Source organism: Hibiscus syriacus, unplaced genomic scaffold, assembly GCF_006381635.1.
Source record: "Hibiscus syriacus cultivar Baekdansim isolate YM2019G1 unplaced genomic scaffold, ASM638163v2 tig00112738_pilon, whole genome shotgun sequence".
Lineage (NCBI taxonomy): Eukaryota > Viridiplantae > Streptophyta > Magnoliopsida > Malvales > Malvaceae > Hibiscus > Hibiscus syriacus.
In genome coordinates, this window is record NW_024063392.1 from 3514447 (window position 1) to 3586535 (window position 72089).

Here is a 72089-nt window from a genome sequence, read left to right on the forward strand (position 1 = left end):
CAATTCATATTCAAGAGTACCATTAAGTCTTAGCACCCTTTTGACAGCCGCTAAATATTGCTCATGGGGTGCATGCATGAAGCCATGAACTGAGCCAACTTATTCACATTATAGGCAATGTCTAGCCTTGTGTGACATGCATATAACAACGACCCTACCAAGTTGCGATACTCTTTTGCATCAACCAACGGATTACCTGTATCGTCTTTGGTGAGTTTAACTGACGCTACCATAGGCGTTGGTGTGGGTGTCACATTATTCATCTGAGCTTTCACCAACAAGTCCATTATATACTGCTTTTGACTAAGAAATATGGTACCTCCTGCTTGCTTCACTTCAACACCAAGAAAGAAGATAAGTGTCCCTAGGTCCTTCAGTAAAAATTCCTCACCAAGAAGCCTTATAACATTCTAGATTTCATCATTCAACCCTCCTGTAACAATAATATAATCTACATATGCAAGGACATATGTACTCCCACTCTCTCCATGCATCATGAACAACAAACAATCAGCCTTAGAACTCTGAAACCCAATACTCAACAGATACTCCCTCAATTTAGAGTACCAGTTTCGTGGTGCTTGTCTTATCCCGTAGAGGGCTTTCTGTAATTTGCAAACAACATAGTACCATTAGCTGCTTTCTTCTCAAACCCCTGTGGTTGTTTCATAAACACATCTTTTTGTAAATTGTCATTCAAAAACACGTTATTCACGTCAACTTGCCGCAACCTCCACTGATTAAGAGTTGCCAATGTCAAGACTGTTAAAAATCAAACTTGAAAAGTCAAGAAAGATGGCTAGAAGTGCAACAATATGACGGCAAGATGACAAAAGCTAGAAGCCTCTTGAATTTCTTAATTATTAAGCATATTAAGGTGGTCCCTTAAAAGGATAAGGTTGCAACAAATATGGTGGCAATAATGGAAAAATTGAGAAGCACCCAGAGCTTCAAAATAAGTCGGTTAATTGATCCTATATATATGTTCTCTAGCCTAGTTTAGGATGTATGTAATACAAGTGAGGAAAATATACGAGAGAAAGTGAGAAAAAAATGAGAGATAGATTGTGAAGCTTAGCAAAGCCTTAAAAGAGTGAGGTTGTGTTTGTAAACTAGTCGCAGCTAGTATTGCAGTATTGTAATATTGAGAGTGTCGTTGTAAAATATTTTGTTTCGTATCAATAAAAATTTCTGAGTGTTATAAATTATCGTGAGCCCATCTACGCTTTCAACAAGTGGCCTCAGAGCTTGGTTCGAGTTCAACGTGGTGGAGAAGATGACCAACATGATTCAACCACAAATCCCGAGATTGACAAAGACAAATTATGGCAATTGGAGCATTCAAATGAAGGCGTTACTAGGGTCCCAAGATTGTTGGGATATCATCGAGGATGGTTACACCGAGCCTGAAAATGCAGCAGCAGAAGCAGTCCTGGCCAATGAAGAAAAGAAGGTATTGAAGGAATCCCGGAGAAAAGATAAAAAAGCATTGTTCTTTATTTTTCAAGGAGTAGACGAATCTACCTTTGAAAAAATTTCTGATGCAAAGACCGCAAAACAAGCATGGGAGATTTTGCAAAAATCTCTACAAGGTGTCGAAAAAGCAAAGAAGGTACGCTTACAAACTCTCAGAGCTGAGTTTGAGATGCTAAAAATGAAAAATACAGAAAATATCGATGAATATATTAGCCGTGTGAAAACGGTCGTAAATGAAATGAAAAGAAATGGTGAATCACTCGATGATGTTAGAGTGATGGAAAAAATTTTGCGGTCATTAACAAGAAAATTCGATTACGTGGTGGTGGCAATCGAAGAATCAAAAGATTTATCCCAGATATCGATCGATGAGCTTGTGGGTTCACTTCAAGCCCATGAGCAGAAAATGAAACAAAATGAGGATTCTGAAAATTTGGAGCAAGCTCTACAAAGCAAGATGAATGTCAACGAAGGAAAAGCTAGCAGCAGCTACACACAAGGACGAGGAAATCGTGGTGGTTATCGTGGAAGATATAGAGGAGGACGAGGAACTCGTGGACGTGGTGGTCGATCATATAGCACCGATCAAATGAGTGAAAGCAATCCAACATCAGGTCGTGGACGAGGATTCAGAGGCCGAGGTAGGGGCAGATATCAACAAGGAAGTAAATTCCAGGTACAATGTTATAATTGCAATAAGTATGGTCATTATAGTTATGAGTATAGATCTGCTCCTAAACAAGAAGAAAGAAATAACGTAGCAACAGCTGAAGAAGAAAAAATTGAAAAATCTCACGTATTCCTCACTTATAAAGGAAATGAAGAATTCAAGAAAAATATTTGGTATCTTGATAATTGTGCTAGCAACCATATGTGTGGTCAAAGGGAACTGTTTGTGAAATTAGATGAAACAGTTCATGGACGAGTAACGTTCGGAGATGACTCGCACACAGAAATAAAAGGAAAAGGCAAAGTCATGATTACTCAGAAAAATGGAGAAAAGAAATATATTTCAGATGTTTATTATGTACCTGCTTTGAAAAGCAATATCATCAGTCTTGGTCAACTCCTGGAAAAATGATATGAAGTGCAGATGAAAAACCGCTCGCTTGCCATCAAAAATAAAGAAGGAGAATTGATAGCCCAAGCTGATATGACTCGAAATCGTCTCTTTACAATTGATATCGAGTCAGGAGAAGTAATGTGCATAAAGATCGCGATCAAAGATGATTCATGGCTATGGCATCTAAGATATGGACATCTTGGATTTTCTGGATTGAAGCTGTTGTCAAAAACAAGCATGGTGAAAGGACTACCAGAGATCAACCCTCCAAATCAATTATGTGAGGCTTGCATCAAAGGGAAGCAACATAGACAAAGATTTGAAGTTGGTAGATCCTGGCGTGCCCGAAGACCACTGGAGATAGTACACACAGATATAGCCGGTCCTTTTGACATACCATCGCTTGGCGGTAACAGGTACTACCTAACTTTCATTGATGATTTTAGTAGAAAATGTTGGATTTATATCTTGAAAGAAAAGTCAGAAGTGCTGGAAAAATTGAGAGAATTCAAAGCAATGTCGGAAAAACAAAGCGGTCAATATTTGAAGATACTCAGATCAGATAGAGGAGGCGAATATACATCAAAGTTATTTGAAGAATTCTGCAAAGAGCATGGTATCATCCATCAGCTGACAACCAGATACACGCCACAACAAAATGGAGTTGCAGAAAGGAAGAACCGCACAATCCTGGATATGGCGAGAAGCATGATAAAAGGTAAGCAACTACCGAGAAATTTCTGGGCTGAAGCAGTTCGATGTGCAGTTTATTTATTGAACCGATGTCCAACAAAAGCGTGAAGTATATGACGCCAAACGAAGCATGGAGTGGACAGAAACCAGGAGTTGGACACCTCAAGATTTTTGGATGCATCGCATATGCCCACGTTCCAGAACAGACTAGAAAGAAGCTTGATGACAAAGGAGAAAAATGTATTTTCATTGGCTATGATGAAAGAAGCAAAGCTTACAGATTATATAATCCTCTTACAAAGAAGATAATAATTTCAAGAGATGTCGAGTTCGATGAAGCAGACTATTGGAGATGGAGCGAAGAGGAAAAGAAAGTTAAAGGACTATTTTTTGAAGATAAAGATGGTGATCTTATCAATCAAGATGAACAAGATGATGATCAAGATCCTCGACAAAATCTACCATCGTCGTCAAGCAGCAGCAGCGATGCCAGCAACATAATAGAAGATCGTGAAGCACCTCCCACAGAACTTCGAAGATCCACAAGAGAGAGAAGAATGCCAGAAAGGTACAACGATTATGAACTAAATAATGTTTCACTTTTCTGCTTGCTTGTGAACAGTGATCCAATAACATACGAAGAAGCGGTTGAAGATGACAAATGGAGGAATGCAATGGATGAAGAAATTGCATCAATAGAAAGAAATGATACTTGGGAGCTAACAAGACAACCAGAAGGCCATAACCCAATTGGAGTAAAATGGGTTTACAAGACAAAGACCAATAAAGAAGGAAAGGTCGAGAAGCACAAAGCGAGGCTAGTTGTCAAAGGCTATAAACAAAGACAAGGAATAGACTATGATGAAGTATTTGCTCCAGTAGCAAGGATCGAGACCATCAGACTTCTCACAGCAGTCGCAGCACAAAAAGGATGGAAAATTTACCAGATGGATGTGAAGTCAGCATTTCTAAATGGCTACCTAGAAGAAGAAGTTTATATTGAGCAACCACCTGGATACATTAAAAATGGACATGAAGACAAAGTTTACCGATTGAAGAAAGCTCTATATGGTTTGAAGCAAGCCCCGAGAGCATGGAACACGAGGATTGATGAATATTTCCAGAGAAATGGGTTCATGAAGAGTCCATACGAGCATGCCTTATACACAAAGAAAAATGAAGACGGTGATATCATGATCGTGTGCTTATATGTGGACGACATGATTTTCACAGGAAATAATCCAGGTATGTTCAATGATTTTAAGAAAGCTATGACTAAAGAATTTGAAATGACAGATATTGGAGAAATGTCATACTTTCTTGGAGTTGAAGTGAAGCAAATGCAAGAAGGAATATTTATATCACAAAAGAAGTATGCAGAAGAAATTTTAAGAAAATTCAGAATGGAAGATTGCAAGCCGGTAGCCACTCCAGCAGAACCAGGAGTCAAATTAAGTGTGAATTCAACAAGAGAGCAAGTGAATCCGACGTTGTTCAAAAGCATAGTTGGAAGTCTAAGGTATCTGACTATCACACGACCAGACATAACATACGCTGTGGGATTGGTAAGCAGATTCATGGAGAATCCAAAACAAGATCATTGGATTGCAGCAAAAAGAATCCTCAAATATGTCAAAGGTACAACAGGTCATGGTTTATTCTACACGCATTCAGAAAATTCGAAGCTGGTTGGTTATTCTGATAGTGATTATGGGGGAGACTTAGACGATCGGAAAAGCACAACTGGATATCTCTTTCATATCGGCTCTGCAGTATTTTCATGGTCATCAAAGAAGCAACAAACGGTAGCTCTTTCAACATGTGAAGCAGAATACATAGCCGCAGCAGCGTGCACTTGCCAAGCAATGTGGTTAAGGAATATTTTGAACGAGCTAAATTTGGTGCAAGAAGAACCAACTACAATCTATGTCGACAACAAGTCTACAATTTCCCTTGCCAAGAATCCAGTCTCTCATAGCCGAAGCAAGCATATTGATACAAAGTATCACTTTATACGAGAGCAGGTGAAGAAAACAAATGTGGAGCTAATTTACTGCAGAACTGAAGATCAAATAGCAGACATTTTCACAAAACCATTGAGAGCAGATATATTCAACCGACTCAAAGAGAAGCTCGGAATGAAAAATCAAGTTTGAGGGGGAGTGTTAAAAATCAAACTTGAAAAGTCAAGAAAGATGGCTAGAAGTGCAACAATATGACGGCAAGATGACAAAAGCTAGAAGCCTCTTGAATTTCTTAATTATTAAGCATATTAAGGTGGTCCCTTAAAAGGATAAGGTTGCAACAAATATGGTGGCAATAATGGAAAAATTGAGAAGCACCCAGAGCTTCAAAATAAGTCGGTTAATTGATCCTATATATATGTGCTCTAGCCTAGTTTAGGATGTATGTAATACAAGTGAGGAAAATATACGAGAGAAAGTGAGAAAAAAATGAGAGATAGATTGTGAAGCTTAGCAAAGCCTTAAAAGAGTAAGGTTGTGTTTGTAAACTAGTCGCAGCTAGTATTGCAGTATTGTAATATTGAGAGTGTCGTTGTAAAATATTTTGTTTCGTATCAATAAAAATTTCTGAGTGTTATAAATTATCGTGAGCCCATCTACGCTTCCAACAAAGACAACATTGACCGTGGAAGGTTTAACCACCTGGCTGTACGTGTCCTGGAGGTCCTGTCCGGTTGTTTACGAGAATCCCTTTGCTACAAGCCTGGCCTTCTGTCTTTGTACTGTGTCGTCTGTATTTCTTTTAACCCAGAATAGCCATTTACAGCCAATGATTGTTCTTCCTTCAGGCAAAGTCACCAGCGACCACGTGTTATTCTTCACCAAGGCCTCATAGTCTGCCAAAACTGACGTTTTCCACTTTGGAGATTGAAGAGTCTCATAAACCGAGATAGGTTCGCCATCTTCATTACCATGCATGGCAACAAATATCTTAGGCTTGAAAATACCTCTTTTGTTATGGGTGAGCATGTGATGACCATTGATAGCAACCGAGGCACAATTTTCGGTTTCATCACCATTCTGATTAACTCTATGCATGCTGTCCAACATCCTCATTTTCGAGATCCAGCTGGTTACTAGATTCTCCATCACTAGCTCTTGAACCTTCAGCTTGTCCACGTGTTATTGTCTGTTGAACACTAGAAGGCTACATGTCAAGAAGTGGTTGATTTAACGTTCCCATAATCGAAGCTGCTTCAGGAGTCTGACAGAATTGACCTTGCTGCTCTGGGGAGAAATCCATTCACACTTTACATGCACCATCCAGCAAAGGAAGATCTGCTAAAAATTGGGTTGGCTAGTTTCAAAATTCTTTGGGCCTTGATCAGACAGACCTGCAAAAGGAAAACACCCCTTACATGTCTAGAAATGTAGGGGTGTATTCGGTTCGGTTCGGTTCAGTTTTTTACTAAAAATTGAATCGAACCGAAATAAACGTTTTTTTGAAATTTAAACCGAAATCGAATGGTTAAAAAATAGAATTATGTGAAACTGATTTTTTCGATTCGGTTCGATAATGCGGTTTTTTCATTTCGGTTTGGTTCGTCGGTTTTTCAATGAAAAATTCACTTGAAACTATAAATTCAAAAAAAAATGTCTATTCGGTTCAATATAGAACAAGTGGGTTCCATATGGAAAACTTGAACCGAACCGAATCAATAGAATTGATTCTTTAAATCAACCCGAAACCGAACCGTTTAAACGTAAACCCGAACCGAATCAAACCGTTTTACTCGGTTCATGTCGGTTTTTCGGTTTTCTCGGTTTCGTTGGTCAACCCTATAGAAATGTGTATTCTGCCATTTGATGTCATACACTGGTAACCCATGTGCTGATTGCTATATCCAGTGACAGAGCCATGTATGTAATACCCCAAACATCGGGTCAATGATCAAAATATAAGGAATTTAAAATTTAGTAGAGTAATTGGAATAAGTGATAATTTCAAGGACTAATGGTTGGATATTTTGTGATAGGAGTTAAATGCAAAGAAGGAAGAGAAGAATGGTAAGATGGTCTTTTTCAACATATGAATTTTTATCCATATTATATATATATATATATATATATATATATTAAGTGGATGAGGGAGAGATAATAATTTTTTTGAAGGCTAACTATTTTTTCTTCTTTTTCTTCTTGGGCTCGTGACTTCTTGGTTTAAGATAAGTTATAGTAAGTTTATGAATTCTTTAAATTATGGGTTTATATTGAAGCTATAAGAGGTAGGGAAGATTAAGGAATCTTGGAAATGAAAAAAAAACTATGTTAATAACGATTTATCAGGGAATGTATAATATGGGTTTTGAGGTGAAAATTTGTAATTTAGTTGATTAATGAATTCTAAAAATAGAATTGACTTGTCAAAGTAGAATTGACTTGTCAAAGTCCTAGCTAAGAGATTTGAGGTGTTAGAGCTAAGTAATAACATGTTTGATAAAATGATATGATTTTCAATTTCAAGGATATTATTTAGAAATTTGGATGTTATAAGGGGATTAATGAAGATCAGTTATTAGTATAAGTATTAGTGAGTTTGAGGAGATGATTAGAGTTAAAAGTAAAAGGTTTAGATGATTTTTGGGTTAAAATTCGAAGTGGAAGAATTGGAAATCTGGACACGAGTATCAGTATAACAAGAATAATACTGATACTTCAAGGCTTAAATAATTGAAAATTAAGGGTCAATATCAGAACTGTTTGTTAGGGTACCGATACTGTAAGGTAAGTATCGATACCAAGAGTAAGGTATCGATACTGTCACCACCCAATTATGTGAATATGATTATTATTATTATTATTATTTGTTATTTTTATAATATTGAAAATGGAGAATCAAGTGGGAGGAATTGTTCAACCACTGCAATTATTATTATTTTTATAATATGAAAAAATAAAGAGCCAAAAGTGGCTAAGAGCTGGCACGAAAGAAAACCACAAATTAGTAGTAAAGCTTACTGCCACAATAAACCTTTGGCCTTTGAATCACTGCCCTTGAAATCCTCTTCAAAACAGACGCGTGTGAGCCCCATATTAATGACTAGTTAGATAGCGTGCACATCAGCCATGGCTTCGGCTGCAAAGCTTGAGGTAATCCTAATCATTTTCCTGTTGCAAGATCCTAGAATATTACCCTCTTCATCTCGAACAGTCACCCCTGACCAACCATTTCTTGATGCTTGATTAAAGCTAGCGTCAAAATTTTCTTTAACCCATAGAGCACGAGGGAGTTTCTAATGGACCTGTTGAGGAGGAAAAGGGGCTTGACCCCATCTCTGAGCAAGCTCAAACTATGCGTATGATTGTTGATGAAAGAGATAAGTTCTTCAATACCCGTTGATTTACCCGTATGAAGTCTATGGATACGAATGTACCAAATCGCCCACAAGTTATCTTGGTTCTAATTAATGAAGTTTCAGCAAATGAAGAAACTGCTCAGACAGGAAAATGGGGATATGATTCCAACATGAAAAAAAATCACGTGGGTGGTGTCTAGGAGAATAAAGTGGAAAAGCGTGTCATGAGTCCTCCGGGTTTGGTAAGAACTTGGCCTTGTCTCCTAATTTTATTAGTTTTTGTTTATGGCCCAATAGTGTAAATTATTTCGGTTTAGTCGTTAATTTTAGTGATTAATTATTAAAGTAGCCCCACAAGTATTCTAATATACAATTTGGGTTTCCAAATTATTATTTAAATTCTAATAAGCTATCTTTATGAAGAGGGAAATTATTTGGATACGAGTTAGTAATTTTGATGGCCTGGATCGTGAGAAAAATATTAGAATTTGAATTAAAGATCGAGGGCGTTCGAATAGAATTTAAATGGTCAACCAGTATGGCATGGAAAACGAGGTAATACATTACTACCTCTTTATGCTTTATGGAACATGTTGATAATAGATAAATGCATAGACATATATATGATTGGTCTATTATGTCTGTTTGATTATGGATGGATTCGAACCGAATACGATTTAAGTGATAAATTAGTTAAGACTTTATTGAATTACAAGTTCTGTGATTGAGTGATAAAAGAATCAGTTTTGAATATGTGAATTATAATTTATCTTATTAAAGGTACTTGAATGATAAATTATATGAATACTTCGATTGGGTAAAAATACAAAAATACCCTTATGTTGTAAAAATACAAGATTTGACCATAGAGGTTGGATAAAGGATTTTTAAAGACATATTGATATGGTGAAACTACTGATATGCATAAGAAATGCTAGTTTTGTTTAGAAAATTTAGATAATCGGTTTTTAACCCCAAGAGGGTTTGGACAACATTCTAAGAGCCTGTTAAGGAATCATTTCAAGATCAGAGAATATTCGGGAAAACAATTAACCATAGGATCTCTATATTATAATTATTTTCGTTAAGAGTTAATACCGAAATTATTTGGTTAAGAAATTACGAAAATACCATTGATAAGTAAAAATTGTCCGAGTTGACCCTGAATGAGAAAGTACCCTGAGATTTCGTTCTTAACCCGATAAATTACAGATTTAATTGATAAAATCATGTCTTTGTAAAGAAAATTTCTAATATTCCGCTTGTAAAGTTTGAGAAAGTTATTGACCCGAAAATCTCCGAGTTATAAGTAAATACCTGAAGAATGATTTATCAATTGTGCTCTTTTGTTAGAATTGTTTGAAAGGACTAAAGTAAATGATAATATTAAATTAAATAATAAGATCGGATAGAAGGAAAATATTGAAACATCGTAGATCTGTAAAATGATCAAAATACCCCTATAATGGAAATGACTCAAGAATATCACCAAGCTTAGGAATGATTGGATATCCTCGAGCTCTGAAAAAAAAATGGAATGAAACTAAGCACCAGAATGACCAAAATACCCTTATGACCTAAACTAAGTAGAGGTGTTGGATTAATTAAGGAATCCAAATAAACATGGATGTGGTACTGCTCTTAAAAGTTATGGATCACATATTAAGCCGAGCAACCAATGCTAGTGTTATATCAGTACATGAACAACATAAATGTCACTTGAATGTGTGTTTGTATTCTCAAGTTTGGCTCGATGATAATTTTGGAAGTATTCAGCTCAGCTCAACTCTAGATCGCATTCAGTACTAAGAATTTGATATTTGTTAGACAAATCAACCACGAACACCAAATTGAATTAAAAAGAAGTACAGTATGTATCCGAAATTCAGAAACGTTTGGATTACCCTGGAAAACCCTGAAATAGCTGGAATAGACTTGACTGCTAAATGAATTAAGTAACCTCAAGGACTAAGGATTAAGTAAGTGATTTGGATGAGTCTAGAAACATTAATGAACATACATGATGTAATGTTCTTATGGATCATCAACTACAAATCAAGCACGTCAGCATTTCATGATATAGTGGAAACGTGAACATGAAATAAAGACATTGGAAGATTTATTCAGCGATGATTCCGAAGATAATATATGGACTAGAATTTTTGGTATTAAAGTGTAAATACCCTGTAAGGACAATGAATTGACTAGTCGACAAGCATTAATTCTGGGAGATATTCATCTGAAATTGTTTGATAATGAAATCAATCGACATAGACTATAAATGTTCTGAACCTTCATTTCTTCCTTATTAGCTCAAGTCACATTCTAAATAACTGATGATTCCGTCAGTTATTGAATTCTTCCAATAGTGATTCTAAATTCCAATATTTTATAGGTATACTGAAGACCTGTATTTCTCTTCCTACTAAGATTATCCAGTACCTCTGAATAATATATAAACTCTGGTGTGTTCCCTAAGCACAAGAATATTTTATTTGATTTTCGATTTGAATTCTGTTATGATATATGACTTGAATTCTGATCTGATACTGACATGGATTATGATTTGATACATGACATGGATTCTGATCTGATACTTGACTTGAATTATGTTTTGATTTTTTATATATTCGTTTACGAACGGAACATGTTTTATTGGGGGTATTGTTGGAGGAAGAATATTTGCAGGTTCCTCGGCTTTGTGCTCAGGACCTTACTGGACGTGACGGGGTTGTATGGTTCTGGGGAACCTACACATTTTGTTCGTGACGAATGGGGGTATATATATATACGTTTTAAAAGAATCTGTATCTTTTTACTGTTTTTACGGGAACACACTGGATAACCTATTTTGATCTCCTGAATCTAGACATCTGAAATATTTCCATTTGAATGGAATACTATCTGTTACCACCTGCGATATCAATGGGACCTCAACTCAGCCTAAAAATTTGTAGATATCTGAACCAATAAGGAAATGCATGTTTATCTGTATCTGCACGTTCTTAAGCATCATCTAGTAGTTCTGTATTACTGAGCTTTCCGAAGCTCACTCTATTACTCACCATTACAGGTTAAAAGAATTGTACCAGTACAACTACGAACTTCAGTAAGGGAATTCTTCTGGCATTGTTGTAGAGTATGGTATATGTGATTAGAGGGCATGTAATTGTATTTTGTTTTATATACGAGTCTGAAAATTTGTTATATATTTCTGCATACTGATAAATCATTTTATAAGTTACATGTTTTAATAAAAGTTTTAAATTTTTCACTATTTTTACAGTGGGTCGCTCCGGTGGCCCTAATGTGACACTCCAGATCGAGTTACCCTTATCGGTCTGACGGGGTTACATTTAGTGGTATCAAAGCTATGGTTGAGTCAAAGCTTTCAAGATAGACCGGTCGGTCGAATGTCAAAAGATGTCTGATCAGTACATGCCCCTAGACTACAATCAGACTTCTCTGAGTCGGAACTCCAAGGTTGAGTCTCTATCTGTAATGAGCAAACCAAAGTTTTCTATCCGTTGGGACTCTACCATTGCATAAAGGAATATCAGTAACGTCTGTCTAAATTCTGTAAAGTACTTCACGAGCCATGTGAGAGTTACTCATCTGAGAAATTTCAATCCAACTCCAGAAATGAAATTAGGATATGTTATCGCTCTATAAGCCTATTCTCGTAACTAATGTTGAATTGATTCCACAAAGATATTTTTGGTTTGATTCTTTTATTGGAATGAGTGAGAGTTCTTATAAGAATGTATACTCAACTAGTTAAGGATTAGTAAATGATCCTTACTTATGTAAAAGCTACTTGAAGATATGGAAGAACTGATGGAAGTTTCATTTCTGCAATTATGTGACATGAATGAATTTCGGGAACGAAATTCATTTAAGGAAGGGAGAATTGTCAAACCCCAATTATGTGAATCTTATTATTATTATTATTATTATTATTATTATTATATTGAAAATGGAGAACCAAGCGGAAGGAGTTGTTCAACCACTACAATTATTATTATTTTTATAATATGGAAAAATAAAGAGCCACAAGTGGCTAAGAGCTGGCACGAAAGAAAACCACAAATTAGTAGTAAAGCTTACTGTCGCAATAAACCTTTGGCCTTTGAATCACTGCCCTTGAAATCCTCTTCAAAACAGACGCGCGTGAGCCCCATATTAATGACTAGTTAGATAGTGTGCACATCGGCCATGGCTTCGGCTGCAAAGCTTGAGGTAATCCTAATCACTTTCCTGTTGCAAGATCGTAGAATATTACCCTCTTCATCTCGAACAGTCACCCCTGACCAACTATTTCTTGATGCTTGATTAAAGCTAGCGTCAAAACTTGCTTTAACCCGTAGAGCACGAGGGAGTTTCTAATGGACCTGTTGAGGAGGAAAAGGGGCTTTAAACCATCTCTGAGCAAGCTCAAACTATGCGTATGATTCTTGATGAAAGAGATAAGTGCTTCAATACCCGTTGATTTACCCGTATGAAGTCTATGAATACGCATGTACCAAATTGTCCACAAGTTATCTTGGTTCTAATTAATGGAGTTTCAGCAAGTGAAAAAACTGCTCAGATAAAGGAAAATGGGGATATGATTCCAACATGCAAAAAAATCACGTGGGTGGTGTCTAGGAGAATAAAGTGGAAAAACGTGTCATCAGTCTCTAATGTATAGTAATGGAAGTTTATATTTTATGAGTTTTCTATAAGTGGATGAAATTACTTTAGCAAGGGTATCAATACACTGTAGCAGGGTATCGATACCCCTGTAGCATTTTGGAAAATTTTAGCATTCGGTACTGTTCATGGTATTGTTTATTACTGTTCACAGAACTGTTCATACCGTATATTACTGTTCATTAAAACGTATTTTTCCTTAAATTAGTTATAACGAACATAATTCAATGGTATATTATCGTATTTTCTTAATATAAGTTCAAACGTTTTGTTATTTTATAAGAATATTGTTTTAAAAAGTTAATGCTACATCTCGGACTCGTATCCGGGTTGGGTACGGGTTGGGGTGTTACATAACCACTCTACCATACTAGGTTAGCTAGCATAACAAGTTAATTACAACGGCTAACTTCTATAACTTCCAGAATACTTCAATATATGGGAATAACTTGTAAGATATAATATGTGTTCGATATGGGTTTTTGTTATTGTTCTTGACGTGTTGAGTTATGGGTTCTTATTGTTTTGGCTAGTGTTAGTTTTGGAACAAGAAAATTGAGGCAAAAAAGTTAGGAGTCCTTTGCTTTGTGTTTTATGTGGGCATACATGATATGATGAATGAATTGGATTGGTAAATTTTGTGAAAAAAAGAATGGAGCTTTATTTGTTTATCATGTTTAGTATTGTTCTTAGGAGGAACAAAAGGTGGTCAAGGAGAAATCTGATTCAGTTTCTAATTATGCTGAGATGTTGTCATCCGACGAAGATGGTAGTATCTTTGATGATTCCGATGAAATATCTGAGAATTTACAGAGGTGATGGGGTTGGGGAAGGGGTAGTGTGGACGGCGGAGATAGAAAAGAGGGGTAATTTCGATAGTGTACTTATTTTATATTATAATTTAATTTTTATTTATTTAGATAAAATAAAACAAAAATTAAGAGGGGTTGTGGTGTGTTCAGATTGGTATGTGAAATTTTTTAACAATGTTAACGGCTTGGAACAAATAGGAAAACGATTTAAAGTTAATGAGATAAAACATTTGAAAAATACTTTATGAAACAACTCGGTACAAATAATATAGTTCAAGAACAATGATGCATTTAAGCCTATAAAGATATGTCATTTGATTATCAATTGGGCTTGTATTGATTTTAGTTACATCACAAACAAGTTGACATGATTTGGTTATGGTAACTTAAGAAGATCATTTTTCCTATTCATATGATATGAATATGGGTTTTTCTTAAATTAGTATTTGATTTTTTTCTCAAATTAGCGTATGAACTTAAAAAGATTTCACAATTTGGTATTTTGATTTGTTTTTTAATTGATATATGATGTTGACAAGGATGGATTGAGGGTGGGTAGAGACAGTCGTCCTTCCTGAAAATTTAATATCATATATTTTAATTTTTTTTAAATCTATTTTTGTCTTTTAAAATTTTGTAAGTTTATTTCTTTTTAAAATTTAAAAATATTTCCCTATAATATAAGATCATGCTTCTCATATTGATGTGATATAACAATTAATCAAATTACGACATTTGACAATTATATCATCATTTTGATAGATCTATGTAACTTCAATAACTTAATTGAGTGTTGAGATGCCAAATCAAAATAGGTACCAACTTAAAAATAAAAAAATTTATCTGCCAATTTGAGATTAAAAAAAATCAAGTATCAATTTGCGAAAAATTATCAAGTTCATATATCAAATTATGGAATAAATTTAAGGGTAAACTACACAGTTGGTCATTAATGTGAGTTAATTTTCGTGTTCTCACCAATATTTTGAAAGTTATAAATCCATCACTAACATTATTGATTGGTTACAAACATATCACTCCTCATTAACAACGTGACGAAAAAACTCAGTTGATCAGCAATGTTTCGTTAAATGCTTACTTGGATGAGTTTGTCTGAGTTGATCAGCACCTTGGAGACCCACATCTTCATCTTCTTCTTTAAATAAAAACCCAATGGCAAAACAGCTTCAACAGGCAGCACCTTCTTCTTCTTCTTCTCTTTCTTAGTACTGTAAACAGTAATTCTTTAGCTTCTGCTCAAATGTCTATGTCCACGTTATTCTTCTCCTTCTTCTCCTTCCTCGATGTTTTTGCTGCTGTGATGCGCGGTGGCTCTACCTAGAGCCCTAACGAACTCAGTCGAAGAAAATCTAAGAAGTGCCATCCTGTAGGTGGAATCTACTGGTTTTCAGTCGAATGATTATTAACATTTCAATTATTGTAACCTTTATATAGTATCCGCCATGGAAGCTACATGTATGAATGTATGAATGTAAAGGTTATAACCTTTACATTTCAATGATTATTAGCTTAGGAAGAAGAAGCCATTTTTCACACGGTTCTCCTTTTTTCTGACTAGTTTTTTTCTCAGACTCTCTCTCTCTCTGAAATGGATCTCTCAGACGAGTGGAAGAAGAAAGAGTTTATGCCTCAGAATTTTTCGTTTCTCTTTTTTTTCCCTGAATGGTTTCCTTGGTAATTAGTATAATCTTAAAAGTAAGGTTCAATTAAATCAGTTAAATATTTAAGCACATGTTAAAGGGAATTCAATTGTTTTCCGATGTGGCAGTCAACCTATCCATGTAAGTATTTAACGAGTCAACTGTGTTTTTTGTCACATCTGATAATGTTGAGTGATCAGTTTGTAATCAATCGATAATGTTAATGATCGATTTATAACTTTTGAAACATCAGTGAGAAAAATGAAAATTAACTCAAACATTAGTAACCAACTTTGTAATTTACCCTAAATTTAAGTAATAAAATCAATTCTACATCAACTGCAAGTTGGCCTAGTAAATGAGATGTTAAGTCGCTTAAAATGTTTAGGTTAAAATCGTTGTGATGTAAATGGTGCAAGTTGGGCATGTAAAATTTCCTCTAATAATAATTATTTCAAATTAATTAATCAAAGAATTATAAACATACATATAATTATAAAAAACGATTCCATGTAATAATTCGAATTTACTTAATTTTTTTACATTAAATTCCACTATCCAAATGATTAAACGGGGTCGACACCATATTTAATTAAGATGTGGTCACAACAACTTAAGTGTCGTTAAATATTTAGTATAATCACATATTGGATCTCTGATATTTACATATTCTCTCAATTTAGTCATACTTTTAATCAATTAAAATAAATTTACCCCTTCGATCGAATAATGTCACGTGTCACTAGTATCACGTGTCATGTCACGTGTCACAATTCGGTTGAAGAACTAACTTTAAGCCAAGACCAATGTTTGGTCTAAAATAAGCAGCATGATATATATATTTTTATATTTTAGTGTATAAATATTTAACTTAAGTTCATAATATTTTATATATATTAACTCTAAAAAATATTTTTATATTAAATTATTAAATATATTTTATTATTAACTTAATTTAAATATATATATTATATTAAAATATTATGAAATTAAGATAAGAATTGAATATATTTAATAATTTAAAATAATAATGTAATATATTTAATAAAATAAGATAAAATATATAATTTTGAAAATTAAAATAATAATAAAATATATTTTTAAAAGTTTAGATAAAAATAAAATATATATTTTTAAATAAAAATAAAATATTTTTAAATTAAATTATGTAACCATATATTATGTTTTTTTGAAATTAGTGAGGAAAATTAGAAAAAAATGTAGACATAAGTAATTGATTATGTAGTTAACTAAAACATGGGTAAACTACACGAATGATCACTTTTGTTTGAGTTTTATAAACGTATGGTCATTGAATTCAAAAAACATAATATATGGTCACTTTTAGTTTCGTTTTAATGAAGATGTGGTCAATGAGACATTAACGTTCGATAGTTTATGACGCGACATGTTAGTAAAAATGTTTAATTTTTTTAACCCCTGAAATTCATATTTAAGGACCTTTTAATAAATTCTTCTTCCCTTATCTTTCTCACTTGCGCCGCCATACAGAGGACGCCAATGTCGGGGAGCGGTCATTTTCGAACTACGGCATAAATGGCAACGACGTTACCCTAAACACTAGCGTTGTAGCTATTGAACTCATTAGGATCGTCGGGGAGTAGTCATTTTTAAAAGTGACCATACACTTATAAAACTCAAACAAAAGTGACAATTTATGTAGTTTACCCATCTTTTTAACATTTGAAAGCAGATAAATATCTGTTACATATGAAAACAATGCAATTCAAATAAGATTTTAAGTTGATATTTTATAGAAAATAAAAAATGTAGTAAGAATCCAATCTCTCGTCTAAGAATTTGGTTTGGGTTGATTATTCAAAGTTTAATGTGACAACCGAATATCAGATTAGAAGGAAAAAAGAACAATACATTTTTGCAGTGCTTATTGGAGCCACCGGTGAAGCACTTATACCATATCAATGGGAAATATTAATGTTTCTTTTATTTATTAATTATTACGAAGCCAATATAAAATAATATTTATTTTAAAAATAAATTATTTAATAATGAATGTTAAAGATAGACACTATATGTTCCACAAACGTGTTTTTGTTCAACAACGGCACCTTAAAGGACTCGTGGCGAGAAGTCAAAAGAACCTTAACCAACCAAAATATTGGTTCTTTTATACTTTGGATAAATAACACCACAGACGTCTTCATTAAGCAATATGCATGCATGGATATCATACTCAAGAATAATATTAGGGAAATTTCACGTACGGCAGTTTAATATACGGCTAAAAAAAAGATATTATCAGAATTATTATTTTTTTTTAAATATTTTGGGTAGAAAATTACTTAAAACATTATTATTTCAATCAGAAATGTTATTATTGGACGATTTACCGGATTTATTAACATATATGGTAAAGCGCTACATAAAACATTATTTTTTTCTATAGGAAATGTTAAAAAACATTAATGTTTTAGGATAAAAAATAATTTTTTATGTAATTTTTATCAAAAATATTAAAAAATAATAATATTTCTAGTAACGCTTTCATTAATCATATATTAAGGTTGTCATATGAAGTTGAAAATAATACTTCCTTTCCATTTTCGTCACGTTATAAATTTTTTTTATATTCGTACATTTTTAGAATTCCTCTTTATTTAGATAATATGTCAAGACTGAACCAAACAATGAGTTGAATTTTTTTTAAAGAACCGTGAAACTTTAATATTTATTTTTTCAAAGGTGGAGTCCAATAAAATATATATATGATGCATCAATTATGTTTTGTTAAAGACTTTAACTATTAAAAATTATAAGATGGTCTTTTAATTATAAAATATTATTTTGTTAAGTCCCTCAATTATTAAAAATTACAAACTAGTCACCTGACTATTTATATGTTTCAAACTCATCATTTTTCTTTAAAAAATAATTGATGGTTTTTTAAATTGAAAGTTAACATATTGACTGAGATATGATAGTCGTTTGAGATTCTAAGATCTGATTTTATCATGTCTCAATCGGTAAACTAATGTTCAGCTTAGATTGCAGCCAATTTTTAATAAAAAAGAATAAGTTTTGAACATATAAATAGTTAAATATTCATTTTATAACTTTAATAATTTAAAGAATCAATAAAGTAATGTCCTATAATCAAAAATCATTTGTGATATTTACCCTAAAAACAATTTTTTTAAATATAGAGTATAAATAAAATATTTTTAAAATATAACGCGTTAATGTTCATGTCTAAACTACTTGGACAACCTTGGACCCCAACTGCCACGCGGTGCAGGCCGCCGACCTGCTTTCGCAAAGCAAAAGGAAACTTGGCTTTCTAAGAAACCTCCATATATTGTTCCTCTATTTCTCTCTCTATATATACGTCTTCATCCTATCTTCTACATCCAATTCTTCTTCTTCTCCAAACATCAATTCTACTCCACCCATAATCTCCTTTCAGCTTAAAAATTCAAAGGATGAATAACCACAACCAGCCATCAGCAGGTCCGTTCTCTTCTCCTTCGAAGTTATAGATTTTGGTTTCTCAGTTTTGAAAAACCCAACAATATTAACATGGTTTAGTTTCTGGTCGAATGATTGAACAGCTGCATATCCACCTCCGCCGACGTCCAGGATGGCGGAACCCTATGTGACGGCACCACCAGTTGGTTATCCGATGAGCAAAGATGAGTCCAAGCCAGGTGCGGTTGAAACCAAGTCCAGAGGTGATGGATTCTGGAAGGGATGGTAAGTACTAAGAATAATCTTCTTTTGAATCAGTGTGAATGATTATGAATATACAAGTAAATACTGATGAAAATCTGGTGTGAATTTGCAGTTGTGCAGCCCTGTGTTGCTGTTGTCTTCTGGATGCATGCTTTTGAAGCGTTATTGTATGATTATGAACACTTTGATTTGTTTGTAGACAACATAGTTGGATTGATTGTTTTATGATGGCAACTATAGGATTTGCTTTCCCCCTTCATTCTTTTGTATAAATTGGGACGCCCATTTACTTGTGTTTTGAATAAAATTATCATTATTGTGTTATTATTTTTTCAATGGTAGTTGTTTTGTCGTCACAATCCCTTTGATTTCTTGTTTTGGGACGCGTCTATTTCTCCTTCAAGCATCTGAAAATAAATAAAAAAAGTCTTTATAAAAGATTAGTTAACGCAATTAAAAAGATGAAAGGCGTTTATTCTCTATAAAGTGAGATCGGATCCAACTCATCTTATTGTCACGCCCTTAGAACTTCGACGTCTCGGAACGTGCGGCTTTAGTCGCATTCTCAGTAATTGCGGCTAAGTAAGCCTGAAAATATCCCAAACAAGGATGCTTAGAATCTCGACGGAAGCTAGACAAGAGAACTAGCACAAAATGGAAGATAAAAAAACTTTAAGAGAATAATGCTCTTATGATTTCTCAAAGTGAAGGAGTCTTGTCACGCCCTTAGAACTTCGGCGCCACAGAACGTGCGGTCTTAGTCGCCTTCTCAGTGATTGCGGCTAAGTAAGCATGAAAATATCCCAAGCAAAGATGCTTAGAATCTCGACGAAAGCTAGACAAGAGAACTAACACAAAAAGGAAGATAAGAAAGTTTTGAGAGAACAACGCTTTTATGATTTCTCAAAACTTTATATATATTTAAAAACATTTGTTTATTGATAACATACATAATTTTATATATATAGGTCAAATTCAAATCTAATAATATTTATTCTTACCATCGACTTAAGAGAATATAAAAGAAAAAAACATTAGTTGCTTGTTCAACCGGTCAAATATATTTATTCTCAAGTCCTTTGATTTTTTATTAATATGAGATAAATATAATGTAGTATATGTTTAAAGTTAACTCTTAACCACTTGATATTGAACACTCATACTCTCAATATTCATGGTTCTCGAACTCAAAAACCTAAAAGAATAATTTTTTTACAATCAAAATCGCTTAGTTGATACCATCGTCATTTTAAATCATGCAAATGTATTATCTTAGTAGAGCAATATGGGTTCGAGCGTGTTGTTATACAGTCGTGACATCATCAATGTCCTCTCTCCCCGTCCTTGAATACTCCATCATCTCAAGTAAGAACCATGGCTGAGCTTGATCAAAATGCGTGGTACATGGAATTTAAACGGATCGCACGAGAATCCAATGAAGCAACAGACTACAGAGCCAAGAACTCTCGTATGGAAGATGGATCCCTAGTAATTTACAACTCGATTCCAGCGGGTCTTAATCGTATTCTTCACAAAATATCCATGGGCCGCCTTATTTGCGGCATCGAAGTTAATGTAGTTTTTTTTTTCGCCGATCCTTTCCATTTAATTTTTTTTTACCAAAGATACAAATTTGAAACGTTGGTAATGGTCCAAAATCTCAACAATGTAGGTCTACTCAATTAAGACCCAAATATATACATGAAAAGAGCCCACTAATATCCATCCATTTTCCAAAGGCTTTAGGGTTCCCGTCGCTCGATGCGATTATATATCCACTCATTTTCCATTGAATCAATTTCGCCAATCAGATTCAGAGCAGCTGCACCCGAAGTCGCCTTGGTTAAGTTTCTTAAACCCAACAAGGCAGTTATAGTCATAGATATCCGTTTTTATCCGGGTTCTCGTTTTATTAATTTATTATTAATATTATTATTATTTTAACTATTTTATTATTAATTATTTTATTTTACAAATTTGCATGCCCAAATAAAACCCAAGCAGCCCAATACATTACAACTGCCCAACAACCAAACCTAGACCCCATTTACAACCAAGATTGGACAAGTCCTGGCCCAAACAGCCGACTCGACCTGGGGTTTCAAAACCCTAACTTCTAGGAATGTACAAAAAAATCCAATCTGATCGATCTGATCTGTTGATCCGATCCGAAAATTTAGATATCGAATATGTTTTTCAATTTTCGGATAGTTCGGATCGGGTATCCGAATTTTTTTTCAGATTTTCAGATCGGATACGGATCGATAAAAATTCAATTTCTGCTATATGGATTTTATAATAGTAGGTTTCAAATCTAGAGTTGTTTGGGCTATATGGATTCTTTCAAACCCAAGAGTGCCAAAGTTCATTTCTGCTAAACTTTGTTGTCAACCTGGTCATGTGATCAGCCAACTATTGATCTTGCACTAGTTTCGTATTTGAAACGAACACGTTCAATATCGACGCAAACCACATGGAAATTATCGAACCATAGGTCCGTGTCTATTCTGCATAACCCTGGAGCCTAACCAGTTTTACGTCGTAAAGGTTCCCAACCACCAACCACGCTCGTGGACCTGATGGCAACTTGAACCTTAGCCGTTGGTAAAGCTTGTACTTTAGGAAGACAACGAAGATTGAGATGGTAAAGCTCGAGACATACCTGCCATAACACAAAAATACATTATTCGATACCCATTGCATTACACCGTATATGTTTACAAGAGCTTCTGTGAATATACAATACTCGTATACATCAGTATTCTAACATTTATATGATGCAAAAAATGAGCATGAAAGCAAAACTACAGGGGATCAAGAGTTCAAATCAGAAGGAAGAATTTGCCAGTATACATAAATAATATTATATTTATTAAAATATTATTAGACCATTATATAATGTCAAAATCGGATTTGGATATATTTAGATATCCGATCCAAAATTTCAGATATTCAATTTTTTCAGATCGGATAATATCCAATATCCGATAATGCACACCCTACTAGCTCCCATCCAGTCGCCTCCAGTGAATTTGAGCCGTCCATCGTCTGCGCGTGTGGCACACGCGCCCTACTCTTCGTCCTCCAATCGGCGCGTGGGCTTCACCGAGCTGGCCGTCGTCATCAACCTACATCAAACAGCCACCAAAGCAACAAAAACGTTAGCCACAGTGAAGTTAATATGAGAACCCCAAATTAAAAACTACACTAAGTCCCGAAAATCCTGGATTTTACCCAAAATCATAGAAAAAATCATACCCTACCCCATAGATTTCATGATGCCATCAGCCAAACATACCATAAAACAAAAGATAAAGAACCATTCGAAGATGGGGGAGAGGGCAGAAAAAAAAGAGAAAAATCGAAGAAAAAAAACAGAAAAAAAACGAACGAAAAACAGAGAAAGCTCTCACCTTTGGTTCATCTGTCACCACTGTTGCCTCATCGGAGCCATAATACCCCGTCATCAAAAGGTAACTCTTTTACCTTGGGAGCTTGAATTCCGTTTTCTGTTTTGAGGGGAGGTTTAGTTTTGTTTGGGGTTGTTCGAAGGGAAGGAGAAGGAAGAAAGGGGTGTTGGGAAGCTTCGTTACTTCCCGTGACCTCGATCTATGGTGGCCGGAGATGGTTTATTTTCATTCTCTCGGCGCTAAAGAACCAAGTAAATAGAGAGGAAGGGGAGAGACCGGTTGATAAGGGGTTGAGGAAGGAAAGAATATGGTGTTATGAAACCCTAAAAAAGGGATTATATGTTAACCATCAAACGACTTCGTTTGTAGGGAAAGAGATTCAACGTGTTGGGGTTTGGGGTTAATTGTTTCCATGGTTCTTGATGTTTTGAAATATCACACATGTTTATGATCTGTCAAAGGGATAATTTTATTTTAGTCCTTGTTCCTTTGTAATCTTGCTTTTTAGCCATTAATGAAATTTCATCCTTTTATTTTGAGCCTTTTTGTGTTCCGTATTACATTTTAGTCCTATCTATTAAGTGTTATATCTGCTCAAGTGTTTATATTTCTGGTTGCTGATTTTGTATAGTTTTATTTTGGACTCCATATTTGTTTACATTGCATTTTGATCATTATTTGTTCATTAATGTCTTTTGGTATAATTATTTTATTACTCCTGATTTGTTATTTATTTTATTCTAGCCATTTTTTTCTGCCTAAAAGATTATTATGTATTTTATGTTTTAGGTTTCAAATGTAGTTATTATATTAGGACTTAATGTTTGGAAGTTATTGCCCATTTAATCCTCACTTTTTCGTTTTTAGTTTTTTCTAATACTTGAAATAGTTGTATGATATGTTTTGTGTTTATTTTCATTATTTATATATATATATATATATATAATATTTAATATTAGATTCTCTATCTAGTATTTGTAATTCTTCAGTTTTATCTTAACCTCAACAGGGTGTTTTGATATTTGTATTTTTTTCATCTTTACTACATCTTTATGTGTTGCATGTTCTTAGGCTCCTTGGATATACATTGTTTTGATGTTATATGTATATGTATACGTTTAGATATATGTCTTTAATCATTACATGTTTCCATATTTTGTATTTCATTCTATTTTTTTATTTTGTATTATTTTATTTTATTTTATTTTATTTTGTAAATAAATGTGAAATAACATCATTTTGTGAGGGGAATTTATGAGAAAGTCTCATAACTGTAAAGGAAGTGTTTTCCCGAAGATTGTTCATACAAAAGGGAATTCTTTATTCGAACATTTCTATAATCTAATATAATATTATAATTTTTTAAATTATATCATCTATAAAATTAAAGAAACATCATTTTGTGAGGGGAATCTATAGGAAAGTCTCATAACTGTAAAGGAAGTATTTTCTCGAAGATTGTTCACACAAAAGAGCATTTGTTATCCAAAAATTAATACTTTGTGAATAAAGTCAACTGAATATAAGGATCGTAATCTAAATATTTTTTTTGTAATTCCTAATATTTAAACACTGTATAATCGTTTAGGTACCAAAGTTTGAGCGTTGTGGGGTGTTCATACTTTTCCATACGTAATCGATTTTCGGATTCTTAAAAAAATGAATTTTTGGTAAAATGAAACTCTTTTTCTTCTTTTAAGGTTTTTGATATACCTAACTTAAAGGTCGGTGGCGACTCCAAAATCAAATTATTTTCAAAATTGAATTTCATCGTCTTTTATCGAATTAATTTTTTAAGTCTAGCGGATCCCCGAGAAAGACGTTATGACTCAAAGTCGATAAGCCGGTTGCAAAGCCGTGATCGTGAAATCCTTCGACGATGGCACACGTGACCGCCCCCATGGGCACTGTTTGGTTGCTGGGATAAAGAAGTACCCGAGCAAGGTCATCCGCAAGGACTCCGCCAAGAAAACAGAGAAGAAGTCGCGCTTGAAGTGCTTCGTGAAGATCGTAAATTATCAGCACCTGATGCCCACGCGCTACACCCAGGACGTGGACTTGAAAGACGTGGTTACCGGCGATGCGCTTCAGACCAAGGACAAGAAGGTGGCCGCATGTAAGGCCACGAAGGCGCGGTTTCAAGAGAGGTTCAAGACTGGAAAGAACAGGTGGTTCTTTACCAAGCTTAGGTTTTGAGCTTTTTGTAGTGCCTTAAAATTTTTGGACTTCATGGAAGGATTCGAATCTGTTTGGATGAGGTATTTCTGGGTTATTATTGTTTTTAATATGACGGTACATGTTTCTCATTTCTGTTAGAAATTCATGGGGGTTTTTTGGTTTACGGATCTTCAGAAAGTGAGAAATAAGTAATTGTAATGTTATAATTATTTCAATGTTTATCTGTTTTTTGTTTTATCATGGGTAAGTGAGCTGCATTCTTGGATCGTAGGCGTGCTGCAATTGAAATGGATACAAGTGATAAAAATCTCATTACGATTTCTTTTACCATGAGGAATGTGATTGGGGGTTGAAGAAGGTTGATACATCATCAACAGATGTGGATACATTATTGGAGTATCTAATAAGCCGGTGGTTGTTGTTTTGGTTAAAGAAATATGGGAAACTTATTATACTACGTCAGTGGTTACACTCAGATAGTGAAGGTACTATTTGCCTTGTACCTGTAATGAAGTTGCGGTAATACTTCCTTGTCATTGTCCTAATGGATCACTATTCATACAAGTGTTGTAAAAGATACTTATGTAGAAGAAGATGGGGAAATGAAATCTGGAACAGCATGGTTGGATGTTCATTTAGGACTGCATCACATTCAGAACCTTTTGTACTAAATATTTTGACCAATTAATTAGTACCTAGTGAATGGATGAAATTAATTTAATTTTTTTTATAATTAGTTAGTGCTCGATGAACCCATAAAATTGATTTGGGTTAACTACATGAAAAATCACTTACGTTTATGTTTTTTCTACTTTTGGTAACTGATTTCAAAAAACATAAGATATGATCACTTTCGTTTTTATTTAATTAATATGTGATCATCACGGTTAATTGCGGTTAACAATTAACAGGATATGTGGCGTGATAGTTAGTATAATCAAACATTTGATCCATGATATTTAATTATTCTCTCAACTTTGTCATACTTTTAAATAAATTTTAACATAAAATATATATTTTTAAATGAAAATAAAAATTAAATACTTTTAAATAAAATATTCTCCTAATTTGTCTTCCTTTGCTTTCTTTCAACCAAAGGGTGACTCATGTCACTCTTTGATTGATGAAAATAAATTTATTAAATAAAGTTAATCCTCTAATCGAATAGTGACACGTGACATTAGGGGTGAAAAAATTCGATTCGATTCGATTCGAAGAATTAATTTTTTCGACTTGACTCTTGAAAACTTGACTCGAATTAACTTCAAGTTGTAATTTCATAAACTCGATTCGACTCGAAAAAATTTCAAGTTCAAACCGAGTTGTAAAATACAACTCGAATAACTTAAAAATTTTAGTAATCAATGGATTGATTTTCAAGTTTGAGTCGAGTCCCTTGATTCTATATCATAATGTATATCACATATGAAAAAATATAAAGAAATACACATGTATTGTATATGGTTATAAAATATCATTTAAATTGGAATCAAATAATATCATAATATTATAAATATTTATAATTACATTTAAACATAAACTAAAAAATTTGACTCGACTCTAAAAAATTTCAAGTCAACTTTGAGTTGTAAAATATGACTCATCAACTCGAATAACTCACACTTTTTTAATCAACTCAACTCGGCTCGATCGAACGCTCACCCCTACATGGCATGACATGTGGTATCATTTGATTGGGGATTAAATTTATTTTAATTTATTAAAAGTAGGACTAAATTGAGATAATATGTAAATAACAGAGATCAAATATATGGTTATATTAAAATATTTAACTGTTGTTAACGGCAGTTAACTCGGGGCATCTTAATTAAATAAAAATAAATGTGACTTTATCTTATGTTTTATAAAATTAATGACTAAAAGTGGACAAAACATAAGTATAAGTAATTTCTTTGTAGTTAACCCAAACTAATTTAAGCAGACTTTCAAATACTATAGATACATTATTATAATTTTTTTAATTCAGTAAAATTTAAGTATTTTTGAATATATAATTAAATAATATTAAAATGAAAAAAAGGAATTTTCATTTTAATCTTATTTCCCCGATTAAACAAGGGGAAAAGTGTATCTTCGTTGGCGTGGGAGATAACCAGACCAATTTAGCCGGTCTGACTCCGACCAATCGCCATTAACCTCTAACCAGTTATAATCACAACACATTTACGATTTCCTTGATCCAAAAACTTCTTCAAAACCAACACTCTGTTGAATCTTCCGTTGAAACCTCAACGTCAAACCCTGAACCAATTTGGGTCAACACAACCGGTTCACTTGGTTCATATAATCAGATGAACCACCAAATCCAGAAAAAACCCCCAGTAAGTTCCTCTAATTCTTGCCAAAATTTACTGCTCTGATTAAAGGGTATGTGTTCTTTCTAATGCTGAAAAAAGGGTTTGCTTAAATGGATTTGAATTTGGTGCCTATATCAATTACCAGACAAAAGCAAGTTCCTGCTTGGAACCATTGTAAAGTGTTTAAAAATGGCGAAAGATTGCAAATTAAATGTATGTATTGCGGCAAAATGTTTAAAGGGGGCGAGATTCATAGGTTTAAGGAACATTTAGCCGGTCGGAAAGGTCAGGGTCCGATATGTGAACAAGTTCCACAAGAGGTTCGAGCTCTTATGCAGGATAGCTTGAATGGGGTTTTAGGAAAACCAGATAAGCAAAAAGCAATTCCCAAATTATTAGCCTGCGGTAATAGTAGTAGTCCACACGTTGCTGAGAAAGAAAATTATGCCTCCCGTGATGTTATGAGAGAGGTCATCTTACCGATTTCGGTTTTAAACACTTTGGAAGCTGATTCTGATTTGGCATTGAATGGGATAGGGGAAGTCAGTAAGGGAAGTAGAGGTAGGAAACGTCAAAGGGATCAAAGTTTGACCCCAAAGAGTGATTCTAGTGCGAAAAACGGTATTGAATTGGTTCCAATAAGGGTCGAGAATCCAGTTCATATGGCGATAGGGCGTTTCCTGTATGACATTGGAGTTGACTTGGATTCCGTGAACTCGGTTTGTTTTCAACCAATGATTGATGCTATTGTTTCTGGGGGATCTGGGACTGTACCACCCTCCTATGAAGACCTTCGGGGATGGATATTGAAGAATGTAATTGAGGAAGTAAAGGATGATATCAATAGAAACAAAGCAATGTGGCATAAGACAGGGTGTTCTATTATAGTTGAGCAATGGAGCTTGAAAAACAACAGAATTTTGTTAAGTTTTTTGGTTTATTGTCCTCAAGCAACTGTATTTTTAAAATCCATGGATGCATCCCATGCTTTGTATTCCGCGGATTATTTGTTTGAATTGCTTAAGCAGGTGATTGAAGAAGTAGGGGTGAGAATGTTGTTCAAGTAATCACTAATTGTGATGAGCAATATTTCTTGACCGGGAAAAGGTTGATGGAGTCATTTCCTTCACTTTATTGGGCTCCTTGCTTAACACAGTGTGTGGATATGATGCTTCAGGATTTTGGTAGCCTTGGTTGGATAAATGAAACAATTGAACATGCTAGATCTCTGACAAGATTCGTCTACAACCGTAGCGTGGTTCTGAATATGATGAGAAGATTCACTGGTGGTAACAACATTGTGGAACCAGCACTTACTCGTTTTGCTGCTAACTTTGCAACACTGAAAAGAATGGCTGGTCTTAAGCTAAATTTGCAGGCTATTGTAAGCTCGCAGGATTGGCTGGAATGCTCTTATGCAAAGAAACCAGGGGGTCTAGTGATGTCGGACATTGTTAAAAATAGGTCATTTTGGAATTCATGCATCTTGATTGCGCGAATAACACATCCACTCTTGCGAGTTCTAGAAATAGTTGGTAGCAAGAAGAGAGACGCGATGGGATACATTTATGCTGGAATTTACAGAGCAAAAGAAACAATTAAGAAAGAACTTGTCAAGAAAGATGAATATATGGTCTACTGGAATATTATAGATAATAGATGGGAACAACATCGGCATCTTCCTCTTTATGCTGCTGGTTTCTTCCTGAACCCCAAGTTTTTCTACAGTACTAAGGGAAATATGCACAATGGTATCCTATCGTAGGTGTTTGATAGCATAGAGAGATTGGTTCCTGATGCAAACACCCAGGACCAAATTGTCAGAGAAATAAATTTATACAAGAATGCTAGTGGAGATCTAGGAAGGCCAATATTAGTTAGAGCCCGAGATAATTTACTTCTTGGTAAGGATATCCATATATAGAGTGGAGTTTTGAAGTTTCTAGTTCTCGTTTATTGTCATTGCTACTTTTAATAAAGTTTCAAGAAAATAACCCCCTTCACATGTCTATCACAAGGTTGCCTGATTGGAAGTTAGAACTTTAGGAACTGCATCTTAGTTTTCATTTGTTATCTTTTCATCTTTAAAAGATAGTTATTGTTGGAAATCTTAGAATTAAGGGATTGAATTTTCTTCTTTATTTTTAGGAGTTAACTTAGTGTAAATATGTCTCTAATTGTAGTTCCTAATTTTTAGGGATTCTTTCCTATTTTTTGCACTAATTTTTACTTTAAAAGATGTAATCTGCTGTTAGAGAAATATCATAATAATTTTTCTCAAATCTGTTCATGGTATCAGAGCTGTAGGGATATTTCTGATCCATTATACTTCTTTATTTTTCTCCCGTGTCTTGTTTTTTCTATCATGGCAAACACTGAAAATATTTCTGATTCTGAGACTTCACAAGTAACTCAGAATGTTAACCAAGCACTATCTCACAGTGATGTTAATTCGTCCCTCACAATCACTAATCATCAATTAGATGAGAATTTTTTTTTACAGTGGTCCTAATCGGTACTCATGGTGATTCGAGGTCGTGGGAAACTAGGATATATCAATGGAGAAATTCCACGTCCTCACCTTACTGATCCTACATATGCTACGTGGGAACTCAATAATTCTATTGTCATGGCCAAGCTGATCAACTCCATGGAGAGTCACATAAGTCGAACCTACCTCTTGTTCAAGACTGCAAAAGAAATGTGGGATGCAGTAAAGGAGAACTATTCTGATCTAGGAAATGCTTATCAAGTTTTTGAAATCAAGCTAAAATTAAAAGACATTCAGCAAGGAACTCTTGAAGTTACACAGTACTACAACAACTTAAAAGTCTTATGGCAGGAACTCGATATGTACTATGAAGTGGACTGGGGTGAAGGCTTGGAGCACACCAAGTTCATGTCATATCTCAATAAAGAACGACTCTATGAGTTCCTAGCAGGGCTGAACCGAGACTTAGACGAAGTTCGTGGCCGTATTTTAGGTAGGAGCCCTCTTCCAACCATTGGAGAAGCATTTGCAGAGGTTCGGAGAGAAGAAAATCGTCGCCGAGTAATGATGGGAGATTCCAAGGAACCAAAACCTGTGACCAATATGGTCATAGTCCTACTGAATCATCTGCCCTGGTCTCAAGGGGCCCTCAATCTCAAAAAATTCGAGCAGGGAATGATTCAAAACTAAGTCGCTCAGGAGATCGACTGTGGTGTAGCTATTGTAACCGTACTGGCCACACAAAGGAAAAATGTTTCAAGCTCCACGGTTATCCCAGTACAACAAAAATTCAGAAGGAAAACAAGGCTCTTTTATCCTTGGGCAACTCATCCACTGCGACCCCTGTAACTACTGAAGCCGTTCAGGATGTTCACCTAACAAAGTTCCAACTTGAAACTCTTCACAAGTTACTCGGTGCACCAATAAGCCATGGTTCCTTGGCTATTCAAGGTATTGCTTTTAATGTTACTTCTGAATCTAGTAACCTTTCATCCTGGATTCTAGATTTGGGAGCATCCGATCACATGACAGTTAATTTATCATTATTCCGTACATATGCCCCTTGCCACAACCAATCTCGAATTTTGATAGCTGATGGTTCATACTCATCTATTACTGGAATTGGGGCTGTTCGACTCACTAAGGACTTCTCACTCGAGAACGTTCTTCATGTCCCGAATTTATCTTGTAATTTAATGTTAGTAAGTAAACTTACTGAAGACAAGACTGTTTGTGCTGAATTTTCTGCTGATGGTTGTATTATACAGGAACAGAAATCAGGGAGGATGATTGGCACTGCTAAGGTTGATGATGTACTCTATATTTGGGATGACTACAAGGACAAGAATAAAAAGAGTATTTGCTCTCTCTTCTTCAAACGAGGACACTATTATGATGTGGCATCTTAGGTTAGGACATCCAAATTTCCTGTATTTGAAGCATTTGCTCCCTATGTTATTTCGGAATAAAAAAAATCAATTCCCTGAAATGTGAAATCTGTCAATTGTCAAAACATACTCGTGTTCCTTATCTTTTGAAGCCTTATATACAATCCAAATCTTTCTCTTTGATTCATAGTGACCTATGGGGGCCAAGTCGTGTTAAAAACATCACGGGGGCTAGATGGTTCATAACATTTATTAATGACCATACTAGAGTATGTTGGGTTTACCTTCTAAAAGAAAAAACAGAAACACCAAAGGTATTCCAGAATTTTCACTCCATGATCCGAACCCAATTTGACTCAAACATACACACGCTCCGCACTGATAATGGAAGGGAGTATTTCAATTTTGTTTTAAGTCCCTATCTCTCTGAACAAGACATTATTCATCAAAGCTCTTGTCCAGACACACCTCAACAAAACGGGATCTCAGAAAGAAAAAATAGACATAGACTAGCTATTGCTCGAGCCTTAATGTTTACCATGAAAGTTCCAAAATACCTGTGGGGGGAGGCTGTCCTTACTGCATGTTATTTAATAAACCGTATGCCCTCTAGAGTTCTTAATCTCCAAACTCCTTTACATGTCCTACAAAAAAACTTTCTCCTATTTCGTGTTCCTATCCTACCAGCCAAGATATTTGGTTGTAAAGCCTTTGTACATAATCACCAACCTAATTAATCAAAACTTGATCCCCGAGCACACCTATGCGTCTTTGTTGGCTACTCATCCACACAAAAAGGATACAAATGTTACTCACCCACCTTGCGTCGCATATTTGTATCTCGTGATGTCACATTTTTTGAAACCGACCCTTATTTTTTTGTCACTCATCTTCAAGGGGAGACTCTTAGTGAAGATGAGACTCTTCATACTCTTCTTATTATACCCCCTGAGCCTATCCTTAGCACCATTGTCACACAAAATTCTAAGGGTGACTCTGTCCTCATAACACCAGATTTGAGTGTTCCTCTGGAGAGAGAAATGAATTTTCCAGCGATGAAATCCCCATTGGAAGTAAGCTTAAACAACCTAATCCTTCTGAGAAACCCCAGCTCTGTGTTTTAAAAGGCGCGAGGCGCTCCAAGGCGATTAGCTACCCGAAAGCCTCAATTTTTGAGGCGCTTTGAGGCGAGGGATTCACGTACGCGAGGCGCTTAATTTTACAAAACATTTGTAAATATTTTATAACCATATCTCAAACACAAAACAACTTAATAATTAACTTAATAAGCAAAAACACCAAGAAGCATATGTCATATTGTATCTCAAAAAGACAAATAAAAAACATCATCAATAATCAAAATGTCTAAAACTCATCTTCATCATCATCGTCATCAACATCAATCCCAAGCAGCTCCTCCTCCCCATCATCTTCGGAAAGTCCAATATCTTGTTCTATCTCTTCATCGTCTTCATCAATCAAATTTAGTCCAGTAGGACCTTCTACGAGTGGAGGTTTGGGCAACACCCTTTCCTCTATCTCTTGATGACTTGATGTAGATGTTCTTCTAGTGGAATAAGTAGCTTGAGATGCCCCGGAAGCTTTAGCAACAGCATACCATGTTAAATCATCTCCATCAAAGACAAAGTCGTCCTCCTCACCATCTTCATCGTCCATATGGCCCATCAACCACTCGTTGCTTTCATCTATTTCCTTCAAAAGAATAGGATCTGTGGTGTCCTTTCTTTGATATCTCCGTCGCAAAGCACAATTAAACTTGGCATACACCATGCCATTTAAACGACTTTGTGCCAATCTATTTCTTCTTTTTGAATGAAGTTGTTGAAAAACGCTCCAGTTCCTCTCGCAACCCGTAGCACTACAAGTTAGGCTAAGAACTCGGATTGCAAATTTCTGTAACTCCGGTGCTGAGGCTCCATATACAAACCACCAATCCGCTATTAACATATAAAATAAATCAAGATTTAATTTTGTGAGGTATGATATATATATAATATATATATATAATATACTGTTGTGTAAAATAAAGCAAGATTTAATTTTACACAACATCAATGATTGTTTAATCCGTAATATAAATAAATTAATCTTAATTTCCAAAATAAAAATAAGACTCATGAATATTATTTTAGTGTAAATTATATTATATAGTTTTTATACTATAAAAAATAACCTCGTAAGCCATCATTTAATTTTTTTAACAAGATAAAAACTGTTAATTTATTAAAAATAAAAAAATTAAATTATAATAAAATTTTTAATCACAGCCGTTTAAAATATAAAAAAATTATAATTACAATCGCAAATTAAAACACATGACAATTAATATTTTTTTATAATTATTAACCCTTAACATCACACAGATTATATAAGAAAAACATTAAAAAATTAATTAAATAGACTCGAATAAAATATACGAACAGATTTGGTGTGAATCACCATCTTTGAAACAGAGTTACCCAGATAAATCATTACCACTTTTTTTTTATTTTTGCTTTTAGTATTCTCGCTCTCTTCCATCACAATCCCGGTAGGAGGCACTAGGGGTTCGGCTTCTGGTCTCTTGAAAGTGAAACCAACAGTTCCTTGTGCGTGGGTTCCCCTTCTTTGCTTTTAAAGTATCAGCAACACTACGAATCTAAAAAATGGAGTCTCCCCAATCTCAACAACAGCAACAACCAAAGAAGAGAGGTCGAAAACCCAAGCCAAAGGACGAGAAAGAACAACAACAGCAAAGCGCTGCTAAAATGAAAGAAGGAAAGAAATGGGTCATTGTACGTGAATCGCCAAAAGCATCGCCTCGTCGCCTCTCGCCGCCTCTGACAACTGAATCACCGCCTCATGTACTCGCCGCCGCCTTGGTGGTCGGAGGCTTTCTTCTAAACGCCTCGCCTCGCCTAGCGCCTCAAAGCGCCTCAGGCGCGCTTTTTAAAACACAGCCCCAGCTACGGCCTCCAGAAATCATTGTTTATTCTCGGAAACATTTTCCTCCTAAAAACGACACAGCAACAGTGCCAAATTCATCCAACTCCGAGGACTGTCCTGTTTCAGATCAGTCTCCTAGTTCGTCGAATATGGATCTTCCTATCGCTGCTCGTAAAGGCACAAGAGCTTGTACTCAGCATCCAATCTCTCGGTTTGTATCCTATGGAAATTTATCTAAGGCTTACAAAACTTTTGTAATTAATATTGACAGTGTAAAGACTCCAAGAAATGTGAAAGAGGCTTTGGAATCAACCGAATGGAGAAATGTTGTTTTTGAAGAAATGAATGCTCTAAAAAATAATGGGACATGGGAAGTTACAGATCTGCCAGAAGGGAAGAAAACCGTGGGTTGTAAATGGATTTTCACCACAAAAATCAAGCCTGGTGGGAGTATTGATCGGTACAAAGCCTGGCTTGTGGCAAGAGGCTTTACTCAAACCTATGGTCTCGACTATGATGAGACGTTTGCCCCCGTTACAAAGCTGAATATTGTTCGAGTGTTACTTTCCTTAGTTGTCAACCTTGATTGGCCCTTAACACAACTTGATGTAAAAAAATGCATTCCTCAATGGAGACTTGAGCGAGGAAGTATACATGGACTTTCCACCGGGCTTTGAAGAAGAAAAAGAGCGAGTATGCAGATTAAAGAAGTCACTATACGGACTAAAACAATCCCCAAGAGCTTGGCTCAGCCGGTTTGCCAAGGCTATGACCAGCAGGAATTACACCCAAGGGCAAACAGATCATACACAATTTTACAAACACTCGGGAGGTGGGAAATACTCTATTCTTATCGTCTATGTTGATGATATTATTCTAACAGGGGATGATTCGAGTGAGTTGTTGAAACTAAAAGACTTCCTCAACACAGAATTTGAGCTTAAAAATTTGGGGAATCTCAAAGACTTCCTCAGCACAGAATTTGAGCTTAAAGATTTGGGGAATCTCAAATACTTCCTTGGCATGGAAGTAGCACGGACTCGGACAAGCATTTCTATTTCCCAACGAAAGTATGTTCTTGATTTATTGGCTGAAATTGGCATGCTAGGTTGTAAACCTGTCGAGACCCCAATGGAGTTCAATTCTAAGCTAGGCAATGATGATGATGGGGAAGAAGTAGACAGAGGGAGATACCAGCGACTCGTGGGAAAACTAATTTATCTATCTCACACCCGACCTGATATTGCATTCGGTGTGAGTGTCATCAGTCAGTATATGCATGCTCCAAAGGAAAAACATTTGGAGGCAGTTTACAGGATGCTAAGGTATTTGAGAGGAACACCGGGTAAAGGTCTTCATTTCAAGAAAAACACCAGCCGTGACATAGAACTTTACATTGATGCTGATTGGGCAGGATCAGTGAGTGACAGACGATCTACAAGTGGTTATTGTAGCTATGTGTGGGGCAATCTTGTGACATGGAGAAGTAAAAAACAGTCCGTTGTGGCTCGTAGCAGTGTAGAGGCAGAAGTGAAGGAATTTGGTTACAAAGATTAATGAAGGAACTTAAAGTATCCTATGTTAAACCTATGAAGGTATATTGTGATAATCAAGCTTCTTTCAGTATAGCACATAACTCAGTTCATCACGATCGTACTATACATGTGGAGATAGATCGTCATTTCATCAGAGAGAAGGTAAATTCAGGAGAAGTTTGTATCACCTATCTTCCTACTAAGCGACAAGTTGCAGACTTGCTAACTAAAAGTCTGAGTAAGAATGTGTTTGAAGATTTTATTGGCAAGCTGGGATTGATAAATATCTACACACCAGCTTGAGGGGGAGTGTTGGAAATCCTAGAATTAAGAGACTGAATCTTCTTCCTTATTTTTAGGAGTTAACTTAGTGTAAATATGTCTCTAATTGTAGTTCCTAATTTTTAGGGATTCTTTCCTATTTTTTGCACTAATTCTTACTTTAAATGATGTAATCTGCTGTTAGAGAAATATCAGAATCATTTTTCTCAAATCTGTTCAGTTATGGTATGATTTTTATAGGTCTATGACATGCTTTATAAGAGCTTATCTGTCTTTTTCTTAATGCAGACCATTATGTATCTAAGTTACAAATTGGGATAGTGATCTAATCTCATTTTCTTCATATTCATCCATATTATTAGGTGAATGGTGGTCTATATACGGTGGAGGCTGCCCAAATTTGCAACAGTTGGCCATCCGCATTCTCAGTCAAACTTGCAGTTTAATTGGGTGTAAGCCAAATAAGATTTCCATAAAAGAAATACATGACAAAAGAAATATTCTCGAGCGTCAAAGACTTAGTGATCTTGTCTTTGTTCAATACAATTGGTATCTGAGACAAATGTAAGTCTAAAACACCAACACTACAATAATTTGGAAGTTTACAGTAACTGGATGATAAAGAAATGTTGAGTTTCAACTAGTTTCTTTTGCTGGGTTCTTAGAAACCAAGAAAAGCATGCTGTGAATCCTCTCTCATTAAACAACAAAGATATTCTTGAAGATTGGATTGCCGATACGGAGGTATACCCTGAAGATTATGAGAATTCAGATTGGATGTCACTTGATCCCCCAGTTGATAACAGAACACCTTTAGCACCCCCAGGTGAAGAAACCGAAGACATCTTGGGCACAGGTACATACAGTTGGATGTATTTTTTTACTCATTGGTGAAGATGATAAACTCATAATTGTGGCCTATGTGCAGGGCTTACAGATTTAGACATTTTCAATGGATTGAAGGGGGTCAAAGAGGAGATATGAAGATGATGCTATGGTGCACCAAAACAGTTAAAACTCTCACCTAAGAAATATGTAGAAAGAAAGTTGCTACAGTTCTCGGAATAACTAGCAACGAGTTTAGGAAATTTTCTCCCTGTAAGGTTGAGAAAACTACTTTAAAGTCTAGTTTTCCGCACATGACCAAAGCTGTAGAATGATGGAAATAATTCTTTATCAAAGAATGCGGTTGTAATTTAAGGTTGCTGGTCTCATGAGAGCCATTTTGTGCAATTTGTTTAGTCTGAGTTAGTCATGAGTACAATGATTGGAATACGGACTAAGCCCGGGTTAGAATTTCTTGATCCTTGCTGCAATCACAGCTTGTAATTTGCATTTACCAATTTTTATCAGTTACACGCAGTTTCTCTGAGAATGCCTCGTAAGTTTCTTCCCTGAGAAAATGATAGGTTTTGTTGAGGTTTAAAAGGCTTACAGGCTAGAGTTGGTAAGTCTCATGGTAGCCTTTTTCCTCGGTATGAAAGCCAGGGATCTGGTCTGGACTAAATAAAAAAACTTGTATCACCTCTGCTGACATCGGAAAGGCTTTACTTATAGTTCTATGTTACTCAGACGAGTGTTTGATACAGTTATGTTCGATTTGGAGCCCCACAAACTCATGTCTGAGTATGTGCCGGATATAGGTTTCAAACCTAGATGCTTTAGGGGAAATAAATAGATGGAGCAACGTTCTAGTTTATAGAATTGATAGGAGATATGAACCGGAAACATTTTCCATCCAATCAAATTTCTGAATACAAACTTAGATTTTAATAGGCATTAACCAACTGTTTTTCGCAAACAGGCAAGGGTCCAAGAATCAAAACAAGTTCCCCGACCAACCTCAAAACCTGAGCTATAAAGCTTTCTACTCTGCTTTGCATAATGAAAACGAAAATGCAGAGGGGAAAATCAACAAAGGAGAAAAACCAAAATCAAGAAACACAAAAAACCCTTAAACTAATAACTCTTTCCCAGAATAATGCCGACAATCACCGACACAAAGGCTACTCCTAAAACAAACTTTAAGGTTGTCAAAGGAGAAGTCTTGGCGTGGGTAGTTGAAGAAGAAGAGGCAACTTGCACAGAAGCCGCTTCCAACTTTTTCTTACCCTTACGTTTTGATGGTGTTGAAAATGTTAATCCATCAAAGTCTCGGGATTTCGTCTCTAAGCCATCTTTTGATTCGGCTGCATTGCTTGCATCCTGCAATACACGATTTATGGTAAGCAAATCTCAAAGTTTTCAGAAAATGTAGCAAAAATTATCTTGAATAGTGTATTGAGTTGAAAAACAGTCAGGTCAGCACTCTATATTTGTTGATTTGTTTCACTAAGAAAATCTATTAATACCACAAGATGTAAACAAAATAAACATCGTAAAGCTGGAGAGCAGATTTGAACTGACCTTCAGTTTAGCTTCAGCTACTTGCAATTTATCTTCCAACTCTTTGACCTGCTTCTCCAGAAGTAATGCTTCTTTCTTTTTGGCTTCAATCTCTTCAATCGAACGCTTTAAAGCCGCTTCCTGTTCCAACTCTTTCTGGGAATCAACTTCTTTCTGTTTGTTCGACATATTGACAAAGAATAAGAAACGGTCAATCCCAATCCTTCAGAATTGATCATTTCCATCATGAAAATGGTAAGAAATCAAGATTTAGATTTCATAATCAATTTTGAATAATTTTTTGGTTAACTTTAAAGGTGTCAGAACTTGTGTCGTTCTTCAATTCAACATACAGCAAAAGGATCACAAAGATGCCTAATATTTAATAAATTTATTGTCTAACCTGTTGAGCAATGGTTGTCTGAGCGAGTTGTAAATCTTTTTGAAGTTGAAGCACTTGTTCATTGATAACATCTCTATCACTGATTTTTTGTGCTTGATCCTCCAATTTTGAAGTTAACTCGGCCTCTCTTACAGAGGCAGTTGTCTTAACACTTTCAACCTACAAGCAAAAGACCAAATACTTAGAACTGATCATTGGCATTTGATTTGGAAAATGTAAACTGTCAGAGTCCTTTATTAACAGAGTATAGTACCTCTTCTTTCAATTGAGTTTCAACGGTCACCAACTGTTCTTCGAGTTCTTTGACACGAGTTTTCAGTAAGGAATGCTCCGCAATCTCAGCCTGGAGATTTCCAATGTCCGATTTTAGAGATTCTTCATTTTCTTTTGATCTTTCAATTGCTCGTCAAGCTGTAATATTACAGATTGAAGCTCCTTCTTTGCATTCAGATGTGTTTCATTGAGCAGGTTATTCTCCTCCATTAGTGAAGAAATCTGTAACACAAAGCAAAATTAAGAACAAAGGAACTATCTTATAAAAATGGAAAATCTTCATATTGTAGTTATTAAGATGCTAATAAAATTTTCAACAAACCTGAGACTGTAAACTTTGCCCTTCGGAGGTAATCTTCTGTGTTAAATCTTCTGTAGCTTTCTTTGAAACATGAAGCTGTTCAGCTATTTCGTCTTTCTCTTTCAAGGCTGCTGCCAGTTTGCCTTCCAAATCACCGAGCTTTGCCTCATATTCGGCAAGTTCCTGAGTAAGCTTCAAATTTGCCTCCGCTAGTCCTCCACACTCCTTTTCAAAGTGAGCTGACTTGGTTTGTAGTTCCTCAACAAAGCTTTCCAGCTGCTTTAATTTTACAAGAGTCTCTTCCACCTCAACTTGTCGAGATACAGCAATTGTGGATGCCTCATGAGCTTGTTCTTCATATGTTCTAATTTGGCCTTCAAGCACGTTCAACTTTTCAATCAGATCATTGGCTTCCAATTCTTTCATAGAGTATTTTTCAATAGCCTCATGTAACTGTGCCTCTGCTTCTACAATTCGTGATTCAGCTTCAGCTCGGAGTTCTGAGGCTTTTGTATGCTGATCTGATAATTCTCTAATTGTGGACATGTGGGAAGAAATCTCTTGAGCAACCACTTCCTTCTCTGAAACAGCTGAGTTAAGCAGTTCTTGAAGCTCATCAACTCTGCTCTTGAGCTGAATGTTTGTCTGGACTAAAAGCTCATTCTCTGAGGAAGACTGAAGGGCTTCATTTTCTACCTTCAATATATCTTTTCTGAGTTGTTCATTTGTTCCTTCCAACGAAGCCAGTTTCACTAAGCTCTGGTCCAATTCTTCTTTTAGAGATGCGGACTGTGCAGCTGATTGAGCAACCTGTTCTTCGTACACCTTTATCTGATCTTCAAGCGATTTGAGTTTCTCAAACAGAGATTTCGCTTCTGAATCCTTTTCGATGAAGTTTTCCATCACTTCTTGGAGCTTAAGCTCTGAATTCCTTGTTAGAGATCATGTAACGACTCAAGCTCTGAGTTTCTTGCCTTAGCTTGCTCTGATACTCTTACTTGTTGCTCTAGTTGCTCTTCAGCAGACTTGAGCTTTTCCATAACATCACTTTCTCTCAAACCAATAGCCTTGAGATCATTCTCAATGCTTTCCAACTTCTGTTGTGTCAGATTTAAATCACTCCGCAAGATTTCCACCAGATTTTCTGCTTCTACAAGCTTTTCACTGGAGTTTTGCGATGTCTCTTCTAACTTTTTCTTCTCATCTGTTGCCAAATTTAAGCACTCTGTCAATTCCTTTTCCTTCTCATTGGCCATCTGCAGTGCAATTTCAAGGCTCGATGTTCTAGCTTGGAATGCCTCGAGTTCAGATGAAAGTTCAGAAACCTTATCAGAGTATCTAGTGGACTCGCCTTCTGCATCTCCACATCTCTTTTCTGATTTGCTTATTTGTTCCTCGAGTTCCTGGATCCTGTACTTCTCCGCTTCAAGTAACAACTCCAACTCACTAACCTTCTTTTCGGCACCCTCTAATTTGGAATGAGAGGTCTGGAACAGATCCTCTAGCTCAAGGCTGCGCTGATGACTCATATTAGCTCTGTCCTCATGGTGAGCACTTCTCTCTAAAGCAACCTTCAACTCCTCTGCAAGCTCTGAATTCTTCTCTGCCGACTGGTTTAGAGCTGATTCTAGCTGATTTATCTTCTCCTGATATTCTTGCATTCGATTGTTCAGCTTCTTCTTTTCTTCCTCGACCTCTCCCAACTTTGTCTCAACTTCAGATATTTTCCCTGAAGATTCCTTCAGTTCTTTCTCAGTTTCAAAGCCTTTCAGCTCTACCAAGTTTAGCTGTTGTTCAAGCTCCACATTCCTCTGCTCGGTTGCTATAAGACCTGCCTCAACTTCCCTCAGTTTCGATTTTGCATCTTCTGCTGCCTCATTTGAAGCCCGAAGTATATCCTCCAGCTCAAGATTCTTTTGAGTAGCAGTTGCTGCAGCAGCTCCAGATTCACTATGGAGATCTTCAAGAGATCTCAATTTCTGTTCAAGCTCCTCATTATTAGACAGAGCCTGAGACAAAAGAGAATCAGTTTTACTGAAATTCTCATTTGAAAGCTTCAATTTTTCTTCAAGTTCGCTGCACAACTCCTTCGACAATGCTGCATTACTGTTAAGATCTGCAATGGTTGTTTCTAGAGCTTCTTTTTCTTTAAGCACTTTACTTAATTCTTCTTGTACAGTTGAAATGTTGAGGTTCTGTTCCTTCAGCCTAGCTTCAACCAGTTCCCTTGATTTGACTTCCTCCTCCAGTTTCAACTTGATATCTTCAAGCTCAGAAACCTTTGCTTGAAGATCTTCTTTATTTGCAGCAAAACTATTCTCAAGGGTGGAGATATCTTCCTTCACCTTGGATTCTGAAGCCTTTTTCAGGTCCAACTCCTCAGTCAGCTCATTTATAAGAGCTTCCTTTGAACCAAGTTTTTCCTCCAAGCCCAACACTAGTGATTTAGAAAGCGCCAACTCCTCCGTCGCTGCAGAAAGTTCAGCTGTTGTACTTTGGAGCGCTGCTTCAACCTTCTGGCTTTCAGCAACCTTCTCATACAAGCCCTTGACTTCTTCTCTCAGGGCGGTCATCTGATCTTCCAATTCTTTTGCACTAAGTTTGAAGTTTCAAGCAATCTCTCAAACTCCAAAGCTCTCTGTGTCTCAGACTCAGCATGTGAGCCACTTTGTTTTGAAGTTCTGCAAACTTGCGTGCCTCTTCCACAGAACTCTGCAGATCCTGCTCCAACTCTTGCATCTTCTTTCTTGAGTTTTCGATCTCAATGTTGAGACCATCATATGCTTCCTTTACTTCGGTGAGTTCTTTCTGTTTTGTCTCTTGAGCTTGCAAAGCCTCTTGCAAACTGGTTAGCTGTAAACTATTTCTCTGCTCAGCTTCAACCATCTGTTCTTGCAATTTCTTATGATCAAGATCAAGTTCTTCATACTTTTTCCCCGCCTCATCCAACTTCTCCTTCTCAAGCAGAACTTCATCCTTCAATCTGCTGTTTTCTGATTCAGAATGCTTTAATGCTCCAATCACTCTTTCCAATTCAAGCTCGAGTTCTTTCGTCTTTTCTTGGGCTTCAAGTAATTCTCTACTTGATCCGCTTGAACTTCTTTCGATGGCCGATTCATTATCCTGTCCAGATGCAGGATTAGCCAAATTAGAACCATCTTTCAGCTCTAGTGCTTCCTTCTCTACTTTAATGAACTCTCCATCTAGGATGGTTTCTTCCCCTTCTTTCTTTCCTTCTTTTTTGACTTCCGTTAAGTCTCCATTAGTGGCCTGTAATTTATCACCACCATTAGAAACGAATTGTGAACCTCAAACATACAGTTTATTATAACAACTAAATTTGAAGTTTTGAAAGAGAAAACTGATGAGAATTTTAGATATGCATATACCTTAATAGGACCGGCAACAATTCCAGTGCCCTCGACAGCTTCCTTCACTGGAATTTCAATACTCGCTGTGTTGTCTCCTTCCATGTTCACCTGTGATCATAGGAGTTCACAATTCAGAATTAATACTATTACATTAATGAATCAAGTTTAAATTTTTAACTGTCTAATGCCAACTTAATTATATATATATATATATCTTTACAAAATTTTATTAATTTTTATTATTAAAAAGTCTTTTTTTTTGGCCAACTAAAAGGAGTTCTAGACGTTATAGATTCCTTTGAGATCTAAAACACTCTACCTAACAGGAAGCACTGAGCGAAAAGAAGAAAACAAAAAGTTATAAACAGTGTATAATTTTACATATAATTGATCTGCAGATAAATTCTTTTTGATTAATTAATTAAACTGAAACAAACAAAACGGTGTCAAGAGAGATGGAATCGGTGATCTGATCAAGAGAAGATCAAAATCAACAGTCAGCAAAAACGATGAAAGAGTAGCAGCTATTTTGATCTTTTGTGGATCAACAAAACAACAGTCAACGGAAATCCCAAGCCAGAATATCTAAAATTGTTCACCTGAGAAACAAGTGATCATAATTCATACATCTATATATGTACATGCAGGAAAGATTAAAAAGGGATTTGATGCTTACCTGATGAGAAGAATGTGAATGGATTTGCTTTTGCTATGCTCTTTTGATTTGCTGAAAATGGCGGAATTTTCAGAAACAAGTAAAAGGTGAGGACGTTGAATGATGAAAAAAATTGTGAGTGAGAATCTTCGGTATATATAGCGAGACACAGTACGTGGGGCCTCACTTTAACAGCCAATACCACAATACCTGGGTCGGAAAGCTGCCAATTTTCCCTAATACAGCGCCCATAGATTTCTCCCTATTTACATTTCATACCAACCAATCTCTTTCTCTTTCTTTTACAGTTTCTTCACTTTCTACTTTTTTTTTGGTAATTTAATATTTTTAAATAAAAATTAAAATATAACTTCTAAAAACATTAAACTATATTGTTTCAAACAAAATATAATATTAAAATAAAAAGAATTATACTACACATCTTTTAGATAGTTTTATGATAATTAAGGTATTATATATTCATAATCGTTTATTAATAATTAACATCGCACATCCTACAAACACAACTACTTAAACTTAGAATTTTTAAAAAGTTCATTTCTTCTTTTAACTACTAAAGTCATTTGATAGATTCATACTAAACATATATCTGTTATGAATAATCAATTTCTTTAACATTTTATCGTTAATATGTCACAACGATTTTATTAGTTATTAGGTTATCGAATATATAAATAAAGATAATAATATAAAGAGTATCTTATTTTTTTGCATAATTATAGAATATCTAATTACATATATTTAATTGCATAAACAAATAATCTCAAATCATTTAAAGTGAGAATCCACAAATGATTACATCTATAAATAACATGTACTCAACTATCCAAAAGTACCCCAAGTGTGAATTTATTATATATTCACTTGTTAATCATTTTTCTTAATTGGAATTTATAATTTTCAAAGTATATATATATAATTTAATTCAATTTATTTATAACGTCATTTATACGGAAAAATGTATTATAGCACAGTGAAAAAAAAGGGAATGGCGTTTAGGAGGTTTAAGAGAGGAAGAAGGTTTGATTGGTCATTGGACAAGATTAGAGAAATGTCGGGCTGCTTTTCGGTCTCAAGTTGGCGGCCATTCACGACCGACCAAACCGCCCTTCTATGTTTTATGTGGGTAACCACAGGTGGAGAGCGGACTCTGTCTTTCGTTGGATGAAATAGACATTTGCCGGCCAAATTGGCAAATTAGGGCAACCGGCTAAATAATTTAGTTCATAATGGCACCCAAACATTTAATTTGGGATCCACGATAAATTGAACAGTACCCATAGAATTCGTCACGCCGGTGTGACGAGTTCCATGAAATAAAATTTTTTAATGGGCCCTGTTAGGTGGGCCCTACACTCGGATTAAAAAAATTCTTGAGGGACTCGTCACACCAGCGTGACGAGTCCCTATAAAAAAATATTTTTTTATTTTTTAATTTTTTAAAAGAAAATTAAAAAAATTATTTTGGAATTTGGCAATGCTAGTAGTATTGATACTACCTTGTGAGTATCGACACTTCCGTACCGGTCCAAAAGGGTTACCGATACCAAAGGGAGTATCGATACCTCCATTATGTTTGGTATCGGTACCCCTTTTGGTACCGATATCATTTTTGCATTCTGAAATTTGAGCAATGTTGGTAGTATCGATACTACATTGTGAGTATCAATACTTCTGATACCTTTGGTATCGGTATCCCTTTGGATATCGGTACCATTTTTGCATTCTGGAATTTGAGCAATGTTGGTAGTATCAATACTATCTTGTGAGTATCGATACTTCCGATACCTTTGGTATCGGTACCATATGAACAATATCAGTACTACGTGTACAAAAATATATTTGTGCTCAATTCCAAGTAAAATGAACTTTGAATTATTTTTTAAAACTTTGGAAACTCTTGAACAAATTCAATTCAAGTCCAAAAGCATTATGCCTTAATCGTTATATCAAAATATAGTTCAACATTTTGTAACGCTTATTTTAGCGTCCAGCACGATATTTTGGAAGATGTGGACAATGTTTTCTGTTATGACATTCACCTCTATAGTGGCCACAAAGTTTTGGTTAACCAGGCTCTCTTTGAGGATCATCCATATCGGTATGAATTCGGCTAGATTCAAGTCGATCCCGCAACTTCTTACGCAATCGAGGATTTGCCAACCATTCCTCAGAAATTGTGCATGTAGGCCAATATGCTTCATTTGAGAGGTACTTGAAGTCACAACTGTAAATGTTGTGCATAGTATGTAGGCTATAACAGTCATCAACATATAAGTATGAGTCAACATTGATGTGCATACATGCAGTAACAACGTGAGCACATGAGAACCTAAAAGCTTGAAATCGACCACATTCACACCATTTTCTATTCAGATTACCAGTGTATGTTGTAGAATTACCTCCCTCATGTGGTCAAACTAGAGCTTGAACAACGAAATCAGAATCAAGTGTGGTAAAATTATGGATAAACGTTGATGTCGCATGTGTTTGATTCTTTTGCATTGCCTTCTCTAAATCTGGAGCCCAATTTCTCCCATCGCTAATCATGGCATCAATTTGTGCACTTTTGTCTGCCCATCATATGCTTGTGACTATCTCTCCCTTGGTATTTCAGCTGCGAACTCACACACATCATCTCTGTATCTTCTCAAATTTTCAAGATGTGCATGAAAGTTTGGTTGGAGTAAAGCATACCCTAAAAAACAATAACTTAAATGTTACTAAAATAACATTAATGACAAATGCTAAGGTACTTACCCATGTTGATAATCTCCTTTTTGATCTTTTTCTTCTTAAACCTCATCATTGCATTCGACGCGATATGACATGTACAATATGCAGAATATGCTTGAGGTGGCGTCCATCTATTTTTGGGTCTAGCAATTGTGCTTAACAACCCAGGCGACCTATTTGAGATCATGCAAACCCCTTCTTGAGTGATAACATGGGAACACAAGTTGGAGAGAATGAAATTCCAAGTTTCATTCGATTCATTTTTAACAATGGTTAAAGCAATGGGGAAAATATTTATGTCTCCATCTTGTGCAATGTCTATCATCAAGACGTGTTTGTAGAGCCCATACAGAAAAATGCCATCGACTTGAATCATTTGTTTGCAAAATCTAAACCCTTCGATAGCCGGCTTAAACGCCCTGAACAAGCCACCAAAAATTCTCTTCCCGGGGATAACGTCTCCCTCAAGCATGACTGTAGGATGAGTATAGTACCTAACAATGGTTCCAGGGATGAAAAATTACATTGCTTACAGCAAACGTGGTAGCTCATTATATGATTGATCCCAATCACCATACAACAAGGTCATTGCTTTCCGTTTAGCCATCCATGCCTTGTAATAAGTCAGAATATAACCAAATGTATTCCAAATAGATGCATTAACACAGAAACGGGCACTCTTGGATTTTTTTTCCACCAACAGCTTTATATAAGAGCATATGTGATAACTCCATAAAAAGACTCAATTTCCAGTCTTTTCACTTAAGTTATTGCTCGTCTAAACAAAGTATGCATAACATTTTAGTTGCATATAGGTTATATTAGCTTGTGGTGGACAAATTTTGCTTAGGCATGTAACATCCCAAAATACAGGTTAGTGACTAAATTGTATAAATTCAGAATTTGATGACTAAAACAGAATAATTGAATAGTATTGTAATTTGGTATAGGGTTAAATTGCAAAGAAGAAAGAATAGAAGGATAAAATGGTCATTTGTAAGGAAAATAATTATTTGGTTATATATATATTAGCTACACGTGCAAAAAGAATGAAGCAAAACACAAGGTTCCAGAGTTATCTTCTTCTCTTCTTTCTCCACACGTGAAGAGGTCAAACAAAGGTGAGATTTCTTATGAGCTAATTGTTTGCTGAAATTTAAGTTTGGTTTTGCTCCTTAGATGTTAATTAAGCTTAAGGAAAGCTTAATTTGCTTTAAGGCAACAAGATGAGGGGTGTAGGAAGGATTAAAGATTAGGAGTTCTTGAATGGAATTTTAAAATAGAGTTCATATTTGAAATCGGAGGTTGAATTTGACTTGTCATCGACTTAATTAAGACATACGAAGTGTTAAAATTAGATTTAGAACATGTTGGAAATTGAGGGAGATTCTTGAAATCTATGTGGAAGATTGGATTGTTAAGTTTAAGAGGTATTGAATGAGTATTAATTAGTTTAAATAGGTGTATAAGAGTTAAGAATATAAAAAGGGGTGAAATATGAAGAGTTGAGAGGATCAGGAAGGGATTTTCGTGCTCAAAGTGTCATTTCTGGGTTGTGTGCATCGATGCACATTCAATGTGTATCGATGCACTCTCAAATAAATGAACATCGAATGCAATTAATGCATCGATGCATAAGGAGTGCATCGATGCATAAGGAGTGTAGCGATGCACCTGCTTAAAATACAAACTTCGAATGAGATTTATGTACTGATGCATAGATAGTGCATTGATGCATACCTTCATTAAAAGATAAAAATAGCTTTCTTTTTAGCCTAAGGAGTGATAGTTTAGAATATATCAATTAGTATATTGATATGTATCAATGTATTACTATGTAGATTTAGAACGTAATCTCGTTCCGGAACAATCGAAAGATTAGAATCGAGTCAAAGCAAGGACAAGGTGAGTGCATACCCTAGATGAAAAGGGAATTGAGATAAGACTTGCGATAAGTCTATCTCTTATCATTGAATTTATGATTCCATATTCATATACATGCATACATATATATATGTTAATGTTTTAGTGATGCCATGCATTTTTCATTCATGATTAATATGATATTATATGAATGAATGCCATTATCAGAGAATCCTTCCAGGTAAGTGAAATAATGGAAATGATTATATGAAGTGACTTATGTGTTTACATGGACAGTGATGAAAGAGATATGAAATGAGAAATGTATTTATAATTATGCCCATGTTATTCAATATGAGAGTGGTAGGTATAATTGGCATGCCAAGAGTCGAGGGATTATCAGTGGTCCTTCGGGATATAGTGGTTTTTCGGAACAATCTGTAACACCCCAACCCGTATCCGACCCGGATACGAATCCGATGTGTAACATGCCAACTAGAACTTTATATACTAAAATACCTATTATTCACATCTTTTCTGATCTGACCTTTAGTAAGAAGAACTGACCTGTCTTGCTCCACATTGCGCTTTACTCTTCTCGAAACCTACGTGTAAATCACTTACACGCTAAGTCAAAGACTTAGTGAGGCATATAAACATATAAGGTAAACGATAACTACTAATCATACCTAAACAATTACTACTATCATTTCATACACCACTCATACTTTTACATGTAATAAATATATGCATACATATATGTCGTTATCATTCATATCTCTTATCTCATGTTCCTATGATCTCTTATGTCCATATCATATAACATATACCATAACCAATTGCACATATACATATCATGTCGTGTACACTATATATATATACTATCATAAAACACGTACACCCAAGCAATTATATTATCATCTTCATTTCTTTCTTATTTTATCACTATCATTGATTCCTTTCATCATATGGTCTTATAAGTTACCATTTGTACAATCAATATCACCCATGAAATTCCACAAGGAAACAAACATATTATCATATCATTTTATTAATATTATCTATTTAATAGCCCATGATACTCATGTGAGAACTAAAGATATGCGAGTACATAGAGGTTGTGCACTAATGCTGTCATCACAGCTCATATAATTGCACCGAAGTGCCACATATAATTGCACCGGAGTGCCGCGTAGAATTGCACCGTAGTGCCATATAATAATTGTACCGGAGTGCCGCGTAGAATTGCACCGTAGTTCCATATAATAGTGTCTATAAGGACCACATATCATTCCTTAAGAATCATATACATATACTAGGGATCAAGTATGTGTCTCACCAGACTTCACACATGTTCCAAAGAATACATATATGTCCCGAAGGACCACATATCATTCCTTAAGAATCATATACATATGCCAAGGATCAAGTATGTGTCTCACCAGACTTCACACATGTTCCAAAGAATACATATATGTCCCGAAGGACCACATAGACCCTCGACTCTTGGCATGCCAACTATACCCCTAGCTCTCATGACACATAACATGGGCATTATCTTTTATATCCTTTTACATATTCATGTAACCATATCATATATTCATATAAGCTCATGGTTTCCTTCACATATACATGTAATCAAGTAGTTCATATCCATTCTCATATGAGTTCATATTCATATAAACATAGGATTCACTTTCACATATCACATATACTTTCTCTTTCATATAACTCATGTCTTGTGATCATGTAAACACGTATCACATAAAATAACATGTCAAACATATCACCCAACTGATATAATATTCTCATATATTCATGTAGTTCAGTATCACATATCATATGAATCATATAAATCATGTCACATATACTCATGCATACATAAAATTCACAATCAAATAACATTTTAAGAGTTACTTATTACCATAGTAACTCCGTCACTGGCTCATTGCAAGCCAATGCTTATTCGATAACATAAATACAATGAAATTGCACTCACCTGGCCTCACTAGTCCATTCCAATCTCTTATCTTCCCTTTTTATCGATATTACTTGTCAATGATTCTGGAACTCGTTTAGGCTCTGAATCTACATAATTATACATTTTAAGATAATTATTAGATACCTACACCTTGTAATTTGATACTATCAACTTAAACGAACTTATTAAACCAATATTTACAATTTTCCTTTAGGGGGATTCGGTTCCCTCTTGTGGGGGTATCGGTTCCCCCTTGACATTATGGAATTCTTTCGTTTGAGAGGGTATCGGTACCCCTTTGAATGGGTACCGATTCCCCCTAACCCAGAAATCATTTTTTCAGCACGAAAATTACTTCATTTCCTCTCAAACACTCCATATATCATCCCCTTTTTCATTCTTAACTCTAGTACACATACTTAAACCAATCTATATTCATTTATTTCATCTTAAACCTCAAAATCCTATCTTCCATATGTAATTCAATAATTACATCAATTCTGCAATATGTTTCAAATCCAATTCTATTACTCCAAATCTCTTAATTTAACTATTGACAAGTCAAATTCAACTTAAAATTCAACTTATCAACTTTATTTCAAGATTTCATTCAAAAACTCAAAATCTTTAATCTCTCCTAATTCCACCATCCTTTGTTTTTAAGATGATTTAAGCTTTCCTTAAGCTTAGTTATCATCTAATAATCAAAACCCAACCTTAAAATCAACAATTCATTTATAAACAAAGAAACTTACCTTTGGCTCTTGGCTTCCACGTGAAGAAGAAGAAGAAAGGAGAAGAGAACTCTGGAGAATTCTCTCCCTTTCCACGTGTATATAATTCCTTAAATGATCAAATGACCATTTTACCCTTTATTTCCTTTAATAATTACTAAATAACCTTCATCATATATATCCAATAATCATTGAACTATTTCATTCTTCTACTTTAGTCATCAAATTCTGAAACTTTACAAATTGGTCACTAACCCATAATTTGGGATGTTACAAATCTCCCCTCCTTTTAAAAAAATTCGAACCTCGAATTTTCACTGCACATCCTGAGAATGACATATCTTCTAACGTTCTCATGCTGCTTTCTGAACTTAATCTTTTGTATCATCTTTAATAATTTGGTTCTTATCTTTCCAATTATTCGACTACATTTTTACTTTATATCTCCTATCATGTCACTTTTCAGATAGACAATAACATTAATTCTTATTACTCAAACTCATAAATCAATCAAATTCCTTGTCAATCTTCAATTGTCTTTCAAGAATCACCAAACTTTTATTTCATCCTTACTTGACTGACTCCAAAACTTCCTTAATACATATAAATCTTTATTCATTTCTCTGACTACATTCACTTGACCAAGAAACATAACCTTAAATCTTCATCATAACTGATTAAACATACACTTTGTATAACTAAACAATTTCTCATATTACCTGACATACCTTTCTTACTTCTGGTTAAACTTATAACCTATATCTCAACATAATCTCTATCACATCTAATTCTTTAAACTTCATCCTTTTATTTTCTTTATAACTCAAAATCTTCTTATACACCAATCATATCTTTCTTTCATGTTCACATACTCTTTTCCTATCACTTAAACTCATCTCTGATTACCAATCTTTATTATATCTTTATAACTTTACTAATCACTTCACTTATACAGAACCTCATTCTTATCGTATCTTGCTTGTATTTTCTTCCATCAAAATTTTCTTTAAAACACATAAATATTTATCTCCTTGCCTATATCATATTTATATGATCAAAATACACAACCACCTCCAGATTCGTATCTCATTTGATTAACTTACTTTATGTTTCCTTCAAATCTGATAATTCTAACATCCATGCCACTATAGCTAATTAATAACAACTTTTCAATCTAGGGCGTAAGCCCTGATCAAATTAATCATACACATCATTTCAGTTAAAATCAACCCAGTGTAATTCACTTATTGAACCCATACTCTCATTCATATACAGTATTATGCCTTGTCTCCTTTATTACCTTTCATTTCAATGATTAAAATACATAACCATATCTCAATCCACACCATACATAATTAGCTTACCCTGAAATCATCTTCAAATCCTTTAACTTTAATACACTACTATCTTATAACTCTGTTAGTCAACATTGATTCTTCCAATCTAAAACATAAACCTTCATCGAACCATTTATATACATTCTTTGCAGTCAGAATTATTTCAACAATAGTTACTCAACTAATCAAATAAACATTCAATCTCATACACCATGTCACTTTCATTATTCAAGCTTAACATTCTAACTTCCTTTATTTATAAACTGATCATTGATGTACCCATACTTAAACTCTTCTTATCAATCCTTAGTTTTACTCAAACATTCGATTCCTCACTTCCTTCACTCTATCACTTTACTATATTCACAGTATACAACTGTATCCAGATTCACTTCATATTTGGTTATCATAACCTACCATATCTTGAAATCTTGTAATTTCGATACATTCCATCCCATAATCTTGTTAGCCCACGCTAGCTCTTTCCATCTTAAATACAAAAACAGTATCTACCTCACTTGATACATTTAAAATACTTCTTATCCTTCACATTATTTAATTTCTAGCAAAACACTTAATCCATTCCTTGATCTTTATCTATTTATCCTTTTATAATCCGCATTGTCTTATACATAACTAAACCATATCATGTTCTTCATACTCCCATGCTCTTTTATATCACATATATTTATCCTTAACTATCATTCCTTATCACATTTTCATTACTTTGATAGTCAACCTTACTCACACAAAACCTTATTCTTTACCATTCTTATACTTATGTTTTCTCCACTTGTAAAAAAAATCACCAGATTTCAATACTCATCTAATCCATTTAAAATACTTTTTCTGCTTCGATTTACATAACTTCTAAAAGAGCTTTTAAACCAATTCACAAGGGTTGTCTTTAACCCTGACTTATCCTCAATTAACTCTTTGTTTAATCTTTCAAGATCAAACCTACGGTTGGAGTCTGTCGAACTCTCATCTGATTTGATTCTCTGACGGAGAATACAACTAATTCATGTCTGGTTTAAAGTTGAACCAGAATCTCTACCTTTCTTTGATGGTGCTAAAATTCTATGAAGCACTAATTCTCTTAATCATCTGAGATTTTATTTCTCCAAACTTTTCGTTCTAAGCTTTTTCTCTTTAAAGCTTTAACACAATTAACCATTTCTTGAAACGATAACAAATTCAAAACCAGTAACACTCTTTTAATTTAAGGCGCAAGTCCTAACAACAAATTACATGTATCATTTTCAGTAGGAATTAACTCAGCAGCAATTCTGCTTAGCTTAATAAACTTATAATCATACTTATACAAGGTGTAATTCCCTTGTTTCAAGCTCGTGTATTCCAGTTTCATATGTCTTATAAACTGGTCATCAATGCACTTATTCTTGAACTCTTATACAATTCTAATCACATCATTTAATCTTTTAACGTTCTTATGGTGACAATTATCCACCATACTCTAACTTACCAAAGTAGTAACAAAACTACTCAATTCAACATCTCCACTTTGAAGAAATGAAAACCTTCTATCATATCATTCAACCAAAGGTCTATAACAATAGAACCTTCCTCAAATCCACCCTTGAACTTGGGTGCTCGCAACTTTATCAACTAATTTGATACATTCATTCTATGAGTTAAAGAAGTATAAACTGAAAACACATCAGAAAATTCTTCAACATGAAGAATAATTTTCCAAATTTTATATAGGCATTTCCTGAGGTGTTCGCTCTTCTCCCTGCCTGGCCAGGGCAGGTGAATGCTATTACCTTCAGGTTTATTACCTTTCACTTCTTTCGAAGCTCTTATTATCATACTTCTATTATCACATAATAATCTATTTTTTTATTAGCAAGACAGCATACTCCTTACACTATCAGATCAAAATTTTTCACTTTGAGTTGGCATGTACACTATTTAAAACACTTCTGACTTCGATTTAAGCCTAGAATCGGCTAAACCGTAGCTTTGATACCATTAAATGTAACACCCCAACCTGTATCTGACCCGGATACGAATCCGAGGTGTCACATTGACTTTTAAAAACATGTACTTGTATAAAATAGTGAGTAATTTAAAATCTTTTATAACATATAAATAACTAATTTACATAAAAGACATTTTCATTATTACAAAACCAATCAGAGCATGTATCTTTCACTTATTATTTACATATAACTATTCGAAACATTTATAAAACGGTTCATAGCTTAAACAATAGATTCTTTTGAAAACATGCCAACTAGAACTTTATATACTAAAATACCTATTATTCACATCTTTTCTGATCTGACCTTTAGTAAGAAGAACTGACCTGTCTTGCTCCACATTGCTCTTTACTCTTCTCGAAACCTATGTGTAAATCACTTACACGCTAAGTCAAAGACTTAGTGAGGTATATAACCATATAAGGTAAACGGTAACTAATAATCATACCTAAACAATTACTACTATCATTTCATATACCACTCATACTTTTACATGTAATAAATATATGCATACATATATGTCGTTATCATTCATATCTCTTATCTCATGTTCTTATGATCTCTTATGTCCATATCATATAACATATACCATAACCAATTGCACATATACATATCATGTCGTGTACACTATATATATATACTATCATAAAACACGTACACCCAAGCAATTATATTATCATCTTCATTTCTTTCTTATTTTATCACTATCATTGATTCCTTTCATCATATGGTCTTATAAGTTACCATTTGTACAATCAATATCACCCATGAAATTCCACAAGGAAACAAACATATTATCATATCATTTTATTAATATTATCTATTTAATAGCCCATGATACTCATGTGAGAACTAAAGATATACGAGTACATAGAGGTTGTGCACTAATGCTGTCACCACAGCTCATATAATTGCACCGAAGTGCCACATATAATTGCACCGGAGTGCCGCATAGAATTGCACCGTAGTGCCATATAATAATTGCACCGGAGTGCCGCATAGAATTGTACCGTAGTGCCATATAATAATGTCCATAAGGACCACATATCATTCCTTAAGAATCATATACATATACTAGGGATCAAGTATGTGTCTCACCAGACTTCACACATGTTCCAAAGAATACATATATGTCCCGAAAGACCACATATCATTCCTTAAGAATCATATACATATGCCAAGGATCAAGTATGTGTCTCACCAGACTTCACACATGTTCCAAAGAATACATATATGTCTCGAAGGACCACATAGACCCTCGACTCTTGGCATGCCAACTATACCCCTAGCTCTCATGACACATAACATGGGCATTATCTTTTATATCCTTTTACATATTCATGTAACCATATCATATATTCATATAAGCTCATGGTTTCCTTCACATATACATGTAATCAAGTAGTTCATATCCATTCTCATATGAGTTCATATTCATATAAACATAGGATTCACTTTCACATATCACATATACTTTCTCTTTCATATAACTCATGTCTTGTGATCATGTCAACACGTATCACATAAAATAACATGTCAAACATATCACCCAACTAATATAATATTCTCATATATTCATGTAGTTCAATATCACATATCATATGAATCATATAAATCATGTCACATATAATCATACATACATATAATTCACAATCAAATAACATTTTAAGAGTTACTTATTACCATAGTAACTCCGTCACTGGCTCATTGCAAGCCAATGCTTATTCGATAACATAAATACAATGAAATTGCACTCACCTGGCCTCACTAGTCCATTCCAATCTCTTATCTTCCCTTTTTATTGATATTACTTGTCAATGATTCCAGAACTCGTTTAGGCTCTGAATCTACATAATTATACATTTTAAGACAATTATTAGATACATACACCTTGTAATTTGATACTAGCAACTTAAACAAACTTATTAAACCAATATTTACAATTTTCCTTTAGGGGGAATCGGTTCCCTCCTGTGGGGGTATCGGTTCCCCCTTGACATTCTGGAATTCTGTCGTTTGAGAGGGTATCGGTACCCCTTTGAATGGGTATTGATTCCCCCTAACCCAGAAATCATTTTTTCAGCACGAAAATTACTTCATTTCCTCTCAAACACTGCATATATCATCCCCTTTTTCATTCTTAACTCTAGTACACATACTTAAACCAATCTATATTTATTTATTTCATCTTAAACCTCAAAATCCTATCTTCCATATGTAATTCAATAATTACATCAATTCTGCAATATGTTTCAAATCCAATTATATTACTCCAAATCTCTTAATTTAACTATTGACAAGTCAAATTCAACTTAAAATTCAATTTATCAACTTTATTTCAAGATTTCATTCAAAAACTCAAAATCTTTAATCTCTCCTAATTCCACCATCCTTTGTTTTTAAGATGATTTAAGCTTTCCTTAAGCTTAGTTATCATCTAATAATCAAAACCCAACCTTAAAATCAACAATTCATTTATAAACAAAGAAACTTACCTTTGGCTCTTAGCTTCCACGTGAAGAAGAAGAAGAAAGGAGAAGAGAACTCTGGAGAATTCTCTCCCTTTCCACGTGTATATAATTCCTTAAATGACCAAATGACCATTTTACCCTTTATTTCCTTTAATAATTACTAAATAACCTTCATCATATATATCCAATAATCATTGAACTATTTCATTCTTCTACTTTAGTCATCAAATTTTGAAACTTTACAAATTGTTCACTAACCCATAATTTGGGATGTTACACAATCAGTGGTCATTCGGGACATAGTGGTTCTTCGGGACAAATATTCAGTGCCCCTTGAGGGAATTATACGAGCTGTGGTGACAACATAGTACACAACCTCTATGTACTCACATACCTTTGTTCTCAATAATGTACATGGGAACTGAAAGATAAATTAAAGTAAAAGTGACATAAGAGGGTAAGTTTCATATGTGCATGACATGATTATATATATATATGTTATGGTGAAATAGATGCAAGAAAATAAAGATGTCATGATCATATGGTAGGAATGCATGTTCATGAACGCATTGTTATATTTACATGTTTATTTATTGCCTCACTAAGTCTATGACTTAGCGTGTAAGTGATTTACACGTAGGTAACAAGAATCAAGAGGAGCAATAATAGAGGCAGCAAGGATAACATCACTACTAAAAGATCAGATCAGAAGTAATTGACAAAGTAGGTATTTTGGTTGTGTATAGAGTGTTGGCATGTAATAAGTGGTTAGTTATGAATGCTATGATCAATTTTGGTTGTTCTGGTCAATTCATATAAATAAACTGCTTTTATGTTAATGAAAGTTTTAAACTTTCCTTGAATTTGGTCAAGAGTCAAAGTTTGAAAAGTCAATGTGACACCTTAGACTCGTATTCAGGTTGGATACGGGTTGGGGTGTTACATTTAATGGTATCAGAGCTAAGGTTTAGTCGATTCTCAACATAAATTGCAGTCTAGAGTATCCTATAAAGTATACATGCCAACAAAATAGTGAAAACTTCTAATTTGATATAATAGTAAGTATGTTGTTTTGCTGATAAAATGATATGTGTATATTTTATAAATATCCAGACATGGTAGCTCTAGAAGTGAAGCGGGAGACGATAGGCCCGGTGAAAGCAGTAATTCACCTGCCTTGGCTATGCAGAGTGAAGATCAGGCACCCTCTGGAGTGCCTGTAAGTGATCAAGATGTGTTCTTCAGAACACTGGACGCGGTATTGGCGCGTTTTCAACTTTCTGTTACTTCAACTCCAAGAATGAATGTTGCAAAGGAGTTGAAGGGTTTAGAAACACCAGAGTTTAGAGGTGAAGCCGAAGAAGGTCCTGTTTCTGCGGACCTTTGGCTTAATGACGTGAAAATCATGCTTGAGGGACTTCATTATTCCGATCCAGAGAAGCTGGATGGAATAGTCTTATTGCTCCGAGGGCAAGCAAGGATTTGGTGAACCAACGTTACATTGAGAATTCCCGGTGATCAAGTAACTTGATCTTTGATCTTAGAAGAGTTCAAGCATAAATATATCGGAGATCAGTTCATCCGAAAGATGAAGCAAGAGTTCATGAACCTGAAGCAATGTAACTGTACAATTTATAAATACGAGTGTGAATTCAACAAGTTGAGTCGCTTTGCTGCAGAGCTTATTCCTATAGAAAAGGATGTTTGTGATTGGTTCGTGGAAGGTTTACGTCCAAGATTGAAGGAAATGTTAATTGTGTTAAATCTATCTTCGTTTCAAGAAGTGGTGAACCGTGCTAAAGATATGGAAAGAGCTCAAAATGAGAGGTTCGGGGATTCTTGAGTTTAGACTTCAAAAAGATCGGGCGCATCATCAAGTGTTGCGCCATTAAAAAGGGGTAGAGATGTGAGTTCTCGACCCCAAGCAAGATCAGAGTCAGTTATATCTTCTGCAAGAGGATCAAATTAGATGAGGGGTCGACAGACACAGTCAGTGGGATATGGAGCTGAGAGATCTAACCCGAGCCAAGTCAGACAATGTCCATATTGTGGAAGGAACCATTCGGGGATATGTAGAATGATCTCTGGAGCCTGTTTTAAATACGGGGACACCGGACATTTTGTTTGGGATTGTCCTATGTTAGCGGGTGAATCTGCTCAGCTATAGAGGTCCGCATCGGCTACCCAGAGAGAAAGAGGTAGAGGCAGAGGAAGAAGTCAATCAGAGTCATCAGCTCCACAAGAAATACGTTCTACAACTCGTGTATATAATCTCAAGACCAGCGAGGATAGAGATGACCCAGAGATAATAGCAGGTATCTTCCAATTGTAGGACAAGAATATGTTTGTATTAATTGATTCAGGGTCTACATATTCTTATATTTGCAGCAAGTTAGTGAAAGAATTGAATATTTCGTTAGAATCTACTAGCAGTGAGGTAATAGTGACTAATCCGTTAGGACACAGTGCTTGAGTCAATATGGCGTGTCGAGGGTGTCCCATACGGATTCAGGGAATTGAATTCCTTAATAATCTTATGGAATTACCTTTTGACGAATTCGAGGTGATACTGGGAATGGACTGGTTATATCGTTACTATGCTAATATTGATTGTAGACTGAAAAGAGTAACGTTGAGAAGTTCAGAAGGTATAGAAGTTATTGTATTTAGTGAATGATGGAACCCATTGGCTAATGTAATATCAGTGATGTCAGCAAAGAAGTTATTGCTACAGGGATGTCAAGGGTTTATTGCAAGTGTGCTGAATGTGAGAGCAAAAGAGAAGGGAATTGAAGAAATTCCTATAGTCAGAAAGTTTTCTGACGTTTTCCTGCAAAGTTACTGGGTTTGACTTCAGATAGAGAAGTCAAATTTCATATTGAAGTCATGCTGGGGACTGTACCTATTGCCATGTCACCATACAGAATGACCACAAGAGAATTAAAAGAATTAAAAATTCAGACCAAGTGTCTCACCATAGGGAGCTCCAGTTTTTTTTGTTAAAAAGAATGATGGATCTATGTGTCTTTGCATTGATTATAGGCAACTTAATAAAGTGACCATCAAGAATAAGTATCCACTCCCCCAAATTGACGCTTTATTTGATCAGTTAAAGGGAGCTTCAGTGTTTTCAAAAATTCATTTACGTTCTGGTTATCACCAACTGAAGATTCAAGACAAGGATATTCCAAAGACATCATTCAGAACGATATATGGTCACTATGAGTTTATCGTAATGCCATTTGGAGTTACAAATGCTTCAGCTACTTTCATGGATCTCATGAACTGAATATTTTAACCCTATTTGGATCGATTCGTTGTGGTATTCATTGACGATATTTTAGTGTATTCGAAGTCAGAAGAAGAGCATAGTTCGCATTTGAAGATCGTTTTATAGACTTTGAGAGAAAAGAAGCTTTATGCCAAACTCTCCAAATGTGAATTCTGGTTGAAGGAAGTGACGTTCCTTGGACATGTGATTGTTGCGGAAGGAATTCGAGTGGATCCGCAAAAGATTAAAGCCATTTTAGAGTGGGAAGTTCCAAAGAATGAGTCAGAAGTCTAGAGCTGGTTATTACCGAAGGTTTGTTAAAAACTTTTCGATAATAGCATTACCCCTAACCAAGTTATTGAGGAAAGAGGTAAAATTTTCTTGGACTCCGGAGTGCCAAGAGAGTTTTGAAAAGCTAAAGAGGATTTTAACAGAAGCTCCAGTGTTGATTCAACCTGAATCTGGTAAGAATTATGTAGTGTACAGTGATACGTCTCATAATGGGCTGGGATGCGTGTTAATGCAAGAAGGAAAAGTGGTGGCCTATGCTTCGAGGCAACTAAAACCGCACGAGAAGAATTATCCAACGCATGATCTGGATATGGCTGCAGTAGTATTTTCTCTTAAGATCTGGCGTCACTACTTGTATGGTGAACGATGCTATTTGTATACAGATCATAAGAGTTTGAAATATTTGATGACCCAAAAGGAGTTAAATTTAAAACAGAGAAGATGGGTGGAGTTCTTAAAGGATTAGGATGCAGTGATCGATTTCCATCCGGGGAAAGCGAACGTGGTAGCTGATGCCTTAAGTCGAAAGACGTTTACAGCCTTACGAGCTTTGGATGTCAGACTATCATTAAGAGGAGACGGTGCCATATGTGCGGAATTGACTCTCAATCCATCATGGCTAGATCGAATTAAAGAATTACAAACTGGAGATGAAAAGTGTTTAAAGAAGTTACACCAGATAAAGGATGAAGAGGTTACCGATTATGAAATGAAAGCTGATGGGAACCTATATTATCAAGGGAGGCTAGTGATCCCAGATAATGATGAATTAAAGAAAGACTTGTTAACGGAAGCTCATTGTAGTCCATTGACTATGCATCCGGGAAGAAACAAAATGTATATGGATCTCAAAAGTCGATATTGGTGGCCTGGAATGAAGAGAGACATTACGGAATTCGTATACAAATGTTTGACGTGTCAGCAAGTCAAAGCTGAACATCAGGTTCCGTCTAGATTATTGCAACCAATGTTCATTCCTCAGTGGAAATGTGAGAATGTAACAATGGATTTTGTAACGGGGTTACCTTTGACTTTGAATAAAAGATTCAATATGGGTTATTGTAGACAGATTGACTAAGTCAGCTCATTTTATTCCAATACGAGTTGACTTTTCTATGGATAAGTATGCCGAGTTATATACCAGGGAGATTATACGTATACATGGAGTACCTATTTCTATTGTTTCGGATCGAGATCCTAGATTTACTTCACGGTTTTGGAAATCATTACATAAAGCGTTGGGGACCCGGTTGAATTTCAGTACAGTGTTTCATCTTCAAACCGATGGGTAATCGGAGAGAACAATCCAAATTTGGAAGATATGTTGAGAGCTTGTGTTATCGAGTTCAAAGGATCATGGGAAATGTACTTGCCACTTGCTGAATTCACGTACAATAATAGTTATCAATCAAGCATCAAATCGCTCCCTATTAAGCTCTTATGGAAGAAGATGTCGTACACCCCTAAATTAGTTCGAGCTTAAAGATAAAGAAATTCTTGGTCCTGAGTTGATCTAGGAAGTGGAAGAAAAGGTCCAAGTAATTCAAAGTAATCTTAAAGCAGCAGCTGATAGACAGAAATCATATGCATATTTAAAGAGAAAAGATAGAATATCAAGTTAGAGATAAAGTGTTTCTCAAAGTGTCTCCATGGAAGAAAGTCTTGAGGTTTGGATATAAGGGAAAACTTAGTCCTAGATTCATCAGACTGTATGATATCGTAAAGAGAGTTAGACCAGTGGCATATCAGCTGGTGTTGCCACTTGAAATGGAAAAAATTCATAATGTCTTTCATGTCTCAATGCTTCGGAAGTATCGATCTGATCCTTCCCATATTGTGACTCCATAAGAGATCGAGATTCAACTGAATTTGACTTATGAAGAGGAACCGATTAAAATCTTAGCTCACAAAATTAAGCAACTAAGAAACAAGACTATTCCATTAGTTAACGTCTTGTGGAGAAATCACAAGGTGGAAAAAGCGACTTGGGAACGTGAAGAGGACATGAAGATTTAGTATTCCCATCTCTTTGTACAATAAAAATTCGAGGACGAATTTTCTTAAGGGGAGAGATTTGTAATATCCCAAAATACGGGTTAGTGACTAAATTGTATAAATTCAGAATTTGATGACTAAAACAGAATAATTGAATAGTATTGTAATTTGGTATAGGGTTAAATTGCAAAGAAGAAAGAATAGAAGGATAAAATGGTCATTTGTAAGGAAAATAATTATTTGGTTATATATATAGCTACACGTGCAAAAGAATGAAGCAAAACACAAGGTTCCAGAGTTCTCTTCTTATCTTCTTTCTCCACACGTGAAGAGGTCAAACAAAGGTGAGATTTCTTATGAGCTAATTGTTTGCTGAAATTTAAGTTTGGTTTTGCTCCTTAGATGCTCATTAAGCTTAAGGAAAACTTAATTTACTTTAAGGCAACAAGATGAGGGGTGTAGGAAGGATTAAAGATTAGGAGTTCTTGAATGGAATTTTGAAATAGAGTTCATATTTGAAATCGGAGGTTGAATTTGACTTGTCATCGACTTAATTAAGACATACGAAGTGTTAAAATTAGATTTAGAACATGTTGGAAATTGAGGGAGATTCTTGAAATCTATGTGGAAGATTGGATTGTTAAGTTTAGGAGGTATTGAATGAGTATTAATTAGTTTAAATAGGTGTATAAGAGTTAAGAATATAAAAAGGGGTGAAATATGAAGAGTTTAGAGGATCAGGAAGGGATTTTCGTGCTCAAAGTGTCATTTCTAGGTTGTGTGCATCGATGCACATTCAATGTGTATTGATGCACTCTCAAATAAATGAACATCGAATGTAATTAGTGCATCGATGCATAAGGAGTACATCGATGCATAAGGAGTGCAGCGATGCACCTGCTTAAAATACAAACTTCAAATGATATTTATGTACCGATGCATAGATAGTGCATCGATGTACCCGTCAAGGGATGCATCGATACATGGTGTAGTGCATCGATGCATACCCTCATTAAAAGATAAAAATAGCTTTTGTTTTAGCCTAAGGAGTGATAGTTTAGAATATATCAATTAGAATATTGATATGTATCAATGTATTACTATGTAGATTTAGAACGTAATCTCGTTCCAGAACAATCGAATGATTAGAATCGAGTCAAAGCAATGCCAAGGTGAGTGGATACCCTAGATGAAAAGGGAATTGAGATAAGACTTGCGATAAGTCTATCTCTTATCATTGAATTTATGATTCCATATTCATGTACATGCATACATATATATATGTTAATGTTTTATTGATGCCATGCATTTTTCATTCATGATTAATATGATATTATATGAATAGATGCCATTATCAGAGAATTCTTCCAGGTAAGTGAAATAATGGAAATTATTATATGAAGTGACTTATGTGTTTACATGGACAGTGATGAAAGAGATATGAAATGAGAAATGTATTTATAATTAAGCCCATGTTATTCAATATGAGAGCGGTAGGTATAATTGGCATGCCAAGAGTCGAGGGATTATCAGTGGTCTTTCGGGATATAGTGGTTCTTCGGAACAATCAGTGGTCATTCGGGACATAGTGGTCCTTCGGGACAAATATTAGTGCCCCTTGAGGGAATTATACGAGCTGTGGTGACAACATAGTACACAACCTCTATGTACTCACATACCTTTATTCTCAATAATGTACATGGGCAACTTAAAGATAAATTAAAGTAAAAGTGACATAAGAGGGTAAGTTTCATATGTGCATGACATGATTATATATATATATGTTATGGTGAAATAGATGCATGTAAATAAAGATGTCATGATCATATGGTAGGAATGCATGTTCATGAACGCATTGTTATATTTACATGTTTATTTATTGCCTCACTAAGTCTATGACTTAGCGTGTAAGTGATTTACACGTAGGTAACAAGAATCAAGAGGAGTAATAATAGAGGCGGCAAGGACAACATCACTACTAAAAGATCAGATCAGAAGTAATTGACAAAGTAGGTATTTTGGTTGTGTATAGAGTGTTGGCATGTAATAAGTGGTTAGTTATGAATGCTCTGATCAATTTTGGTTATTATGGTCAATTCATGTAAATAAACCGCTTTTATGTTAATGAAAGTTTTAAATTTTCCTTGAATTTGGTCAAGAGTCAAAGTTTGAAAAGTCAATGTGACACATCAGACTCGTATTCGGGTCGGATACGGGTTGGGGGTGTTACAAGGCAAGATTTTTTTTGATTGATGCTGCTGAGGAGAAAGGATTACTTGGATTGTGTGTGTACATGAATCTTATAGAGGAAGAACATTTCAGTCGTGACAACGTAAATTTGCAAAGGCTAACGGAACAGACGAGAACGTGAGGAGCAAATTTATCTCGCCGAGGTAAGGTTTCTGAAGAAGTCTGAAGCAGGAGTAACGAAACCGCCTATGTCACAAGCCAACTGGATGACCTACTTCACGTGCAAGCAAAGCCTTAATTATTCTAACAGCCGCCTTTCATTTTAGTCTAGACATTTAATAACGATTATTTAAGAAAACTCTAAAAGCATACAAAGCCCTTGGACATATTTCCTTATAAATTACCAGTCGTAGCCGACAAAGAGGGAGAGAAGGAAGAAGAGAAGAGCTTTACCCAAGGCGTGAGCAAGCAACTGCAGTGCTTCTTCACCGTATATCCACCGAACTTCCTTGGTGTCCTCCATAGCCAGACTTTAGGTGAGCAGTGATCAGGCCTCTAGAGGTTGATCACTAAGGCAGGCGTAGTGCTGATCAGAATCGTCGTGACAGAGCCCCTAGTTTTGGGAGTCGTTCTTTCTTTGTTCTTAACTTTTTATCTATTTGGGGTTGTACTAAACGTTGAATTCTGAATGATCTTTGATAGCACCATGAATGTCTTACTTGGTGTTAAACTTTGTTTTGACTGAATAATATTTTTATGTTTTATGAATGATGAATTATGGTTTGCGTATGACTGTTTTGCTCAATGTTTAAATATTTTACCTTACGCTGTAAGAGCATCAAGAGATCGCCTAGGGTATTGGTAAAACATGTCTTGACAATATAAGAGCATTGAGAGATAACCTTTTATCTAGATAATGATTCTTATATTCAAGAGAATTAAGATCCACGTGAGCAATGGAATGAATCTGGGATGGTGAAGTTCTAACTTTTTACCTTAGAGATAAGGAGTGAGTTTCAATCGACTAAAAGGGATAGATGCTAGAGTAGGATAGACAACGCCTATAGTTTAAGCTGAGAGGTATTGCTACAACAACAATTTGACAAACCAAGGGTTGTAGTTAACGCTGAAGAGTATTACTATAGCAACCGTCTAAGAATACCTAGTAATCATGTCGGGCAGTTTAGCAAGTCATAATAATTCATTCTAGACTTAGAAATAATTGTTGACAATACAAGGGTTTAGCATAAGTGCTCTGTGATATGTCTGAATATGTGAGGTTGTTTGCATTATATTTGAATCAACACTTGTCTATTTTTATTTTACTTTAGCATTATGCATACTTATTTTTCCTCGACCAAACTTTTCTGCAATTGTTAAATCAATACTTTGTCTTATTAATATTAGTTCTCAAGTTGATATTTAGTAGGACTTAGTTTGTGACATTAGTTCTAGTTGTGGTGAAATATATTTCTCGACCAATCCCTGTGGAGACGATACTCACTTACCCTATATACTTGAATCGATTGTGTATACTTGCACATATTTTTTTGCCTTAACATATACATTTACAAGCGATCAAGGTTTTGGTACCATTTCTGGGGATTGGCAACTGACGAATTTTTTTTAGCCATAATAAGTTCTTTTTGTGTCACCTTATATTTATTTAGTCTAACATAGTTTACTATTTTCTTTTGTAGGTTTTTATTATTGCATGACCCTGAGATCTTCTGGTAAGCCTTTGGAACCATTTGACCCTGAAATTGAGCAATCACTCGGACAAAGGTTGCGAGCTCAAAGAACCAGAGAACAATTAACCCAAACTCAAATGCAAGATAACATTGAAGATTTAGGACCCGATGCAACTATCAATCTCCAAGTTGCAAGGCCAAGAGTGATAAGAGATCATTTGAATCCGATTCTCGATGATCTCAATCCAGGCATAGTGGCACCTGAGATACACGCCACTCACTTTGAACTTAAACCGATGATATTTAACATGCTAAACTCTATTGGACAATTTGGTGGTTCACCCAATGAGGATGCTAGGTAACATGTTCGTGCTTTCCTTGAAGTATACGACTCATTTCTACAACAATGAGTACATGAAAATGTGCTCAAACTGAAACTTTTTCCTTACTCCCTACGAGATAGAGCAAGAGCCTGGCTCAGCGGAGTTCCTTCCGGCTCAATGGAGTCATGGGTAGATTTATGCAAGAGTTTCTTACATCGATACAATCCGCTCAATATGAATACACAGCTTCGCAATGACATTGCTAGTTTTCGCCAAGATGATGAGTCAATGTACAAATGTTGGGATAGGTACAAAAGCCTACTTCGCAAGTGTGTTAACCATGGCTTTCACGATTGGACACAAGTGGTGATGTTTTATAACTGAGTCATCCACCAACTCGAATGATGCTAGATGCCTCAGCAAATAACACCTTATTAGACAAATCACCCGAAGAAGCTTTTGACATCCTCGACAGGATAGCAAATAATTATTATCAATTTCCAAATACAAGATTGGGAGCCGGTAGAAAAATATATGGAGCATATGAATTAGAGGGTAAGGATTCGGTAGCCGCTCAACTTTCTGCCATAACTTATATGTTTTAAAATTTGCAATGTCCTAATGAAATAAGAGAAGTCAAGGTGCCATCATGGGAGTGAATGCCCGAAAAACCATGAGTCAGCCAACTTTGTGGGTAACTACAATCGGAGCAACAATAACCCCTATTCAAACACTACAATCCTGGTTGGAGACAACACCCAAATTTTTCATGGAGTAATCAAGGAAACAACAACAATCAAGCAGCAAATTACAGGCCACAACAAAATAATTTTGATCATCAACATTTTCAGAATTAATATTATCAGCAGCCCTGGCAAAACAATAAAGGTATAGCTTCTTCCTCTAATACTAATTTCAATACTAATTCCTTGGAGTTATCATTGCAGGAATTTATGGTCTCGACAAAAGATTTCATGGCTTCCACAAAGACTTTGATGCATGAACATTCGGTAACAATTAAAAATCAAGGAAATTTGTTACCAAGCCAGCAACACTTTTGCAAAGCAATAGTTTATCCCTAAAAGCATTGGAGAATCAAATGGGACAAATTGCTACAGCACTACATTCTAGCCCACAAGGAAATCTCCCTAGTGATACGGAGATCACTAAACATCATGGGAAGGAACAATGCAATGTACTTACACTAAGAGTGAAAAAGATCAACCAAGATAACGAGTTTGGGGGAGAAAACACAAACAGTCTTCGCCATGGCCTAGCACAACCAGAGGATCAAACTGAAAATATTGAATGAGAGGAAGCGCCTAAAAAAGGAAAGAACTACAGAGCATCACTCAAACAAAGAGAAATTCATGGCCGAGGCCAGAGATTCTTTAGCAACAACAGCAGACAATACGATACCTCCACCATCATTCCCTCAACGGTTGAAGAAGCATGATGATGACATCCAGTTCAAGAAATTTGTTGATGTTCTGGATCAGTTTTGTATCAATCCATCGAGCAAATGCCTTCCTATGATAAGTTTCTTAAGGACATCGTTACAAAGAAACGGAAAGTAGAACATGTTGCCACGGTAACAGAAATCTGTTCAGCAGTGAGCAAACTCCCACCAAAGAAAAAAGACATTGGAAGCTTTATAATACCATGCTCAATTGGTACTGACTTATAGGAAGAGCTCTTATTGATTTGGGTTTAAATGTAAACTTGATACCAAAGTCTATATTTATGAAACTAGATGGGTATCACGCCTGTCCAACCTCAGTCATCTTACAGCTAGCCGATTGGTCATATGTGTGGCCAGTGGGCAGAATAGATGACGTCATAGTAAAGGTGGATAAATTCTTATTTCCAGTTGATTTCCTTATACTGGATTGCGAAGCCGATGAAACGCCCCGATCATCCTGGGACGACCATTTTTAGCCACTGGGAGAATCCTAATAGATTGTGAAAAAGGAGAGTTTATAATGCGAGTAGGAGAACAAAGTGTCACCATCAATTTATTCAATTCGATGAAATATGTGGACGATCCAGAAGAATGCCAATGCATTAGAGAAGTAGAGGAAAAGACAATCCTTGGACTAGGTGAATCGCTAAGACTTGATGAATACAACGCTTTGTACCATGAACCTACAAACGAGATGCACGAACAAGACACATTCGAGTTATATTTAGAAGAGGATTCAAAGATTCATGGTCCTGACAACAAAAATCTAAATAGTGAATGCCCTAAACGACACCAATGCACGATACAGAGGAAAGACAAAGGATCAATTGAGATTTTTTCATAATAGATCAGATATGGTAGAAGAATACATGGAAATATTATGGATAATTTCTCTGTCTCGGGTGATGATTTTGACCGATGTCTCGATAATTTATCCAAGTACTGAAACGATGTGAAGAAGCCAACCTAGTGTTGAATTAGAGAAATGTCATTTTATGGTGACCGAAGGAAGAGTGATGGGTCACAAAATTTCATGCCAAGGCATCGAAATCGACAAATCCAAGGTGGACGTAATATTAAACCTACCCTCACCCACCAATGTGCGAGGTGTACGCAATTTCCTTGGACATGCAGGCTTCTACAGGCGATTCATAGAAGATTTTTCAAATATCTATGCCCTTATGTCTTTTTCTTTAACAAAATCATCCATTTGAATTTACTAATAATTGTTTGAATGCCTTCACAGATTTGAAAAAAAAGCTTTCAACAACACCAATCGTTGTCCCGCTAGACTAGAACAAACCTTTCGAGCTCATGTACGATGCTAGTGAATATGTAGTCGGAGCAGTGCTAGGGCAATGGAAAAGTAAAATCTTTAATGTCATATACTACGCGAGTCGTACTCTTAATGATGCACAAGTAAATTATACCACCACTGAAAAGAACTTTTAGCAGTAGTATTTACATTCGATAAGTTTAGGCAATACCTAATAGGCACAAAGGTAATTGTGCATACAGATCACTCAGCCATTAAATATATGACTAATAAAAAAGATACGAAGCCCAGACTAATTCGATAGATATTATTACTACAAGAGTTCGATTTAGAGATTAAGGATAGAAAAGGTATAGAGAATCAAGTAGCAGACTATTTGTCTAGGCTAGATAAAGAACCTGATTGTCTTGACATAACAGAAATTAAAGAGGATTTCACTGATGAGAAAATTATTTTCACGGTTGTGCTGTGGTATGCAGACATTGTTAACTTTCTTGTTAGTGGTATTATTCCTCCTGATTTATCAAGCCAGAGCAGAAAGAAGTTTCGACATGATGTGCGACATTACTACTAGGATGAACCGTTTTTATTCAAGCAATGCGGAGACCAAATAATCCGAAGATACATTTCAGAAGAAGAGCAGAGAGGTATTCTACACCAGTGTTACTCGTCACCATATGGAGGGCATTTCAGTGGAATAAGAACAACAACGAAAGTGCTCCAATCTGGATTTTATTAGCCAACCATATTCAAGGATACGCATGAATTCTATAAGTCATGTAATAGATTCCAATGAACAAGAAACATATCAAAAAGGCACGAGATGCCATGGCAAATATTCTGGAAATTGAACTCTTCGACGTATGGGGAATAAACTTCATGGGACCTTTTCCCACATCTTTTGGAGATTTTTACATTCTCTTGGCAGTGGATTATGTATCAAAATGGGTTGAGGCCATTACTACACCTAAAAATGATTCCAAGACAGTGTTAAAATTTTTGTACAAAAATATATTCACCTGATTTGGAACACCATGAGCAATTATCAGCGATGAAGGCATACATTTTGACAACAAATTGATTGCCAAGACACTGAAGCGATATAGAGTACGACATAGGATTTTTATGGCGTATCACCCTCAAACGAATGGACAAGCCGAAGTATCTAACCGGGAAATTAAACTGATCCTTGAGAAAGTGGTCAACCCAAGTCGAAAGAACTGGTCGCCGAAGCTAGATGAAGCACTATGGGCTTATCGTACAACATTCAAGACACCGTTGGGAATGTCACTATTCAAACTAGTCTATGGAAAAGAATGCCATCTTCATGTCAAATTAGAACATAGAGCCTACTGGGCCATCAAGAAGCTAAACATGGATGCTCAGCTTACTGGAGAAAGAAGACTCTTGGAACTGAACGAGATGGATGAATTCAGAGCACACACATATGAGAATGCCCGCCTATACAAGGAGAAAACAAAATGATAGAATGACAGAAAAATATTGCTAAGGCAATTCTATTATGGACAACAAGTACTGCTCTACAATTCACGTCTTAAGTTATTCCCAAGCAAATTAAAATTACGATGGTCAGGACCATTCATCGTACACCAAGTCAATGACAATGGAGCAATTGAAATCCAGAACCAAAACGTTGGTTCCATCTTCAAGGTGAACGGGAAGAGACTCAATGAGTACAAAGGAGCCCCAGTTATGCGCGATAAACCAGCATCGTTGGCACATGATGCCCAAGAGTTTGCTTTACTTTCTTGAACAAAATTCGTTGCCTAGGCAACAAAATTTGAATTCTGTACGTAATAAATTAAGTTATTTCTTATTTCATTATCCGTTTTATTTTATTATTATTTTTCTTTCTTATTGTAGGCAAGCAAGGAATGCGTGGCAACATGGGGAGTTAGAGCATGCATGAGAAGAAAAGGAAACCCTAGGATGTATGGTTTTGACGGTAGAATAAAGAGGGAAATAGATATTTTCCCCCACTTTATGTCAAATGAGATATTTTTCATTAAATGAAAAAATATTTCTCCTGCGTGGAAGGACAAAATAACCCAAAACCACCCATTACTTTCCAAAAAAACAAATCGCCCAACTTCTTCTTCTTCATCGTGCCTCATTCTCTCTCTACTAAATAAGAAAAAAATTTCTCTCAACAATTTCCCCCCTCGCCACCACTGATTTTAGCCAAGTACAATGGTAAGAACAAGGAAAGCCCCAGCCCCAACATAGAGTTTCAAACATTTCCAAATAGCCGAAGTAGAAGCACGCTTCAAGAACTTTTAGAAACATCAAGTATATTTGGAAGATATATTCGTTTTCCCAACCGCGGATGATGAACCGTTTGGACCGAAAGTGATAGACGTAATAAAGAAACACAAATGGGAAAGCCTGCTCGCCATCCCAAAGCTGTTGCACCGGAAATGGTAAGGGAGTTCTACGCCCATCTCGAAGACCCATCCAACCACACAGTGTACGTCCGAGGGAAGCTTCTTCGATTTCCCCCTCAACGCTTAACATATACTTTAAGTTGGAGAAAGTGGAGGAACATCACAAGTGATTCGTGGCTGAGATGGATCAAGAAACGTACGATGGAGTACTACAGGATTTATGCTTTGGGTGGGCCAAGTTTGAAGGAAACGCCCCAATGAGAAAACGACTAGATCGTCAAGCCCTAAATCGAACATGAAGTTGTGGAAAAATTTCTCAAAGGGAAGCTGATATCAACCTCCCACAACACCACTGTCCTCGTTAAAAGATTGATGCTCTTGCACTCAATCATATACGGGAGGAAGATCAACGTTGGAGAACTCATCTTCGAGTAGATCCATAAATATGCCAAGAGGAACCGGGGTAACTTACTGTTTTCCAACCTGGTAACCGCACTGTGTAAGAAGAAAGGTTCCTGAGAATCCCTTCGAGGATTTCATTAAATCCAAGGAGGGCATCACCAAGAAGAGGTACCCGAGTTGATGAGTTTCAATGACGACGACCCTAGGAAGGTTTGGAGCGATGAGCAAAATCGGTTGTAGCGGCTAGAATGGCTATCGTGGTCATGTACA

At 35.4% G+C, this 72089-nt stretch overlaps 2 protein-coding genes and 1 pseudogene across 2 annotated transcripts; 2 read left to right on the forward strand and 1 right to left on the reverse strand.

Moving 5' to 3' along the window:
* Positions 1-4210: 4210 nt before the first annotated feature.
* On the forward strand, positions 4211-36544 carry LOC120183132 (annotated as a pseudogene).
* LOC120183133 (60S ribosomal protein L27-3-like) lies at positions 24681-25035 on the forward strand (the record flags this gene model as incomplete). Its single annotated transcript, XM_039187894.1, has 1 exon — positions 24681-25035. A coding segment is annotated over one exon (354 nt), but the record flags the coding sequence as incomplete, so codon positions are not given.
* Positions 36545-37680: 1136 nt separating the features above from the next.
* Positions 37681-43502, reverse strand: LOC120183131 (interaptin-like). Its single transcript, XM_039187893.1, is given in 11 exon segments — positions 37681-38181; positions 38383-38535; positions 38765-38923; positions 39018-39157; positions 39160-39259; positions 39360-40282; positions 40285-41943; positions 41946-42014; positions 42017-42608; positions 42728-42817; positions 43386-43502. Coding segments are annotated over 10 exon segments (4125 nt in total). The 5' UTR covers positions 42812-42817; positions 43386-43502; the 3' UTR covers positions 37681-37935.
* Positions 43503-72089: the final 28587 nt, after the last annotated feature.